This window comes from Phyllobates terribilis, unplaced genomic scaffold (assembly GCF_046119375.1).
Source record: "Phyllobates terribilis strain yellow unplaced genomic scaffold, ASM4611937v1 Scaffold_11__3_contigs__length_659146591, whole genome shotgun sequence".
Taxonomy (NCBI): Eukaryota; Metazoa; Chordata; class Amphibia; order Anura; family Dendrobatidae; genus Phyllobates; species Phyllobates terribilis.
The window spans coordinates 296,565,399-296,626,346 of NW_027362771.1; the positions used below are offsets into that span (position 1 = coordinate 296,565,399).

A 60,948-nucleotide genomic window follows, 5' to 3' on the forward strand; every position below is an offset into this window, starting at 1 on the left:
AGGTTTCGGACCCGAGGATAACTCTTGGGTGAGGTCAGATGATGTTTCCGCGTCCAGACTTATCAGAGCGTTTCACAGGAGATTTCCTGATAAGCCTGGTCCTAGGGGATCCGGAGGATCCTCTTAGAAGGGGGGGTACTGTTAGAACCTTGCTCTTAGGTTTTTTCCTTTGCTGGTCACATGACCTTGTTGGCCTATTTAATCCTGCTCCGCCCTTCTGGCTTTGCTGGACTTCATTGTATAACTACTTTCTAGCTAGCCTGTGCTCTGTATCTAACTCTGTTAGTTTGCTTGGTCTACGGACCTCTATGTTCTATATATTTTGTTTGTTCGTCTGTCTGCTACTATTTCTGTTAGGAGGTGTCCCATTTTCCTCCCAGTCCTTAGTACTTGTAGGGATTCCTTCCCCACATCTATAGGTCTCCGTACAGACTAGCTTAGGACTTTAGCAGGTCTGATCGCAGGATCAGGTTCCCTGTTACATCGTAGGGATTCAGCTGAGTTCTATCGTAGGGACAGATCTCCTCTCTTTCCTTAGCTCTGGTAGCAGAACATAACACTGTTCTTCTGAACAATGTCTCAAACGACCCATATTTCTCATTTCACACCTGTGCTTCTACTCAATACTGAGCAAAGGGTCTGTATACTTATGACCATGTGATATTTCAGTTTTTCTTTTTTAATAAATTTGCAAACATTTCTACATTTCTGTTTTTTCAGTCAAGATGGGGTGCAGAGTGTACTTTAATGAGAAAAAAATTAACTTTTTAGAATTTACCAAATGGCTGCAATGAAACAAAGAGTGAAAATTTTAAAGGTGTCTGAATACTTTCCGTACCTACTGTATTTACTTTATGAGTCCAAAAACCATATTAAGGGCTTGCGTATACATTTTACGAGTGCTATCCGATGTTTTATCGGATATCGCTCAGAATGATGTTATTCTATGTTGCAGTGATGATTAGCTTTTTCTTTCTCATACCGATTTGGCATGAGAAAGAATTGCAGCATGCTGCGATTTGTAGCACAAATCGGAAGGCACACACACTGGGCTCACTAGTCTGGTATGGTTGCTATATCGATGACATACTTCTTGTTTATTCGTCTGGTGTGGCAACAATATCAGACCTTGTGAACTATTTTAATCACAATTCTTATTGTCTAAAATTTACATTTTCCAGTAATTACTCTAATATTTGTTTCCTGGTGTGATATCCACACTGGATTGGGGCAAACAACGTATTTTTGGAAGGGCACTAATTTATATGCTAAATCAGGCCATCCTTTGCATGTTAGTATGGGAATTCCTGTTTGTGAGCTAAAAGAAATTTGTCTGCTGAATTTTAATATTCCAATCAAAATAAAGCTACATATTGCAGACTAATGCAGCCTCAATACTCCTACTGGATATTAAGCATTTCCAAAAATATAGTTGCTGAATGCACACATCCAAATATGTTATATTTCTCACAAACTAATAACATAATCTCCAAAATTCTCTATTCATTTTTTCTACTCAGTATAGGCAACAGTTTGATAATGTTTGTAATACTATCCATAAATGTATGCTTGTCCTATATTCAGATATAGAATTAAAATAGATAGTGTGGTTCTTTTGAAATCATTTTCCCTTTTTGCACAAAAATCTTCAAAATAACGCACACGGTTCATGAATGTGGTGCAAAGTCAAAAATGGTCCTTTTTTTTCTGTATTAAACTGTCTTTGGGGCTTTTTAGTACAAAAAGTTGCATGTTTCGCAGAATGGCACAAAAATTGTGCCCTTAATACTTGTATAATCAAAAGTACACCAGGGCGGACTGTAATTGAGTTGTGCCAAATTTTGCAACGTCTGAAAACATTTGAAATCACTAAACTCCACCCACGAAGTGGACAAAAGAAACAGGCGAACACAAAAATGGTACAAATAGAGTAATGAATTGGGTGCAAACAAAAAAAAAAGTCTGAAAATACACAAAACTACACAAAAAACAGGCATAATGGCATTGATGAATCAGGGCCATTTTGTCCAGGCATCAAATACGTTGCATGAAAAATCCTAAACTTGGCCCTAGTTTTATCACCTAGCCAGTATAAATACACAACGCAACCTGCTGGGACTTGGTTGTGATATAAGGGTTGCTACAAAATGTGGTTCATCTTAATTCAAATGTTGTACAGTGATAGAATATCACAGTTTTTTGAGCTTTGACATTTTAGGTGGTGGGAACATGTGGAGAAAGTGTCCAAACAGAGAAGCTTACTACATATCTATAATAAGTCAGCCCAATGAGTTAAATAATAGACAGGAATTTATTTTACATTATTGATAATAATAAGGCATTGAATATATAAATTAAAACATCTATATATTTATTTATTCAACCTGCTATTGTGCATGTATTCAAATGAGTTTGACTACTACAAGATGTCGTTAATTGTTCTAATGTCTTTATGGAACCATAGTGCTATATATTTATATATATCACGTTTCCACAGCTTATTTTTACTGAAAAATGAATGCTGTAAAAACAAAACCCAAAAACAATGATGGATTTATGCCCCCCGCATTTACCAAACCTGGATTTTTTTTATATAGTGAAATGAATGGTGCCCTTCTAAACCAAAACTCATCCCACGCTAAAAAAGACGAAATGCTCATATGGCTATATTAACAGTAAGGTACATAAGATATGGTTCTTAGAAGAGAGGGTGGAAACAACAAACGCGCAAATATGGGATATCGACAGGTCATGATAAATGACTAATAAAAAGGCCATGCTGGAATATGGGGAAAAAATGCTAGAAACAGTAAGCTTTGGTCATGCCCTCCTCAAAATTGTTCTCTTCCTTGTCCACCCAGTATACTTAGTTATTTTAATAATACCCTGCTCAGTACACCCTTGACCGACCTAAGTCAAGTGGTAAGTTCCCTTCCATATGCAATTTTTTGGATTGTGCAGATGCAGTCAGAAATTCTGGTGCATGTACTGATACATAAACTGCATGAACGTGTCCACATACGTGACCTCTACCATGGCAGCACATACCGTGAGTGAGGCTGCCATTAGGGGAAAAAATATGCTACATGATTTTTCCCTATATAGACAGGAAGAGCTCACTGGTTGCAAAGCCAGAGGAGAAAATACATTAGACTAATGCAGGTTATATTGGAGTGGTTGAGGGACAGAAATAAATAAGTTACAGAAATCCCCTTTAAAGTTTTATAACCTTAGAATTCTTTAAGCTATTTCTTCATATCATCACATCTTTAGCAATGATAATCACAAACTTATTCATAGGAAAGGACCAGATGTACTACTTTATTTGTTTATAGATTTGATTGACTTAAAAGGGTTGTCCACTACTCGGACAGCACCTTCTAAATTGCTACACTGTGCGCCCAATTATTAGGCAATTTGTATTTTTGATGATTATTTTATTATTGAATAACTACAGAGTCGTCGGTCAAACCAAAAGGTTAATAAACCTGTAACCTGAATTTTTAAGAAAGTAAAAGTAAGCTTTTCTTTTTATTAGGAGAATATCCATGCATACATAATTATTGTGAAACTAATTATGTGCAGAACTATTATGCCATAAAACGAAAAACTAAAAATTTCCCATCTCAGTTGTTTATTTTAATCTATTAAAGTGAGAATAATAACTTAACTCAAAATGTACAAAAATACATTTTTGAACTTAAAAAAATATATATCAATGACCAATATAGCCACCCTTCTATTCAATAAAATTTACAAGCCTTCAATCCATGGAGTCTGTCAGTTTCTTAATCTGTAGACAATGAACTATTTGGGCCACACAAGCTGCAGCTTCCCAGACATTGTTCATAGAGGTGTACCGTTTTCCTTCACTGTAAATCTCCCATTTAAAAAAGATCAAACTTTCTCAGGTGTGGAAGGAGACCATGTCATTATTCTTTCAGAATTAAGGCCTGTATATGCTAACCAAGAAGTGGAGTACATCGATGCATGCGATGTAGCATTGTCCTCTATAAAAAATCATGTTTTTTTTGTAAGATTACTTTTTTGTGTACCACTGCTTAAAGAACGTGTCATCTAAAAACTGTCAGTAGGTTTGGGAGTTAATATTGAGTCCATCTCCAACCCGAAAGGGTCCAACTACCTCATCTTTAATAATACCAATCCATAGAAGTAGCTCACCTCAAACTTGCTGCCATCTGAGCCATAGCGGAGGTCTGTGCCCATTACTGATCCAGCCACAGGCTTCATCCATCTGGTCCGTCAAGAGTCACTCTCATATCATCAGTCCATAAAATATGTCTTCTGATATTTCTTGGCCCAGTCTCAGTTTCAACTTATGGGTCTTACTCAGTGGTGGTCGGGCTTCAGCTTGCTGTATCTTGGCCGTGTCTGAGCACTGAATACCTTGTACTTCTGGGCACTCCAGGGAGGTTCCAGTTCTGGAATATGACAGCAATGGAGGATAATGTGTTCCTGGTCGCTTCACGTTTGATTCTTCTCAAATCTTTGGCAGTTAATGTGCGGCTTTTTTCTCAACATGTTTTTTATGATCCTCTTGACTATTTGCAACAAAACTTTTGATGGTTTTGTGATCACGCCCCAATATCTAAGCAATTTAAAGAGTGCTGCATCCTTCTGTAAGGCTTAACAATTTTTGACTTTTCATAGTCAGTTAATGTCATGGGTGTGTCAGATGTGAAAGACAGTTGCCCTGCAGTTTGTTGCAGAAGATCTCTTCATTTGGCATTACAGACACTTTCTTAGCTGCTTCACTCTAGGACCCAGCAGCTACCTCTTTCCTGCTAATTGACACCCTGGCCTGGGTGTTTAAATAGTTTCACTTTGCAGCTGGAAGGTCCCAGTGATACTCACACGTTTCCCTGTGAATGCTTGGAGCTCTCAGACTGCTAGCTTCCTCTGTGGTGCTAGGAGGACGCTTGGGGTTATCTCTCTGAAGTCGGCTAACGCTAAGCTACTTTCCCCCGTGTTTATCTCCCTTGTTGTCTTTAGTCGTTAGTGGGGATCGACTAGTGCACATCCTCCCTTCCCTATACAGGGCCCAAGCGCTAGGTAAATACAGGGTTTAGGTTTGCGTGCAGGGATTGGTGAGGAACCAATATAGGGACGTTAGTGGAGACAGGGTGATATCAGATCAGCCTAGGAGGTCTTCACTCCCCCCTCTCCATAGAGTCTGGACTCCCTTCCCTCCTTCCTTTTGTGTTGCACTTAGTCTTTCACACACCTTGTGTGACAGTTAAATCTCTTTTTTGGCCTATTTCACTTGAGGAAAACAAGCTGCCTAATATTTCTGCAAGAGTGTTGATATCCTTAGGCTGCACACTCCCTCATTACACAAATACACGTCACCTTGTATGCTTCCTCCAATAAGCATTCAAGTTTATACAGCACTAGAGTTGAAAAATCTGCATAAAAATAATAATAATATGGTCAAAATACTCACTTAACTAATAATTGTGCACACAGCATATATTCCCCCATTTAAAATAATGACAGCCTGTACTGACCACCGATACCTGCGCCGTTCCAATGATTTTGGTGCTAATTCTCCTAGGTCTGGTGTAATGTTGTTAAGTCACATGAGCCAATCATTGCAGGGGAATAAAACAATTAAGAAGGGGTTGTCCAAATAGTGGAAAACGTCATTAAGCTTGGTTTTTGCTTCATTTCTGTCACCAGGTAAGCGTAATATGATATTTTTTTCCTCATACTTTCATGTGATTTCTCTTTTACTGAAGATCTATATAAAGCTTGCATATTTCTGTATCTTTATAGGAATTTTTAAATTGCACTGGACATGGGTTCAACTGTAACATTTTTTTTCTTTAATACATTTAAGATATGGCATCTGGACACATGCAAAAGTTTTCAATTACTAAAAAATGTACTGTATTTTTTTTTTTAAAGAATTTTCTTTTTTATATAGATACTATTACTATATATGGATATTCCTACTAATACAGCCTCACATTCTGTTTTTTTTTTTTCCATTTTATATAAACGTTCTTTTCTTTTTATAATTAATTAAAGAAAAAAAACATTTTCAGCAGTTTCAACTGCAGAAAGAAATTCAACCCATGATCTTTTAGGATTTTTGACTGGCTGTACAAAGCAAAATAAAACAATTAAAACAAAAAACCCAACAAGCCATTCATTTGATTGGTCAGCATGTAATAATATATTTCCCCTTAGGAGCCATTGCAAGAAAATGTATAACCAATGACAATAAGAGCTGGTCGCCAGAAAGCCATCAGCCAGAGATCAGAAGTCTTTTCCAAAAGACAATTCACAGAATATGCATTAAAACAGAATTCTGGAGTAAAACACATTAAAAAGTCTCAATTTTTTTTGTGCAATAAAAAGCCAAACAATTACTTGTCGTCATTACTACTCTTTGTAGCCAATAGTCTTTTTGGATCTGGTGCTCTGATGATTTTTTTCCAAGGAAAACTAATTGTAAAAGATATTTGATCCTGATAATGTTCATATTAGCATCACATATTATGGAATAATGTTTTGCTCTTTTCATTGGTTAGTTAACTTCATTTTCTTCTGAATTACTTTTCATCAGTTGTAGCGACAACTACATAAAAGCCATATCCTCTTTCGTAAGTCAGTTTATATAATCTCTTCAGTACTTCTATTCTGAAAATATTTGATCTAGTATTTAGTCCACAAATCTGTATTTTTGTGCGCTAACAATCTCAAGTAGAATATTCATCAACTGTTAATGTCCTGCTAGTCTTAAGACATTTTTCGCTTTTATTTTCCCTCTATAAATTTCATTTTTTCTTTTCCACTTTTTTCTAGCAAACTCCCCAAATTATGCTTCCTTACGCTGTGTTTGTAATCTCATCTTCACTTTTCTATAGTTCACCCCAAAAAAAACAGTTTGTTGGTTGTTAGTGCATAACATATTGCGCTGTACTCGCCTTCCTCGGGTCCACTGGTGAGTCTCTGCTACTGCTCCCATTGTCTGGCAGCATGGCAGCCAATCAGTGAGCTCAGCTGCTCTGAAGGGCAGAGCTGATGAGCTCACTGATTGGCTGCTGCGCTGTTGATTTGACATCAGCACCGCAGCCAATGCCAGACACCCGGAGCAGCGGCAGAGACTAGTCAGTGAACCTGAAGAAGGTGAGTCCCACATGGTTTGTGATATTTTAACAAACTATAGCGGGGGCAGAAAATTGTCTTAAAGGGAGCAATACCTTTAGTGAATGTTAAAATTGCAGTTCATTTTGAATGCTGCATTTTCACATTTTGACAAACTGCTTTTAATTTGATCCAGTAAAATTGTTATATAAGAATATCAGTGAATGATATATGTGTCTGTGATGGAAATAGCTACTAGATGCTGATGTTAAGAGGAGGATTGATAGACTTATATAGACTAATAGCTATGAAATGGTGCATAAAGTAAGCACGGTGGCTCAGTGGTTATCACTGCAGCCTTGCAGCGCTGGGGTCCTGGGTTCAAATCCCACCAAGGACAACATCTGCAAGGAGTTTTTGGGTGGGTTTCCTCCCACATTTCAAAGACATACTGATAGGGAATGTAAATTGTGCCCATAATGTCTGTAAAGTGCTGTGGAATTAATGACGCTATATAAGTGAGTAAAATAAAGAAAGAAAGAAAGAAACAGTCCAAAATCTCAGCCTCTCAATGTGAGCAGAAGGTGTCTCAACAAAGTACTTGGCAGGTGATTACAATGCATTGACCGCTTGTGTTTTATTAAATATTTTCTGTATTTCTAGAGGTGAATCATGCTGTGCTGGAAGAAAGTTAAACCCAGGTTGTACCCCAGCTTACAATCCATTTTCTGTCTGAGGATTTCCTTAGTGGAAATGTATTCATGGACAGCTCCGAAAAGTTTTGTTAGCCTGGAACTTTGTTGTAGCCTCTATGGAATATTTATCCTGCCTCTTGATAAAATTTAGAAGGCAAGGATTGATGTGCTAGGTAAGTGATGGAACATTGATGTGAGATTAATGTAAAATTTAAATAAACTAGTGTTTCATGCAAGTTTACTTGGTAAAGAGGAAAGAAAATATTGTGCAGGGACCCGAGATGAGATGGGAAACCTGTTGGATGTGAAAGACTCTCACCTTGATATCATTTTCCTCTAAAATAGAATTTCATTACACTGAGACCTGTTTCACAGAATTAAATACAAGAGAAACATTCATGTTTGCATCACACATTCCCGGTGTTTTTGATCAAATGCTGTTTTTGGCTGGAAGGAAGTCAGTCACTCCCAAAATAGATTTTATACAAGCTATATCGTTTGTTCTTTTCTGTGGTAACATACTGATGTGAAACCTGGACAATAAAGAAACACGACAGAAGAAGAATCGATGCCTTCGAAATGTGGTGAGGGAGCAGGATGTTATCAATACCATGAATGGCAAGAAAAACAAACAAATCAATTTTGGAACAAATCAACCCAGACATGTCACTTGAATCAAGAATAATCAAGCTATGACTTGCCTAGTTTGGACACATCATACGAAGACATCACTGGAGAAGGATATCATGGTCGGAAGAATAGAAGGAACAAAGAGACAAGGAAGACAAGTAACCCGATGGCTTGATAGTATAAAGATAATGGCAAAGACCCTGGTGGACTTATCTAGGCTCTCATAAGATCGATCTTCCTACAGATCGTTCATCCATCAACTCCTGCTGAAGGTCGTTAAAAAAAAAAATAAATAAATAAATACAGTGATATAGGGGACTTAGCCCCAATAAAAATCATACTAGCACTGTATCTATTACTAGTATAGTGCATGAGAAAATAACTTTTAATTCATATGCAAGTTAGAGGACTATGGTGCACTCTGGGCATGGCCAAGAGCTCAGTGCACTGTTATGTCCCCTCATTTTGCCCCCTTTCACATGTTTCTGATGGACAGCGCTCACTTCCCAGAGCAAGCAATGCCTAAAGTCAGCTGGCATGTGTGCATGAATGCATGTGACCTTCCCTGTGCTCGGCGGAATACACACACAGTGGCTAGGTGCGTTCTACTCCCTGACACCTCTCTGCTGATGCCACTATTTATATGTGTATCAATGTAGCAAGTGGCATCAGGAGAGAGGATCCAGGGAGAAGAATCTAACCCGGTTACAGTGTGCACGCTCACCTGGGCAGAGGCAGTGTCAGTGTGCATGCACACACACCTGCTGACTTTAGTTAATCATAAGTAGGAGAAGCCCCCAACATGCAAAATGAGGGGGTGTAACGATGCACCGAGCTCCTCGCCCCCTCATTTGAATACAAATTAAAAGATATATTCTCACGGACTAAAACAGGAACATTGCTAGTATGATTACTATATGGGCTAAGTCCCCTATATCATGGTGTAGATTATTTAAAATTCATTTTGGGGCTGACAGATTCCCTTTAAAATGAGGATGAAAAATATATATAGTATACTAAGTGGTGCAGTGAGCTGTGACTGTAGCTGCTCTGTGCGCACCCTCATGACTGAAAGTCTTTGCATCCCAGGAGGAAATAATTTAATTTTTTCCCAGTAGCCGTACTTTCAGTTAGTCGGCCAGGCAGCATTGTAATACTATTACCTGCAGGTTAACCTTATAGCTGCAAGTAAATAGCATTTTCTGAGGTGACAGGTTCTCTTTAAAGGGTTTTTTCAGGACTAAATTATTATTTTACCAGGAGCCAAAAAAGTAAAAGGCAGATAGTTGCTAACAAGTTTGCAACTACCTACCTGTTTTATCCGGTGCCAGCTCAGAGTGGTCACTGTCCACTCCTGCTGGCGATTCAGCTGTCCAGGTCAATAGAGCAGCTCTTCTTCTTCCAGGCTGCTCTGGCAACAAGGCATGGCTGCCAACATCATGCTGATTGACAGCTGGCTTCCCGCAGTTATGCCCTGAGAGCATGCTGTCAATCAGCGTGACATCGGCAGTCACGCCCTATCCACAGACCAGAGCGGAAGAGAAGCCATTGCTCTGTCGACATAACGTCAGCAGAAGCCACTGAATCACCGGCAGGAGTGGTCAGTAACTGCTCTGAGCTGGCAGAGATCTGCGCTGGGCAGAACAGGCAGGTAGTTAGCAATATAGTCCTGGATAACCCCTTTAGTGTGTGAATGAGGCGTAAAGGCGTAATATTTAAGACTGGAGATAATTTATTGAAGATAATTAAACCAAAGTTTCAATATTATCACGCCAAAATCCATATTAGTGTGATTTTCATCTCATCCCAACTAAAGTTCTTCTAATGCAAATGATGGGAGGTATTTCATGAAATTAATTTGTTTAAGTACCATTTACATAATGTTCCTACTAAATTATATAAATGAACAGTGTTAAATCTATTCTCAATGGAGACCAATAAGTGAAATGTCATTGACTCCAAGCATCTTTATAAATTTTTATAAACTAGTATTAGCAGTATTCATCGTCATTCTCCAGTATAGCAAATGGGAGATACCGAAAAAGCCAGCTGAGATGTATAACATAGATAAATTGAAATTAGCTGACTACACATTTATATGTAGATGATAAAAGTTATAGAAATGTATAAACTCCATGGAAAATGGCAGTTACTTTTTTTTTATGATTTTTTTTATAGATTTCAAAGAATATGAGCTCACAATGAGTAAGCTCAATAGTCATTTTAAATGAAAGTATGTCTTTGCTGGAATACTCATATACCGATTAACCACTTCCTGCACAATTTCCTGGTTAGAAGGACTTGCTCCGTACCATCATACTGTGACATTCTTATCACAGAGATTGTGGGTTAGAACGACCAAAGCAATTTATAACTTTTTAGTTAATTAGTTTCCCATTATTCTACATCATCTAATGGATTTATATTTAGCCATTCTTGGACTGACACTGCCATCACTAATGGGATTTGCGTCTGGGAAAGGTAAGGACATGAATTCTTTGATAATAGAAAGTTGAGAAGGAGTTAAAACAGTAAGGAATATTAGATTCTTTGTAATAGTAGAACGATGAATGAAAGCATATAGATGTATGAACGTCTTTGTATTTTGCCATTTGAACACAAGGTATATAAAACAAGCCATCTGTAATAGGGATTGTCTCTGATGATAAATATGACCCATCATACATAATTTACAATATTATTGCACATATTTAATGTGGCTTTACAGCTTCCATCTGATGTTATTATGATCTTAGGTTATTAAGTGAGCAGATTTTCATTGATTACAAGCTTCTTATCCAAGACATTTCTGCATTTTCCAGTTACAATGGATATTGCTTATGCAGTTCTTATGACAGATCTCATTAAGAAAGTTATGTGCAGCAGCGTTGTATTAGTATTTTTACTAAGTAGTTATATTTGTAGGATCTATAAGATACTTATGGTGTTGTGCTTCAATCAGTAAATTTGGGGCCCCTTTTAATGGAGCTTTCCCAAAATCGCAACTTGATGATTGCTGAGGGTTTGACTGCTCTCACCCATAGTGATCCTGAGAAGAGGCCTCGGTAACTGGAGAACAAGGCTCTTGTATTGAATGGAGTGGCGGTGAGAATGCTCAATGTCTTCTCCAGTCATTTTCAATAGGACTGTCAGCAATAGCTGAGTGCTTTACTCAATGTTCTTTGGTGCTCCAGTCAAAACAGGGCTCTGCAGAATTAAATTTTGGGGATCGCTAAGAGTCCCAGTGATCAGACTTCCAGTAATAAACAAGTTATCCTCTATCCACAGGACATAACTTACAATTTTGGAAAAATCTATTTAAGTACCCAACCGCGTCTTGATTGGTTAATAGACAACATGCGGTTTGGCACTTGTGGGGACTGGAGTGCATTTGCCACAAATTTTGCAACTTTTCAAATTGTCACATATGATAAATTAGGCGGAAACATCTGGAAAACCTAAACTTCACCAACAATGATGAATGAAAAAAAAAAGAAAAAAGCACATAAAGATGTGACTTTATGGAAAGATGAAAAAGTCGCAAATAAAATAAGACGCAAAACACTAAAAACTCAGCAACAATAGTCAATAGTGAATCATTACTAAAAGGGGTTTTCCCACGAACTAAAGTTGATTTTGATCAATAGATCTTGGAATAATAATAATTTCCACAATTGGATGTGTTTAAATAAAATGTCCCTGTGCTGAGATAATCTTATAAATGTGTCCCTGCTGTGTACTGTGTAATGGCTGTGTCTGACCGTGCAGGAACATGGTCTGATCATACCACATCTCCTGGGCAGGGGAGGAAGGAAAAGAGTATACAGACATTATAGCAGGGGATAACAGTTGATTCATTTTGTGAGGTAAAACAGTTCAATGCCTGTTTTTAAACAATGTTTTACTTCACAGAAAGAATCAGCTGTGATCCCCGGCTGTAATGTCTGTATACTCTTTTGCTTCCCCCCCTGCCCAGGAGATGTGGTATGATCAAACCATGTCTCTGTACGGTAAGACACAGCCATTACACAGTACACAGCAGAGGAACATTTATAAGATTATCTCAGCACAGGAACATTTTATTTAAACACATCCAATTGTGGAACTTATTATCATTCCAAGATCTATTGATTAAAATTAACTTTCGTTCGTGGTAAAACTCCTTTAAGTCTCTATTATTGCAAATTTAAACATTAACCGTTTCTTTTTATTTTAATTTCATAACGCAACAGTACATATGAAAAAAAATGACTTTGTAATATATCATAGATAAATTTGTTTCTTTCATCTACTGGATTGATCTTTCACTCTCAATTCATGGATAAAATCTTTTTTCAGTGAAGACAGATTTTCCCAATACTGAGATAGGAGCTGGCAGTTGCTGCTTTTAAAATTCTATGGAGAGCGGAATAGTGGGGAGGGAGGAGCTAGAGGCAGACACAGACATTTTGCTGCAAGTTCACATGAAACCACAGTTACAGAACTTCATAAGCACCAACTGCCATCTCCTATCTCATTAATGGGAAAATCTACTGTATATTCCTTGAAGAGAGGGATTTAACCCAAACATTGATCATTTTGAGAATGAATCATCAGTCCAGGAGGAGAAATAAGTAGATTATTGTGATAAGATATATTGCAAAGTGTCTTATTTTTACATGTATTATTGATTTATGAAACAAATTAAAACTACAGTTACTCTCTAATTTCTAAGCAGATACTTAAAAAGGCGGTCTGATACATAAAATTTCCTTTCTAAATATGTATTTTTACACCCAAAGAACTTTTGGAATTTGCTTTATTATAAAATATTCTACACTTCTCCCTATCCTGGTAATCCCTAAATTTGTTTTTTAACTTCTCTTCCTGTGATGTTTCATTTGAGAGGAGTCGCAAGCAAAGCGTTACCAGGAGACAGGGGCTTTAGTCACTTCCCTGCAGCATCTATCACCCCTCATTGAACATGACATCATTAGGGGCGGTTTTGCAGTTACTTACTACAGTTTCTTTTATTGCCGCCCTCTGAAAATGTCCTGGATGTATGGCACTCTGCATCTGTCGCCACCGCAGCTTCTAACTGTGAAATAAGACCATATATAGACGCAAATGTGCAGACAGCTGACGCATTTTGGAAATTACATCTCAGTATTCACAGCTGTAATCTCCAAAACGCGTCAGCTGTCTGCACATTTGTGTCTATATGTGGTTTTATATCATTCATTGATCAAATAAACTGGATCATTTATATAAGGAAGACGGAATATCTTTCTCACAAAATAAAACAGCTTGGTTTTAAAAAAGAAAAAAAAATCAAGTATTTTAGTATTCCCTGAATTACGGAAAGCTTTAATTAGTTTATTTTAGAACTTTGTCCAGCAAATGTTTAGACCAGGGGTGGTTTTAGAAAAAGATGTCTGCTTTTTCCAAGAAACAGTTAATTTATTAACTATTTAAAGCGGTATTCCCATCTCCAAATCCTATCCCAGTGTGTAATAGGAGTTACAATAATATTAGCAAATACCTCCAATTAGAAATGTAGTATAGTTCTCCTGATAACCTATGTCACTTACCTCATGTGCAGGGCATTGCAGGACCTCAGGTATCCATGGCCATGACCACTAGCAACTAGCTAACTAACTGTCACTATATGAGTGGTCATAACCATGGATACCTAAACAACTGCAATGGCCTGCACATGGGGTAAGCAACGTAGATGATAAGAAGAACTATACTACATTTCTAATTGGAGGAATTTGCTAATATTATTATTAATATACAGTACAGACCAAAAGTTTGGAGACACCTTCTCATTTAAAGATTTTTCTGTATTTTCATGACTATGAAAATTGTACATTCACACTGAAGGCATCAAAACTATGAATTAACACATGTGGAATTATATACTTAACAAAAAAGTGTGAAACAACTGAAAATATGTCTTATATTCTAGGTTCTTCAAAGTAGCCACCTTTTGCTTTGATGACTGCTTTGCACACTCTCGGAATTCTCTTGATGAGTTTCAAGAGGTAGTCACCGGAAATGGTCTTCCAACAATCTTGAAGGCGTTCCCAGAGATGCTTAGCACTTGTTGGCCCTTTTGCCTTCACTCTGCGGTCCAGCTCACCCCAAACCATCTGGATTGGGTTCAGGTCTGGTGACTGTGGAGGCCAGGTCATCTGGCGTAGCACCCCATCACTCTCCTCCTTGGTCAAATAGCCCTTACACAGCCTGGAGGTGTGTTTGGGGTCATTGTCCTGTTGAAAAATAAATGATGGTCCAACTAAACGCAAACCAGATGGAATAGCATCCCGTTGCAAGATGCTGCGGTAGCCATGCTCGTTCAGTATACCTTCAATTTTGAATAAATCCCCAACAGTGTCACCAGCAAAGCACCCCCACACCATCACACCTCCTCCTCCATGCTTCACGGTGGGAACCAGGCATGTAGAGTCTATCCGTTCACCTATTCTGCGTCGCACAAAGACACGGTGGTTGGAACCAAAGATCTCAAATTTGGACTCATCAGACCAAAGCACAGATTTCCACTGGTCAAATGTCCATTCCTTGTGTTCTTTAGCCCAAACTTGTCTCTTCTGCTTGTTGCCTGTCCTTAGCAGTGGTTTCCTAGCAGCTATTTTACCATGAAGGCCTGCTGTACAAAGTCTCCTCTTAACAGTTGTTGTAGAGATGTGTCTGCTGCTAGAACTCTGTGTGGCATTGACCTGGTCTCTAATCTGAGCTGCTGTTAACCTGCGATTCCTGAGGCTGGTGACTCGGATAAACTTATCTTCAGAAGTAGAGGTGACTCTTGGTCTTCCTTTCCTGGGGCGGTCCTCATGTGAGCCAGTTTCTTTGTAGTGCTTGATGGTTTTTGCAACTGCACTTGGGGACACTTTCAAAGTTTGCCCAATTTTTCGGACTGACTGACCTTCATTTCTTAAAGTAATGATGGCCACTCATTTTTCTTTACTTAGCTGCTTTTTTTCTTGCCATAATACAAATTCTAACAGACTATTCAGTAGGACTATCAGCTGTGTATCCACCTGACTTCTGCACAACACAACTGATGGTCCCAACCCTATTTATAAGGCAAGAAATCCCACTTATTAAACCTGACAGGGCACACCTGTGAAGAGAAAACCATTTCCGGTGACTACCATTTGAAGCTCATCAAGAGAATGCCAAGAGTGTGCAAAGCAGTCATCAAAGCAAAAGGTGGCTACTTTGAAGAACCTAGAATATAAGACATATTTTCAGTTGTTTCACACTTTTTGGTTAAGTATATAATTCCACATGTGTTAATTCATAGTTTTGATGCCTTCAGTGTGAATGCACAATTTTCAAAGTCATGAAAATACAGAAAAATCTTTAAATGAGAAGGTGTGTCCAAACTTTTGGTCTGTACTGTGCCTACTACATATTTGGATAGCATCTTGGAGAATGGAATACTCCTTTAATTTAATGTTGAGTTAGCAGGAATTCTATACCATCGGGTTTTACTATTTTTCACAATTTGTGAATAACACATCTTCTCGCTGACTGTTAGGCTGTGTTCACACGATGTGTATTTCATGCGTTTCCGCGGCGTTTTTGCAGTTGCGTAAACGCCGCGGAAACGCATGAAAAACGCATGGTAGAAGGGCAGCAATGTTCCCCAATGGAAATCCGCATGTGCTGTGCCCATGATGCGGATTTTTCCGCAGCGTTAACGCTGCGGTCAAAAATCCGCAGCATGTCAATTAATTTTGCGGAAACGCGGCGATTTCGCCGCCATTGACTTGCATTAGAACGCGCCAATTCCGCAAGACAGCATTTGTACTTGCGTAATTGGTGCGTTCTAATGTGCGGATGGTACCCGGGTGTGGAGGAGAGGAGAGTCTCATCCACACCCAGGTACCATTAAAAAAGCTGTAAAAAGAAGAATAAAATAAAAAATAAATGTATTCTTACCTTCTGTCGGCCCGCGCAGCGCTCCCGCTTGGTTCCCGGCACTTGCAGTGAGTTGTAGGACCTGCGGTGACGTCAGAGTCATGTGACGGGTCACGTGACGCTGACGTCGGCAGGTCTTTCAATTCAAAGTTGCCGGCAGCCGGGAGAACAGATTGAGCAGGACAGCGCGGGCCATCAGAGGTAAGTATATACACTCTCTCGGTTCACACTGTATAAATCCATGCTGTTTGCATGGATTTATATAGTGTGACCTAGTTATCAAGCACTTTCCAGGTGATGCTAAAATCGCCTGGAAAGCGCTTGTCAATCTGCATGCGGAAACGCATGTGAATCTGCATGTGGATCCGCATGTATTCTGCAGGAAAAACGCATGCACAATCTGCATGCGTTTTTTCTGCCAGGGAGATGCAGAAATGATGCAGAAATTTTCTGCTTCATTTCTGCATCGTGTGCACATACCCTAATTACTAGAACTGTATTGTGCATTGACATCATGATTTTTTTTATTGTTTCATTCTTAGTCTACAGGTTAGTGTCATAGTGGAGCCTTTATGTGCTATTCTAATATTTAGGCAAAGTGAACTAAGATTAGAAAATAAAATGTTACCTATTTCTACAATAGAAATACATTGTCTGGTCTGAGATAATGCTGACATTCTGTTCTGTTTTGTTACTTTTTATTGCCATGGAAAAAATCTGTAGGTGATTTCTGTAAAAGCCGGTAATTTAATTTGGCAAATGAGTGCTAGCAGTTGAGTCTGCTTAATCATCCAGCCGCAAAGGTAAAATATGCAGGAGAAGAAGTGAAGAAGTCTGAGAGTGTCTTACCATTTCCCCAGTTTAGTCATGATATGAGTACATGAAACCACAGGGTTTTTTTGCATTTTTCAATTTCTTTCTTTTATTATTCAAAATATTTGCTTAGAAAATGTAAAGCATTAAAACCAAATTTTATCACATAAAGGGCTCCTATCTTTGTCACACAATTGACTTGGCTGAGGTATGAGATCAAAGATCTATGAAACCTCAGTTCTCTTAGAAATGAAATGTCAACGTGTTTGGTTAAGATGAGCAGTATGATTAATCCTTTACGTGAACAAGGACAGGCGTATGGTCAATTACCACATGGGTTAAGATCTGTTTTAGTTTCAGAATTCATAAGCTATGGAAAGTTCCTATGTTATAGCTGTAAAGATTAACTGAAAATAATATTACACAGGGGAAATTCACCTTAAAGGAGTTGCCCATTTTTTATATATTTAACAAATGTGATGAGGACATAGTTTTATGGCACTAATATAGAAGTAATACAGGTTTGAGCGCAGATCTCCTTCATTGTGAGGCACTGTATGCTTGTTAATGCATTCCTTCTGTTCTTAATACAGCTTTCCCATGAAAAGGGTTTTTCTATTGGTGGAGGCTGATAGGTCTGGTCACATGGTCCTCCATTAATTGTAATACTGAAAAGAGAATTGTGCTTTTTTTCTCTACAGAGGGCTTCATAAGTGGATAAGTTCGGCACTGAACTTGTATTCACTTAGGCTGTGTGCCCACTATGTATTTTATAAGCCTTTCTGCATTGGCAATTCCGCTGCAGAAACACTTAAAAAACGCTTGGTAGAAGGTCTCCCATGGTCCCCAATGATAATCCGCATGTACTGTGCAGATGCTGCGGAAATTTCCGCTGTGGATTATCATTGTCGAAAAATCCGCACCATGTCCATTAATTTAGGGGAAACGCGGCGTAATTGCCGCCATTGACTTGCATTGAATCGCATAATATCCGCATGAGTACATGTACACATGTGGATATTAAGCGATTCAATGCGCGGATGGTACCCGGGACTTGAGAAGAGGAGACTCTCATCCAGACCTGGGTACCATAGAACCTGTAGTTAAAAAAGAATTAAAATAAAAAAAGACATTATACTCACCTTCCGATGGCCCCAGGTTTCCTTCTCCAGTGCGCCCGGTGTCTTGGGCGGCTCGCGGTGGTGTAAAAGGACCTTCCATGACGTCATTTAGTCATGTGACAGGTCACGCGACCGCCAACGTCACCGGTCGCGTGACCTGTCACATGACTAAATGACGTCATGGAAGGTCCTTTTACACCACTGCGAGCCGCCCAAGACACCGGGCGCACTGGAGAAGGAAACCTGGGGCCATCAGAAGGTGAGTATAATGTCTTTTTTTTATTTTTTAACATTTTTATTCTTTTTTTCACTATTAACTTGGTCACACTATATAAATCCATGCCGGTTGGATGGATTTATATAGTGTGACCAAGTTGTCAAGCACTTTTCCAAGTGATGCTAAAATCGCTTGGAAAAGCACTTTACAACCCGCATGCGGAAATGCATGCAAAAACGCTTCACAAACGCTTCTACCTGGCAGGAAAAACGCATGTAAAATCCACATGCGTTTTTCCTGCCAGGGAGATGCAGAAAAAATCCGGAGCATTTCTGCTTCGTGGGCACTTAGCCTTAAAGGGGGTGTTCACTACTCAATCAACCCCTTCTCAATCCTCACGTTTCCCCCTTGTAAAATAGTAATGCTTATCCTCACCTCCAGTGCTGGTGCTGTTCCACCTCGGCACTGGCTCTCCCAGAGATTGCGTAACATTATGTCCCTCCATCCTTGCGACCAATCAGCACTGGCTTCACCCTCCCTGTCTTTGGACACATCACATACGTCCATAGGAAATGAGAGTGCATCAGTTCTCACTTTCTCTGGATGTATGTGATTTGTCCAAAGGTGGGGAGAGTGAAGCCAGTGCTGATTGGTCGCAGGGATCACGTGACATAACAATGTTACATGATCTCCGGAAGAGCGAGTGCTAATACCGATAGGGTGGGAGACATGGGATTGAGAAGGGGTTGCCGAGCAGTGGACAACCCCTTTAAAGTATGCGATCTCACTCATATAGTTGTATTCACATTAGTGTACATTACTGGAAGGAATGATAAATTCAAAGGAAAGGGAATAGATAGTGAATAAAATTATACTTTATTATTCAATATTTAAAACCATAGTGTTTTTGCATACATTTTAAAAAAATGACACCCCAGTTTTTACACAGGGCATAATATTAATGGAACCACAGTCTTGCGATGTAATAATTATATGCGCAGTCCTGACATAATATGGCAGATAGTTTAATTTTGCTGCCACTAGGGATAGTAACCAATGTCGCCTCTTAGATAGAATTATTGGCCACCAAATTATTTAATAAAAGAGGTAGAAACATAGTTTTTTCTTATATAAGTCTTCTGCAGTCAGATAAGTGGAAGTCAATCAGAGCTTCAATGTGAGGCATGCAAATAAGAATTATAACGTGTGCTATAAGCATGCTTTCACACTTTTTTTGTTGGACGCTGCGATATGGTTTCTATATCCAGTTATATGCAGCGTTCCAGGTGGTGGTTATGCCGAAATCTTAATGTGCACTATTCTATTACCAAAACTAAACTGCACATTATTATGAAGAACAAACTTTCATTGTGGGCGCTGAGATACATCCACGTGGTAGCTGTGTAGAAATCACAGTGTTCACATTCGCTCTGATGTCAGTACTGAACGGCACAGTATTAATTGCAGATAGCATGTGACGCTAACATTCAGCCAGTAATCAATTGAGTTGTCCCTTTGTACAGTACAGACCAAAAGTTTGGACACACCTTCTTATTTAAAGATTTTAAAAGGTTCTATCTTCATATGTGAGTCCTTTCATGTAAAGTGGCTACGAGAAGATTGAAAATAGATGTTGCTTTTCAATAACCATGGGGAACCTGTGTGGTCAGGTGATCCTTAAGATCAGGGTCCAATTTTAAATTGCCCAGTGTTTATTGACTATACCTAGCATCTCATTCCAATTTTTATGGTAATCTGTAATAAATATTATCATGAGGATCCTTATTTTTCAGTTTTAGATTCAGAAGATCCTATCGATTTGATCTTAAAGGGGTTGTCCACTACTATTAATAACCGTCCATTCTATTTTTATGTTGAAAATAAGTATCTTTGTAAGTACCTTGCTTTGCAGTTACTGCCTGTAAGCGGCGCTATCCTTGGCCGCTCAAAGGCATCATGTGACCCCTGGCTGCAGCTGGCTCTGACATCCGCTGATATCACTTCAAGTTCCGGCTGCAGCCAGGGGTCTCTCTCTTCTGCGTTCCACGGTGAGTGATGGGCTGTGGGCGGGGTTATCCCCCGCGTGTCACACCCAGCATGCACCGCGCGCTCTCCCTCTCCTCATTCATTGGGAAAGCGTGCAATGGATGCTGGTTGTGACACGCTGGGTGTGACACGCGGGGTAACCCCGACCACAACCCAGCATCCACCGCGGGGATCGCGTCACTGATGTCACGCCTCACTTGACGTGATATCAGCGGCAGGTCACGTGATGCCTGTGAGTGGCCAAAGATAGTGTCACTCACAGGCAGTAACTGCAAAGCAAGGTATTTACAAAGAGACTTTTTTTTCAACATAAAAATAGAATGGCCAAATATTAAAAGTAGTGGACAACCCATTTAAGGCCAGATTATAGGTTTTCTTGATTGTATTGAACTTGTGATACTTATATACAATAAAGGGGTTGTCTGGCACTAGGGTACAAGCCTACAGTCACTCTACGTGACAGCAGATCTATTAATCCTCACAGCACTTGCAGTGCACGCTGTGAAGATTCTCTGGTGCTGGCTCCGGAAGCAGGTTGTCTTGTGACTGCAAGTATGCTATTTGCATAGTTCTGGCCACATTCCAACTAGACTTGCCCTGTTTCGCACTTTACACCTGCGTTGATTGAGGCCGCGCATGTCTAGTCTGCAGGTAATCACATACTTGTGGTCACACGCCTATCCCTCTCTTCACCGGCACTGAAGAATTCTCAAAGCATGCTGTGCGCACTGTGTGAGGATTCACAAGTCTGCAGTCACATAGAGTGATTGAAGACTTGAACCCAAAAACCATAAATCATGTCCCCAACGCATTTATTAAACTAATGCTAAAGGTCCATGATTTTGATAGTTTAGATTATTGTACCCACATTCAGGTCAAAATTTGCAGTCATAGTATGGGTGGAAAAATTTGCTCATATTATGTTTGTCTGAAATTTTGCATTTTATAGCATCTTTCTCTGGTTTCAGTATCTAAAAACTAAAATTCGCCATTAATATCAAACTTACTACTGTCATGACATTCTTTCTATTTGCAATCAAACATTTAGGATCTATTATAAATGTGAAATAAATATGGGAGAGCTGTTGTAATTTATTTTGAACCACAATAAACCTTTTTTTTCTGACTGTATTTGACATTATTACATATTGTAAGGTGGCTGTTAGATATATAGTGGATGGAAGATAAATCTTAGAGTAATGCTTTAGTGCATGTAGGACAAAAAGGACTTAATCGGCCATGGCAGGTTGATTATGAGCAGCTGAATGGCTGCTCACCATATCTCCACCACTGTGTGTGGTTCATTTGGTAAAATGAGACCTGTTTACCTCACACATGTCTGTGTGTATGGAGGTGTGCAGATCTCCTGTATTGAGTGCTTTTACTAAAGAACTAAGAAGCTGGACGCTAAGCCAGACGGGTTAGCCAGCACTATTGTATGGACTTGTTTTATGTTTCATTTTGTGCCAGACAAGGGCTGTATTTGAGTTTCCTGTGATGTGGTTTAAGAGGACTGAAATAAATCAGCCAGACTTTAAACCTTTCTGTATTTAGTCATCCTGGTTGCCACCCACTCAATTTGAATCTTTATTCCACGCTTGCGCACTTTCAATCTGTTCTACAGCGTTTTCAGTCTTTTTTTCCCATTGCGCAAGCGCAGGTAATGTGTAATGCGCTTGCGCATTGTGAATGGGGTTCCCACGCGTGCGCCGTGACATGTGACTCCCCCACGCATGCACACAGTCAGTGAAGCTGAACTCAACACAGCTTCACTGCGCACACACGGGGAGCCGCAAGTTACGGTACACGCGCGGGCGACCCGCACGTCACGGCACAAGCGCGGGGGCAGCCGCACGTCACGGCACATGTGTGGGGACCCCATTCACAATACGCAAGCCCATTACACATTACCTGTGCTTACGCAATGGGAAAAGAAGACAGAACGCTGGAGAACAGATTGAAAGTGCGCAAGCGTGGAATAAAGATTAAAATTGAGTGGGTGGCGACCAGGTTGACTAAATACAGAAAGGAACACCCCTATGACTGAACGAGCAAGTAAGTTATAAGTACAGTTGTGCTCAAAAGTTTACATACCCCGGCAGAATTATTCTTTTCTTGGCCTTGTTTCAGAGAATATGAATGATAACAAAAAATGTTTTTCTCCACTCTTGGTCATTGGTTGGGTGAAGCCATTTATTGTGAAACTACTGTGTTTTCTCTTTTTAAATCTTAATGACAACCAAAAACATCCAAATGACCCTGATCAAAAGTTCACATACCCCAGTTCTTAATACCGTGTAGTGCCCCCTCTAACATCAATGACAGCTTAAAGTCTTTAGTGGTAGTTGTGGATGAGGTTCTTTAATTTCTCAGATGGTAAAGCTGCCCATTCTTTTGGGCAAAAAGCCTCCAGTTCCTGTAAATTCCTGGGCTGTCTAGCATGAACTGCGCGCTTGAGATCTCCCCAGAGTGGTTCAATGATATTGAGTTCAGGAAACTGAGATGGCCACTCCAGAACCTTCACTTTGTTCTGCTGTAGCGAATGACAGGTCGACTTGGCCTTGTGTTTTGGATTGTTGTCATGTTGGAACGTCCAAGTACGTCCCATGCGCAGCTTTCAGGCTGATGAGTGCAAATTTGCTTCCAGTATTTGCTGATAATATGCTGGATTCATCTTTCCGTCAACTTTTACCAAGTTTACTGTGCCTTTGTTGCTCACACATCCCCAAAACATCAGCGATCCACCTCCGTGCTTTACTGTAGAAATGGTGTTCCTTTCATCATAGGCCTTGTTGACCTCTCTCCAAATGTAACATTTATGGTTGTGGCCACAAAGTTCAATTTTGGTCTCATCACTCCAAATTACCTTGTTCCAGAAGTTTTATGGCTAGTCTCTGTGCTGTTTGGCATATTGTAGGCGAGATACTTTGTGGCATTTGCACAGTTATGGTTTTCTTCTGGCGACTCGACCATGCAGCCCATTTTTCTACAAGTGCCTTATTGTGCATCTTGAAACAGCCACAACGCTAGTTTACAGATGTTATTTGTGGGTTTTTCTTTGCATCCCAAACAATTTTCCCGGCAGTTGTGGCTGAAATTTTTGTTGGTCTACCTGACCGTGGTTTGGTTTTACAGAGCGCATGATTTTCCATTTGTTAATCACAGTTTGAACGCTGCTGACTGGCATTATCAATTCCTTGCATATTTTTTTGTATCCCTTTCCTGTGTTATACAGTTCAACTACGTTTTCCCGTAGATCCGTTGACAATTCTTTTGCTTTGCCCATGACTCACAATCCAGCAGCGTAAGTGGATGGATGAAAGATGCAAGAGTCTGTCTGGATCCCAGAAACTCACTCAGCTTTTATGCACACACACTGATTACAAGCAAACAGGTCAGGATGTTACCTTTAGTAGCCATTCAAACCCATTTGTGTCAAATTCTGTGCATGTTATCAGGCCAAAATCACCAGGGTATGTGCACTTTTGAACAGGGTCAGTTGGATGTTTTTAGTTGTCATTAAGATTTACAAAGAGAAAACACAGTAGTTTGACAATAAATGGCTTCACTCAACCAATAACCAAGAGAGGAGAAAAAGATTTGTTGTTATCATTCATATTCTCTGAAACAAGGCCAAGAAAGGAAAAATTCTGCCGAGGTATGTAAAGACATTACATCAAAGTTGGATCAGCCTGTAGTATGTTTTTCTACTTTAATTTTGGGGGTGGCTCCAAATCCAGGCCTCCATTGGTTAATAAATTTGATTTCCATTGATGATTTTTGTGTGATTTTGTTGTCAGCACATTCAACTTTCTACAGAACAAAGTATTCAATGATAATATTTAATATTTAATTCATTCAGATCTAGGATGTGTTATTTGAGTGTTCCCTTTATTTTTTTGAGCAGTGTATATATAAAAAATAAAATCCAAACAGCACCAGCAAACACACTGTAATACTTATAACGGGTGCACGTCCTCCAGGTATAGACCAGCCCAATAGATAGATTCCAAATAATGAAGATTTATTATCACTGGAATTTCCACAGGAGTGCTGTCTTCATTTTTCGGAATATACATATATATATATATATATATATATATATATATATATATATATATATATATATTGCTATCGTTTGTATTTTAAAAATTACTAAAAGGAAAATGGGCTGATGCAAAAGATGCAAAAGTTTGGGCACCCTTAGAGATTTGTGTATTCAGATAACTTTGACCAAGGTTTCAGACCTTAATTAGCCTGTTAGGGTTATGGCTTGTTCACTATCATCGTTAGCAAAGGCCAGGTGATGCAAATTTCCCAGCTTTATAAAAACCCAGCCTCTTCTAACCTTGTGCGAAAACACAGCAGATGTGGGTTCTTCTAAGCAGCTGCCTAGCAATCTGAAAATTAAAATGGTCTTGGTAAGGCTGGTTTCTTTTCTGTGATGTTTTTTGAACTCTTGTCCTTTTCTGAGCCATTTTTGTATACATAGGCTCTCTGACTGAGCACTCCACCCATCAGCCCATGGCAGTTTTAATTACAGCAGGATCCTACCTATCCATATAAATGTAAGTCATCAGCCCAAGAGAGGAATCACATTAGAATAGGTTCCCAGCAAAAGAAGATCACCTTGTCATTGGCTACTGGGCATGCATGAATTGGCCAAATGATGTGCTAAGTATCTTCTTTATTTCCTATTTTCTAGAACAGTAATGCAATTCAAATTTCATATGTTTCATGTTTAAATGCTATAGCATTACAGAGTGCAACTTTATTTGTTAGTTTCTCATGTTTCAGTGACTTGACAATCAGAGATAGGAGGCAGGCAGGGGGCGGGGAATAGAAAGAGAAGCAGGAGAGCTGGGAGTGCACTTTGGCTTTCTTAATTAAAACAATTGTCTCATCTTGCTAAATGGGTTAAATTGCAAAGTGATTCTGAAAATAAGCCACTTTGTATTAAACAAATCTCTTTTTTCAAAAACGGAGGGATTTTTAATTCTATAGTTTACTGCTTGTTGTCTATGTTACCAGCCAACTTAGCAGTTTATCAGAGGTGGATAGTTTCTTAAGCAAGGAGTGTGTGTTTGCAAACTCTTTGCTACCGAGTTTGCAAAAGCAGCTCAGAATCTGGCGGGATCGCTGGATGTGGCCACTTTTAGTCACCCTCTAGTGCTGTAGGGGCAAAAGTTCCTCTGCATGCAGTATGTGAGGGCGCACAGTTTTGGCTAAAGGTGCAACCATGAAGATGGGAAGCAGGGAATGGTGCATTTCTAAACATAGAATGAGACATTTCCTTTAAAATTTCCTAAATGTTTTTCCTATTTTTTATCGAATTTGCTTTCAATTAGACTTTTCTATAATGAAGTTGTGTAAAGGTTAATACATAAAAAAGCTCCAGCCGTCTCCATTTCACTTTACTTCATGCTTCAGTCATTAACATTAGAAATACCTATAACTTGGAACTTTATCTTCGATGCAGAAATAGTCAAAGTTCCTTAAAATACCTCCTGAAATATTGATTGACATATGACTTTATTTCAATTCTGTTCTGCTATGAGTATGAGAGATGTATAAACAGAAAAAAACACATCAGAGTGGCATGGCAAAGCAATTCAGAATAGCTGTCCAAATGTATTATCGAAGTGAAAAAGGCACGACTGTTGTAGAGAAAGTGATGGCGCTCTCTAACACTTGTTTTGTCTCACAAACCATTAATAAATTGTCAGTGTCTTCCAGTGGTTAGATTGTGGTTTTCTGCTTCTGAGCTACTTCTCAAGCCACAAGTTTCTGTTTACTACACAAAAGCTGAAGATGATATTGTCAAGCACTTGAATAATATGTTCTTTATAACCCATTGTGTTATTGGATACATCAATGTGAGCCTTACGTCGCCTTATTGTAATTGCGCTTTCATCTTCATTTCTGAATTTTGAAAACACAATCTTTTTGCCTTCATCTTTGTTTCATGTAACATTTTAGATGCTTTATTATGACATGATGAAAAGGTGCCTGACTTGTATTTCCAGTTCCTTAATGCAGCCCGCAATGTTCACAACTCTCACAGTGTTTAGTCACCGCCAGGTCACAAAACTGCACACTATTGATCACATAATGTGCTAACTGTACATATATTTCACTTCAACCTTGTCATAAGCAATGTTACCTCTAAGCCTTCGTAGTTTGTGTGCAGTGGATTTAGGGACCTGGGAAATGTCAATACAAAACAGAATCAAATACATATTATTGTGCAGATCTGTAACAATTAGCCATACTGCAACCAGAGAAAGTAGACCACATACCATGCAGATAAATATTATGAACACCCCCAGAATAAACAACTGCAAAATTCCGTGGTGGGGTGTGGAGACCTTGGTGATATTGAGTCTCAAGGTGGACTCTCTTGTACTCTTAGTTCTGCATATTTTCGCACATGTTAAGGGTGTGCTTCACTTCTTCAGTAGGCTAGGTCATCAATTTCAGATTGATGGTGGTCCGATACGCAGCAACACCACTGATCAACTTTTCTCAGCATCGGCAGTATCCAGATGTAACCAGTTGCGGAGCTGAATATTTCCACTGTTTCAAATGAATGTGCCGCTGATCTGAGTACCAAGCAGAAGCCACTAAACAGCAGACGGAGCTGTTATGTTTATGTATAAAATATAACACCCGACCAATACTTTCTTCAATCGTAATTGTTATTGATTGTGATTCAAATATACAATCCAATTCAGAAGATATATACAAAAATCATTTCACATATTATAATATTCATAATATTTAGGAAAATTATCAAGAAACACTGGAGTTTCCTGAAAGGTGACAAGATCATCGGTGAAAAACTTCCAGATCACCCCCGCTTTATATATAAGAAAGCCTGTAATTTGGGCAACTTGATTGCTCCAACAGTCCAGACCCTTGCCCCCCAAAAAAGCGACACCCTTTCCTATATGAAATGTATGTAAGAAAACATGTATGAAAAAACAAAAAAACATAAAAAGAGGAGACATCATACATACAATATCGGATTTTATTACATGCACAACTAAGGGGATTATTTATTGTATTACCTGCAACAAGATGTACAGTACATAGGCAGAACAAAACGGCCCATGCACACTCGAATCAACGAACATCTACCTAACATTTCTAATAAATTTGATGAACACCCCTTATCAAAACACTTCGCTGAAAAACATGGGGGTTCTATACTGGACATCCAGATTACAGGTATTCAAAAAGTACCTAAACAATGGCGAAAGGGTGACTATCTGAAGCAAATGTCGAGAGTGGAAAGTAAATGGATTTTTATTTTTGACACCCATAAACCTAAGGGTTTAAACTCCGAAATAGAGCTATATGCCTTTAACGATGACTGATTACCCCTGATTGAACACCTTTCAAGGAAAAAGAGAAAAAAAAAGGCAAAAAAAAAAAAAAAAAGAGGCAAAACCATATAAAAAGGACCATATACAGCCTAGGAACCAACTCTGAGGAAGGAATCCATAGAATTCCGAAACGCGTCAATTCCTGACCCTCCTAGGCTCCCGTACTGGTACCAGACACGTGACATGACGTCATGCAGGTCCTAAACATCCGCCATGTGTACAGCGCAGGTCCTTGCGCACCACAGAACACAGGCGCCTGGAGAAGTGGCACGGAGCAGCGGTTTCCGGCCGGGACCCTGCTCCTCCCCTCTCCCCACCAAGAACGTACCTCTGCCACAGGAGTAATTTCTCCTCTTTCCAGACCACGACGATCTGCAGACCTCGACCGCCAAACAGTGAGTTGCCTGACCACCACATTGGTGAAGTACATATCCTGGACTAAGCACAGCTGTGCTTTTGTATGCACCAATGAGCTTTTCTACTCGGCATACCTTATACCTTGCCCAGAGATAAACGGTTTTTAACCTTGGGCGAACCCCTATACCATTTTTATAGGATTAACCCCGCAGTGCCTTCTAGGCACAGACTAACATTGGTTTTCTCATTATATATATATACATATATATATATATATATATATATATATATATATATATATATACAGTATATAATTATTTTTTTAATTTTTTTGGGGGGGGCGAACTCCTATACTATTATCTGCAGGATTAACCCCTGAATGGCCTTCAGGCACATACTAACATTTACCGTTTATCGTCTGTTCTTTCCAAGGAGCTCTATTTTACAACGGCTGATTACCGCTAACCACAACAAGTACCATCTTTTTAAAAAATAAGAAAGGTACCATCCATACAACAGGTATTACCGATATTCAGCTCACAAAATCCTAGCCTGAAGGGACATCTCCCCAGGTAACTACTTTGGTATACCTCAAGCGTCATATATTTACCAGCTATCACAATACAGGTACCATTACCCCAAAATCTAAACTCCCCAACCCTCATTTTTTATTTTCCTGCAATAATTATGTGGAGCCCCTGAGGGTTTGACCGCCACAGGGATGCTGCACTTCTTTAATGGAGTGTAGTGTTCCTCCTCTGAGGTAAGAACAGCGTGATGGTCAGGACCCAACCTTTTCATCCAACACCACATTTCTCCACCAGAGGGGGCTAGAATGCACCAGGTGCTGCCCTCCTGGTTACAGGGAGACTGGGGAACCAAGAGCTAGGGGAACCAGTTAGTGGGTGAGGGTGGAGGACTCACATTTCAGTGACACTTTAAATTTCATATTTAATACACAGCCATCTTGGTTCATGGTCTTTTTGTTCTTTTGACTGTCTTTTGATTGTGATCTCCCTCCCTGAACGTGGATCCTGTGTGGACCTGCAGTGGATGGAGACACAGCCCTCGTACCCCGGCCTTGGGGCGAGGGGCAGGTTGTAGGCAAGGAATGTCTCAACCTGGTCAAGGACCATGACCAAGAAGGCCTGGAGCTTAAGAGTGTAGCTCCACAGCAAATGGATCCCGGGGAGGATGCAGACGGAGCAGTGTACGCCACCTGTCCTCGCCTACCTGATATATTCTGAGGGAGTCCGGCTGCAAGAGGGGTACCGGCCCCCGACACCCGACCTTGCTACTCCATGTCCTGGTCGGGAAAGCCCGGTAGGCCCTTAGGATCCCACCGGGTAACGGAAAGAGCATAGCTGCCACCCGTGCCCTTTTTCTGAGAGGAGTTCAGAGGGAGACCCGGCCTATCTACACACACAGACAGGAAAGGATACAGTCTGTAGTTCAGGAACACTCTGGTGCGGGGTCCTGATTGAATGCTGGACTTGCTCAGAGATAGTCGGACCCCCGTCCCTGGTGACCGCAGGACTCCGCGGGGAGCAGGGAGTCGCCTTCCTTCTGCCATCTCTAATGTGAGTAAAGCCTTGGAAGTTCACCCCTATGGCCTCCGGACTCTTTATTCTGCGCTACACCGCACGACACAGCACACGGTCTCCTCTACTACTACCCCCTCCATCCTGTCTCTCTGCCCTGAGGCCTTGTTCCGCCTGTGGGGAGTAGTAATAACGACGGCCGCCAGAACACCATGCCTCAGCGGACTGCAGTGGCGCTGGTGACCTTCACCAGGTGCCACAGGTGGCGTAGTCGGAATCAGCCACTCAACCCGGATAAGCCCACACCATCCTTTTAATGTGACGGCCCTGAGCACGGATCGGGTCCGGGCCACGGCTGCATCCCATCTCTCCATCATAGGACCCGACTCAGAGTCCCCCATCTCCCAGGGTAAAGAAAAGGGCTTTCGAGTAGAGGCGTCACAACTACTGTATAAAACTCTCTACAGATTGTCTGCAGTCAATTACCTCTATCCAACTGGTACGTGCCCTTTACCAGGCACGCCCTCCTCTCTGTATCTCCCTGCACCCTGAATAGGACCATAACCACAGAGGTACATCACCTATCCTCCAAGTCTGGTATATTCCTAATTCATCATTTAACCAGAGACCCTAAAAAAGCTAATCCAACTATCCACAGCTCCAGGGGAACTCCAACACTAAAATGGACCAAAAACAATCCTTCTACCACTAATTCAGGTAAATATACTCACCATAAATTCGAGAATTAAGAACCTAAATCCTAAACATCTTTGATTTTTAGAACAGAATCGTCCCTCAAACTGATCCTCTACTGACCTATCATATCCCTCCAACCCCAATTTTTAGGTAAATATCTTCTTATAATTTCACCCCCAATTAGGCCACCCACTAGAATACTTTTATTTATTATCCTTCTTTCCTCCCATAGGATATTATCTCCATGTGGAACCAACCACTACAAAACTAAGAAGCACAACGCACTTTACTTAGGATCATTAGGATTTGCCTATAACTCTATTTATCCTTTGCTCTTATCAAAATATTTTTTATCCGATTATTATTGTTCTAAATAAATTCGTATTTTATACAGCCAACATATCCTCTTTTATTGAATAGAATTAAGCACTTATACGTTACAAACTTTGAGACTACAACTTTGAGACTCACCACAGCATCAACCAACCACCTACCAAGTGACTAACCAGGTAAATATTACCTCCCCCATTGACCATCATCGTAGTCAACGACCCCTCTAAACGTAAGCAATGCAACATCTCTCCCTACAGGTTCTCCACCGGTTGAACCCAACCAACAGTCTCAACCCATACAGTCCCACAGTCCCCAGTGACCACCATTGTGAACAATTCAGCATATGCTCTCTTACGTCGATCTTTTACTCTGTATAAAGACTATTACTTTTAAACAGATCCTTTAGGATAATGCTTATGATAAAGTTTTATCCAACATTTTAGAATTACATTTTAACTTAATAAAAATTGACCCTTTTATCAACTGAATCTGAGTCCGCCTCACTACCTTAGCGCAAATTATATAACCTAAACTTTTGGTTTTTTTTAATACTTTTTATATTTGTAAGATTTTATTTTCTGGCATATCCTATAGAGAAATCTATGGGAAACCACCAAAGAAATAACTCCATACCTAGAGCAAAAGACAGGCTAACAACTGTCTGCACCATTTTTGGACAAAGAAAAAATTATTAGAATTTTGATCGGATGATGTCCCCTACATCAGTCACCTGACGCTACAGACACTCAGTTGCCTCAGTGATTAAGTGACTCATTGGTAAGGACATCATCACTTCTAGGGTGTAGAATGGTCAGTTGGACTCATCTTTTTATTTTCTAATGATCCTTTCTCTTTGGCAAGTTTTAGAAAAACTAGTGGAAAACCCCAAGAAAGCATAACTGTGTTTGTCTATCTCTGGTAGTACCTTTGAGAATGAATGGGTGCACATGTTCAACCTCTGCTTAATTCAGATGAGGCTCTTTAGAGTCCGGTTTTCAGGATTCGTAGGGGTCTCAGTGGTCAGACCCCAAGCAATCATGAATATATCTCCTGATGTATGGATAGGGAATGGCTTCCAATTTTGTCCTTTAATACCTCACTGGAAGATTATTTTACGCAGAGTGGTGCTGTTGAGATGTGTCAGAGGGATAGAGAGCCCGCACACACACATTTCAAGGAGGACATAGTTATTTCAGCATTAAATCTTAATTTAAATGTCATTCGTGCTGCTGCTGTGTTTGGGGGGCAAGGTTTGCAAGGTCTCATTAGTAGCTGATGCATTGATGGACATAGACCGAAGAGGCCTCTGTGCAAGAAAAAATATTTGGGCTCTTTGCACTCCAATAGCTCATCATAATGCACAATTCCACCTGCTTTGGAGGTGACGGTGGCCCCCTTACCTCTTGGGCCCATGTGCGGCTGCACAGGTTGCACCAATGATATATCCTCCCCTGAGCAGATGGTTGGACACAATATTGACATGATGAGACCATGGGCATAATGGAAGGTAAAGAAGGGAGCAAAGCTGAAAAATATATCATGCATGTAAAATATAGAGTAGGCCAGAAATCTTTTTATTAGACATGTACATGCTTATTTGGTAAATGAATCTAGAATATCAGGTTAGCTTTAAGTTATATGATTCACCATATTATGTTAAAAAAAATAATAATATTTGTGTAAATTATTTGCAAAACTAGATCACAAGACTAAATTTCTTTTTTTTTCTTTCCTCCTTTCTTTCTTTCATAGAAATGTGTGACTATCCCTCAGACTTGAGCATCACTAACCTCACTTCTGAAAAGTTCCTGGTTGGTTCACAACTTGCATTCAGCTGTGATCCAGACTACTTTGCTGGCTTTATTGACCATTTTTCCTACATATGTGATAATTCTAATGGCGTTATTAGGTGGATGTCACAGGATTGTCATTGCCACAGTAAGTTATTAATTTAATATGGGCAGTCTGTATATTATAAGATGATCAGAGAATACTAAAAGGGAAACATGATTGTATGAGTATCTACCAACAATAGATAGTGACAAATAGACATTCCTGGATCATCAAGTTTAAACAGAAACTCCCATTCAGGGACTACTTAGGTAAGTATATTCATCTAGGGTTAAATCCTGCCCTATTCAGATTATCAGATATGTTTTTGCCCAGAGAAAACAATATTAGTAAATTCGTGCAAATAACATTTTTGTTGCTACTTATCGTTTTTATGTCTTCAAAATCTCATATAGACCATAATTCACACCCATATTTCCCAACACATTTCCGCCCTCTGTTTTGAAGGGTTCATCAAGGGAGAGGTTTCAAAGAAGTATTCCAAAAGATATTATATTGCCCAGGCCCCACTGGATAGTAGGTACATCTGTATATCTCAGAAGTCCTGTAGGTACGCTCACATTGCGCCTAATGCTGATGCACATGTGAGCGTGCTTACAGGACTTCTGAGATATACAGAACCCCTCAAAACCAAAGGGGGAAAGGCGTTGGGAAATATTGGTCTGTATTATGGTCTATATGAGACTTTGAAAACATAACAACGATAAGTAGCAAAAAATTTTTATTTGCACCAATTTATTAATATTGTTTTCTCTGGGCAAAAACATATCTGATTATCTGAATAGGGCAGGTTTTAACCCTAGATGAATATACATACTTACCTAAGTAGTCCCTGAATGGGAGTTTCTGTTTATATGTGATGATCCAGGAATCTCTATTTGGCACTATCTATATATTGTTGGTTGATTATATAAGAACTCATTTAGTGATTTCATTTTTGGTCTATTGATCAGACACTAGATACCATACCAGATTGAATGGAGTGTTCTAAGATAATTAATTCATAATCCACCAACTAGAGATTGGATATTACACTACACCAATTGAACAGATGTTCTGAATGTGGACCAATCTTTTTTAAGAGTGACTAAACATAAACGGATATTTCTGGCTGATGCTCAAAATCATCCTTTGGGTGGTCTTTATCTTTTTTGCGATGTGATTTTATATTTGTATTGTCTGCATTATTATTGTCCTGTCACTTCATTTCACACACTTTTTGTTTGTTGTATATATTTAGGGCATAATAGGGCCGACGAGGAGTAGGGGCGCCACATCGCAATATTAGGGTGCCAACCTCCGCTGGAAGGTAGGGATAATATAGGAGACCACAGTAGGGCAAGGCCCAGAATTTCCCCTTCTCTGTGGCCCTAATTTTTCTGTGAAGCCCCTCCTTTTTAATAAAGTTTAAATAAAATGCTGCATATAATAGGTGGGTTTTTTTTAGTTTATGATTGATGTCAGTTTTGGGACCCTTATTTATCCAGTTTAGTATATGTTCGTATGAGTATCTACCAGAGATTTTAAGTAAAAATTTTGGCCCGAGTGTTCTATTAAAAAATAAATAGCACATAATCACCCATGAATTCCCACCGCTTCTCCATCCTGCTGGCAGGGCCCCCCACTGCTCTCCTCTCCTTCTCTTCTAGTCTGGTGTGACCGCTACAGTCAATTACTGTTCACAGAAGTGACGCTTTGGTGGGGTGACAGTAAGGTAGGGCTACACAGTATAGCCACTGATCTTGGGGAGCACTGCATCTGTGAGATCAACCCGATCAAAATATATGTAATGATATGGAAATGAGTTACTGACCATGATGTACATTTTCATCATAGGTTGTGAACCTGACAAGTAGTAATAAAGAATTGATAATAATAATAGTAGTAGTAGTAATAAAGAAATCATTGTAAGTATCAATGACATCTTAGATTGAATTATTATCTACAGTATCTATTGTTTGTATCTCAGAGGTTCATGGCAGAACTACAAACATACAGATTGGAAAGGATTCATCTAATTGTGAGGAGCCAACTAATATGAATGAAACGATAACAAAAGGTAATAATAATACTTAATATGATCATTTATTTAAAGTTGTGAAAAGAGGTTTTTCAATCCATCAAAGCAAATTAAAAGCAAAAATACTTTATTATGACTTCATTAAAATAGTAGCATGGGCATAAAAAATATATCTGACTCGTTTCGAGTCTAGCTGACTCTAAATCGTAGATATAGTTCCGTGCAAAGTGGAGTGGATTGCCTAGGATGCCAGGCCGAACAACATATATTGATGGGGGTGAGATGTATCTGAAAACTTTTTTTTAGATTAATGATCATTTATTTACTTACTGTCTAATTCTAGAAACAAGACAGGCTGGGTTCACACTAGTGTTTGTAATTCAGAAACAGAAAAATGGAACTCAAGCAGAAATTGGTTCCATTTCACGACGTGAACCTAACCTTACCTTCATTTTAAGTTTGTCTTTTTATTTTATTTTATGCTATGCAGTCAAAAGAAAAACTAAGTACATTGTTCAATTCTATGGTTTTACATGTCATACAGGACATAATAAAGTGAAGAAGCTGGAAAGATAATGAGCTCAAATAGGACTTTACCTGATTACAAACAGTGCAAAAGTCATTTAAAGTGTTGCACTCACCTTAGCAAGTTGCAACCTGCAACTATATGTAAGCATGTAACAGCCGTGGATCCGACAGATCAAGAGTTGATGCAATATGGAGTAAAAAACGTTTTTTACTGCGCTGCTGGCTGACCACTTAGAAAAGACACATTAAATCCAAAAGACTCCCAATAAAGGATTTTTTACTTTTTATTTCTTGTCTGTTAAAGAATAAAATCAAAGCGTTTCGAAGTTCTATCCAAACTTCTTCATCAGGACAGGATAAGACAATTTTTTGTGATATACTGTAGTTGGTTGACCTTCTATACTTTTACACGTGCAGATAGGATATTGAACACAGATTTCTCCACAAATTACCGCTCTTGCGTGTCACAGGTATCTGTCGCTTGTATCTCCGCCAGCAATTTGTTCTTAATAAGTTGCAACCTGAAACTATATGAAAGCATGTACCAGCTGCTGCACAACCGCGGATCAATAGAGCAAAACTGGATGCAATAAGGAGTTCAAACGTTTTTTCACTGCGCTTCTGTTATATACAAAGGAGACACTGGGACTGGGGCATATACATGTCATACGAGACACTGAGACTCCGCTGTATATATCACATAGGAGACACCGAAACTGCCGTATACATCACATAGGATACATTGAGATTGCTGTACATATACATCACAATTGAGACAGCAAGACTGCTGTATATAAATCACATAGGAGACATGGGGACTGCTGTATATACCGTGACGTGCAAAAGGGTAACAATGTTTTGAGCTTTTGAGTTTCAGGCTCCATATTTCACCATTCACTACTGCTTTTAACGAGAGACTACCATCATTTTGTGGAAATCATCTTGACTATCTCATACATAAATTTGGCTTGCAACTATTTAGCATATGAGTAGTTATGCAGATTTTTGTCATGTCACTGCAATGTTACTGTTTTGCTCCTGGTGGTGGAAAAATCTTGTTCTTCCTGTATACTACAAATTACAACCTGTTCTCATATTCTCTAATAGCTCACTGAAAGAGCAGTGCTGAAGCTGGGGAGTGTAAGTAAAACACAGGTGAAGCCGGGGAGCATGGGTTTTTACTGGAACCGGAAAAACCCTTTAACCCCTTCTCGACATTGGACGTACCAGCACATCCTATTTTGTAGTGCATTCCTGCAAATGGATGCACCGGTACGCATTGGTGACCGGGAGGGCAGGAGCAGTACCTGCAAGATCTTTGCCGGGAGCTCAGCTTAAGCGATAGCCGAGACCCGGCTGTCAGGCTGCTTAACCCCCTAAATGCTGCAATCAATAGTGATCGCAGCATTTAGAAGGCAGGGAGAGGGAGGGGGATCCCTCTCCCGTCCAATCGACACATGTCATCGCTAGGGCCCAATCATTGTCATTGCAACCCAAGGTCAAATGATTACCTCTCGGTCTGCCAGCTACAGTGGCCTGTTTAGTCCATGCCAGCAGTATGATCTAAAAGGCGATCTGTCAGTGCAGCACTGACAGGTAAAATGCATTGCAGTGCTGGTGCATTGCGATGATTAAAATAAAAAAAAGTTAAAGTCCCATAGGGGGAATAAGTAAAAATTTAAAAAAATTCTAAAAATATAAAAAAAAAATCACAAAATAAAAACAAACAAAAAAATATATATACAGTATACTATACCAATAAATACGTATATTTATGTAAAAACAAAAATAAACCAAAAAAGTACACATATTTTGTATCGCCGTGTCCGATTAACACTGTCACACTAAAAAAAGTGGCCAAAAACTATGCTTTTCGTTCATACCGCCAAAAAAAGTGGAATAAAATGCGATCAAAAAGGTGAATGTAAATAAAATTAGAATAGCTAAAAAGCCATATTGTTCCTCAAGAAACAAGCTACCATACAGCTCCATCAGTGTAAAAATAAAAAAGCTGTGTAAAAGCGGCAAAACATTAAAAAAAATTATAGAAATGTGGTATCACTGTAATCGTACTGACCCAAAGAATAAAGCTGCCTACCACACTGTGAACGCCATTAAAAAAAAGCCAAAATACAGTTCCTGAATTGCTGGTTTTTGTTCATTTTGCTTCCCAGAAATCAAAATAGAAAGCGATCAAAAAATGCTATGTGCCCGAAAAGGGTACAAATAAAAAAAAAAGGGTCAACTCGTCCTGCAAACAACAATCCCTCACATGACACTGTCAGCAGAAATATAGAAAAATTATAGCTCTCAAAATATGATGATGCAAAAACATTTTGTAGTGCATGATAATAGTAAAGCATAAAAAAACTATATAAATCTGGTATTACTGTAATCCCACCGACCAAAAGAATAAAGCCGCCTTATCACTTATACCGCATGAGGAACGGCGTAGCAAACAAATAAAATCAATTCTTAACCTTCTATTGATTTGTTAATTCTGCTTAAAAGATCGCAGTTTAGGCTCGGCTCACACTTAACCTGCGCTTTGCGCTGAGCGCTTGCACCGGGCTTTCTCTCCGAAATACGTGACTCTGACGGAACCCCTGGTGGAAGATTTCTTATAATGAGGTAGATGTAGACACTGTGGACGCCATCAAGCCTATCATCCAGCGGTGTCTGTCTTTTTCAGCATGCATAAAATCGCTGTCGGCCCATTATGTGCACCTCTGAAAAGAAGAACAACGCTGATCAGAAGCCAGATGGAGTCGAGAGTAACTCTGCTGCCTCATTATAGTGAATGGATCCCTCAGGGGTTTCGTCTGAATCACGTCTTTCAGAGATTTAGATGGAAACCCCGATGTAAGTGCTCAGCATAGAGCGCCTGATAAATGTGATCCAAAATGTTATGTAATATGTTCCCAATAAAAGCTTCAACTCAATCCACTAAAAAGCAAGTCCTCACTCAGGTCCTTCATCTGTCAATGGAAATATAGGGGGCTTCCACGTTACTGGTAGCACAAAGGCTCTGGAAAAGTGCTAGTCTCCAAAATAGTGTCACTTGTGGTCGTTTCTGCTGTTTTGGCATGTCAGGGGCTCTTCAAACATGACATATGTAGATCTAAATGTGGGGAACAGAGAGCACAATAGGGTGATACCCTATGGAGGGAGATTAAGAGAGTGCTGGTTACACTCACCTGATGGAGTTGTGACAGGCACAACTCCTATGAAGGCATGGAGAAAAACAGCTGCTGCTGCCCCGTGGCTGGAAGATAAGTCCTCCAGGAGATATTGGATCCAGTTGGATAAACACGTAGGTGGGCTGCGCTGCTGAAGTGAATCAATTCTTCAGAGATGATGATGATGAAAAAGGCTTTTTATTAACAACGCGTTTCAACGCCATACCGGCGTCTTTTTCAAGTAAGAAAAACAAATGTCAGACATTTGTTTTTTTTACTTGAAAAAGACGCCGGTACGGCGTTGAAACGCGTTGTTAATAAAAAGCCTTTTTCATCATCATCATCATCATCTCTGAAGAATTGATTCACTTCAGCAGCGCAGCCCCACCTACGTGTTTATCCAACTGGATCAAACATGACATAGCATCCACAACCTATTCATGCCAAAAATGGCACTTCAGAATTAATTTGGCGCTCCTTCCCTTCCAAGCCCGCCGTGTGCCCAAACATTAGTTTTCAACCACATATAAGGTATTAGGGTACTCAGGAGAAATTGCACAACAAATTGTATGGTCCATTTTATCCTGTTATCCTTGTGAAAATGAAAAATTTGAGGCTAAAGTAAAATTTTTTGGGAAAAAATATATTTTTTTTACATTTTCATTGCTCAATGTTATAAAATTCTGTGAGGCACCTGGGGTTCAAGGTGCTCACCACACCTCTAGATAAGTTCATTGAGGGGTGTATTTTCCAAAAGAGGGTCATTTGCAGGAGATTTCTACTATTTAGATACATCAGGGGCTCTACAAACGTGACCTGGCATCCGCTATGTACTCCAGCAAATTTAGCACTACGAAAGTCAAATGATGTTCCATCCCTTCCGAGCTCTGCCGTGCACCCATACAGTAGTTTTTCACCATATACGGAGTATCGACGTACTCAGGAGAAATTGCATAACAAATTGTACAGTTTATTTTTTCCTGTTACCCTTGTGAAAATGAAAGATTTGGTGTTAAAGCAACATTTTGCGGAAAAAAATGTATTTTTGCGGCTCAACGTTATAAAATTCTGCGAAGCACCTGTTGATTCAAGGTGATCACCATACCTCTAGACAAGTTCGTTGAGAGATATAGCTTCCAAAATGGGGTCACTTGTGGAAGATTTCCACTGTTTAGGCACATCATGGGCTCTGCAAAAGCGATATGGCGTCTGCTATCTATTCCAGCAATGTTTGCGCTCCAAAAGATAAATGGTGCTCCTTACCTTCCGAGTCCTGCCATGTACCCAAACAGTAGTTTTCCACCACATATGGGGCATCGGCGTAATCAGAAGAAATTACACAATAAATTCTATGGTCCATTTTCTCCTGTTACCCTTCTGAAAATGAAAAAAAAAAACAACATTTTTGTTTCAAAAAGTAATAATTTTCATGTTTTTCTTCCACATTGTTTTAATTCATGTGAAGCACTTAAATGGGTGCAGTTTTTAAAATTGTGTCACTTTTAGGTATTTTTTGTCATATAGGCCCCTCAAAGTCACTTTAAATGGTATGTGGTCCCTAAAAAAATTGGTTTTGTAAATTTTGTTGGAAAGATGAGAAATTGCTGATGAACTTTTAACCCTTCTAACTTCCTAACAAACAAAAGTTTAAAAAATTATGCTAATGGGTAAATGTCATGTATTAACTATTTTGTGTAGTATAACTATTTGGTTTAAGGGCATAAAAATTCAAAGTTCAAAATTGTGAAATTTTGACTTTTTTGTCATATTTTTCGATATTTTTTTTAATAAACGTAAATCATATCGACCAAAGTTTACCACTAACACGAAGTATAACATGTCACGAAGAAACAGTCTGTGAATCACTGGGATATGTTGAAGCGTTCCAGACTTAATAACAGATAAAGTGACACTGGTCAGAATTGTAAAATTTGGACTGGTCAGGAAGGTGAAAACAGGCTCAGGGTTCAAGGGGTTAAAGATTGTTAGTTGGTATTGTGTTTTCAGCTGATGATCATGATACCATCATATAATGTATTTGTGGAAACACGGGGGGTCAGTGGGTGCTCTCGTCTGTTGGCCTGAGACCAGGGCTCATCCCACTGAACGCCCGCTCTCCTTTCCCGTGGGCATAATACTCAGACAACACAGATTGAGGATAAAAACAGTGTGGCAATACTCTATTGAACCATGAACAGATAAAAACATATAGAACAGCCCCATCAAATATCCAAGATGGTGCAAATTACAGAGTCTCACCCTTCCGCTGACTCACTGGGATTTGAGCCGCTGCAACTTCGGGGCTTCCAGGACTGACTACCCCCACCAGTGGCACCACGCTTTTGGTGGGCACCCATAGAGAGGAGGTAACAACAAGCTTAGGAAGCTGACAGTCCATTGAGGTACGTGACCAGGTGACTGGAGGGTCCCAACTTGGCTTCTCCAAATGTCTCCATGGGGCCAGGTGACCGGAGGGTCCCAACCTGGCATTCCCAAACGTTTCCATCGGTTTAATGATGGTAAATGGAGCAGATCTGTATTCTTCCAGCTAGGTCCTTAAGCTGGCATTCTGTAGAGTGTCAAATCTGTGTCCCTCTTGATGAAGCCATGGTGTCCTGGCTGCTGTTTTGTAGAGTGTTCTCTTATGGAGTCATGGTGCCCTGTCTCTGGTTTTGTAAAGTCCCCTCTCATCTAGCAGAAGGATAGAAAATCCCTTTTTATACTCACATCCGTGGTTCAGGTCATCTTCCACAGGTCAGAGGGAAGGTGGGATGAGATTAACTTGCATTGGTTGAGTATTTAATCAACCGGCTTAGTTTGTCCTCCTCTGTTTTGCAAGACCACAAGCTACATAGACTCATACAATGGATAATCAACACATTAGCAAACAATGATTGTCACATGACCTTGCGTCCCTGTCTCCTAAAGATAGCAGACAATAGGCTGCAACAAACATCAGCTCAAGAGTCAACATTAAAGGCTCATATAACAATGGCCTATGTCTTCTGGCCTACTGAAAATAGACGTCTGGATAATTAAGTTTAAATGATGTGTCGTCACAGCATTGATTATATATAGTCAGAAATATTTGTTTTTATTGTACAGTTTACACCAGCCCTGTGACATTGTAAAAGATATTACATTTATGCTAAGCCAACTAGAATTGGAATGTTTATCTAATGATATTTGTGCAGACTGAAAATTAGATCATACCTTGCCATCTGTATAGCATTAAATTATAAATTACCGTACATTCCAACAAAAGTATAATATTTATCTTTTCTACAGATTACTGTGGTCCTATACCATCTGTAATAAATGCACAACTAGACTTGTCTGAATCAAAGTTTCCGGTAGGACAAGAATTGCATTACAGATTGCAGTGTGATCATCTTGAAGACAACAGAACCCATGGAGTGCTGAGGTGTCAGGATTCCAGTGGTAGCGTTGACTGGATCAAGTTATATGATGAATGTATCGACAGTGAGTATCCAGTAATAAATATGTTAATGAAGGGTTGTTCAATGAATAATTGCTTTACTCTGATTGATCAAATAAAACATAGCAATTATTAAATATGAATAATAACAAATGCTTCTGTGTCTGATGTTACTTGCTTGCTCTGGCACCCTGTAGTATTATTTTGATTAATTTATTCTGAACGTCCATCTGGTATTTTCAGTGCCATTAAGATTGAGCCTTTTCTGGTATGCTGATTCTTATTGACTGACTGGTAAAATTGCAGTAATCAATCTGTGGCTTGTACACAAGAGCATTGAGGGCAAGTGGAAAGAAGTTATATATTTTTTTCCCTTTCACTTTTTTGCACCTTTTAAGAGTAAAATGTTACATGATCTTTTGAAAAAGCTTTAAACTGATGCACATTAGTCTTAGACTATATTCACATCACATTTGACCCTATGTTCAATGGCTTTGTATGAGCTTTCATCTTAACTCCCGCAAACCAGAATTCGGGTGTATGTGCTGATGAGGCCATTGACTATAGTGATGCAGACGGAGTCACAGTTTGCTTTATTGTCCATAATTTTCTAATTTTCATACATATAAGCTTATAGGAGATGAGTAACAAGACATAGCAGACTACATCTTGCTTCCAGCCTCAATTATGCATATACGGACTAAAATGATGTAAGACAGAGTACACTGTGACTCTGTCTGCACATTATAGTAAATGACCCCATCAGCACACACGCCCGAATCCCAGTTTGCAGGGGTTTGGATGTAAGCTCCGACAGACTCACTGAACGTAAGGTCCAATGTGTTTTTGAACCAAGCCTTCCAGAGCACAAAAAAACATTTTGCAAAGTCATTGACGATAAATTAGATGATGAAGGATATGCAAAAAAATGACTAGAATAAAAAAAAATACCGTTAAAAAGCCTTAATTTGGCACAAACATAAACATATCTAAAATCCTAACCAATTTCAAAAGCAATTTGTGCTGCTAAATGGTTTAAATATATCTGTAAATCCTCATGTACTGACCAACTCAACAGTTTTTGTCTTTAGCTATTGATTGCAATGAGCTGTGACTTAAGAAGCAGTCACTGTGTAGAACAGGCTGGTACCATTTGCCAATGCATAAAGAGTGCAGCATGGAACCAGGAGGATCAATAATTACGACTTAAAGTGAAGCATAATGAATTAGCTATCATTTCTTATATCTTGTGTCCTTCTGTAAATATTACCACACATACAGCACTTCCTGCATCAAACATCCATGTTGGAAGAACTATACATATACTGTACTGTGGATATAAAAAGTCTACACATTCATGTTAAAATGCCAGTTTTTTGTCATGAAAAAAATTATACCAGGCAGAATCATTTCAAATCTTTTTCCATCTTTAGTGTCACCCATAATCTGTCAATTGAGTTGAAAAATAAACTGAAATCTTTTCCCTCCACCAACAGCCCTAAAACATAATACTGCCTCTACAATGCTTTATTGTGGGTGCGGTGTTCTTTTTGGTGATGTGCAGTGTTGGCTTTGTCAAATCATACCTTTTGGAATTATAGGTTAAAAGATCAACCTTGGTCTCATGAGATCACAAAATGTTTTCCACATGCTTTTGGCAGACCTGATGTAGCTTTAGGCAAAACGTAGCTGGGCTTGAATGTTTTTCTTTGTAAGAAAAGGCTTTTGTCTTGAAGATTATGGTAAATAGTTGTCACATGCAATACACAACCAGTACATGCCAGAAATTTTTGCAGCTCCTTTAATGTTGCTGTAGACCTCTTCGCAGCCTTGCTGGCCAATGTCCCTCTTATCTTTTTTATCTTTTCATCAATTTTGGCTAAACATCCATTGCTAGGTAATGTCACTATTGTGTCACATTTAAACCATTTCTTAATCTTCACAGTGTTCCAAGGTATATCTAATGCCTTAGAAAAAAATGTGTACCCTTCTCTTAGCAACTTTCAACAGTGAGATCCCTTTGCTGTGTTGTAATCTGTTGATGGACCATTTGCTGTAAAGTGCAACTAAGAAAATGTCAGTAAAATCCTACTAAAACAGCTGAACTTTATATGGAGTTAATCAGAATCGCTTTAAAGAGGTATTCCCATCTCCAAGATCATATCACAATATGTAGTAGGTGTAGTAATAATAATATTAGCAAATACCTCCAATTAGAAATGTAGTATAGTATAGGTATCCAAGGTTACGACTACTTATATAGAGACAGTTAGTTAATTAGTTGTTAGTGTTCGTAACCATGGATATCTAAGCTACTGCAATGCCCTGGTCATGGGGTAAGTGACATAGCTTATCAGAAGAACGATACTACATTTCTAATTGGAGGTATTTGCTAATATTATTATTTTTACACCTACTACATATTGGGATAGGATCTTGCAGCTGGGAATACCCCTTTAAGGTGATTCTGATTAACTCCATATAAAGTTTAGCTGTTCTATCTTTAAATTATGTCAACTGTGTATTTATTACTATTTAACACAAATTTAAATGTAATTGGCTAATTCTGAATACAACTACATACCCAGTAAAGATTTTAAATATAGTTTATTTTCTCTTTCAAAATGATATCTGTTTTGTTTCTCAGTGGATTTGAACAGACTATGTGTGAACATAGAGCAGGGTTGTATACACTTTTTATATAAACTGTACAGTACATCCAAAGTAAGTTTCAGTCTTTCACTCATTATATAATATTTAGATTAACAGCACGAAAGAAGTAACTTAAAACCTATTTAAACTTTTGCTAAACATCTTTCCATATGATATATCCCCTTAAACAATTAAAAATTAGTGAGCGTCAGGTTCCTGTCACGTGCTACAGGGCAAAAATGGTCAGCTCTGTCATTAGCATAGCCCTGCAAACAGCACAGTCCTGCAAACAGCATAATGGTTCCCCACATAACCCTGTGAACAGTATAATAGCCCTCCACATAGCCCAGCAAACAGTATAATAGCCCCACATAGCCCAGCAAACAGTGTAATGGCCCCCACATAGCCCTGCAAACAATATAATTGCCCTGCAAACAGTATAATGGCCCCACATAGCCCAGCAAACAGTGTAATGGCCCCCACATAGCCCTGCAAACAATATAATTGCCCTGCAAACTGTATAATGGCCCCACATAGCGCTCCATAAAGTATAATGGCTCCCACATAGTCCTTCAGATATTATATTGGCCCCATACATAGCACTCCAAATAGTATAGTGGCACCCACATAGCCCTTGACATAGTATAATGACCCCCACATAGCCCTCCATATAGTATAATGGCCTACACATAGCCCTCCATATAGTATAATGGCCCTCACATAGCCTTCCATATAGTATAAGGGGTCCACACATAGCCCTTAAAATATTATAATGCCCCCCCCCACATAGCACTCCATATAGTATAATGGGTTTCACATAGCCTTCTATACAGTATAATGGGTCCCACATTGCCTTCCAGATACTATAATACGACCCACATTGCCTTCCACATATTATAATGCACCCCACATTTAATTTTACATAGTATAATGCACCCCACATTGCCTTCAATGTAGTGTAATGTGCTCCACATTGCCTTTCACGTAGTATAATGCACCCTGAACCCCTCAGGCCTCCCAAACAGTATAATGGCCCCCACAATTAGCAAACGTCAGGTTCCTGTCACCGGATAGACGTGCTCCACCTACTGGGCAGAAATGGTCAGCTCTGTCAGCTCTGTCATTGGCATAGACTGCTCATCTCCGCTGCTGTTGTATTAATTGAGAGCATTTCTGCAGAGTGGTTTGAGAGATTGGGGTGAGTCTGAGAAGCCAGACCCACACAGATCAACAGGGTTTTAGTGGTCTACAATATGCCAAAAAATGTTTATAAGTTAAGATATACTTTCATTGTTCTTTGTGATGAATTTTTTCATAGAAAGCAAGGGGTCACATCCAAATAACATAGGATCACATGGAAAATGCAACGGGTCACATCCAGTAGAAGTAACAGATTGTACAGGTAATGTAAGTAGATGATAAAATATTTTTATTTACTAGTTGCAAAAATAGTTTTTATTTATTATATATAACATATACACCAACACAGAAAATACAAAAAATGCAACATTTGGGGAAGGAGAATAGACAGTTTTTTTTTTCTTTTCCCCTTTTCTTGACATATAGTGCTAAATGAACTATATATAAGGAGCGATGAACACCAACAGGTTGGGACATTGTGTCTCAGGTCAATAATCTACGTTCTCAGAATACCACTATAGCTTGTTATCATAGATGATCGAATCGATCCACTAAAAATCAAATTTAATTCCAATTTACTGAAATTTGCAGGTCCCAGCAAATTTGAACAATTTGCAGTTTGCAAAACTAAAAAAAAAGTAGTGCCATTTCAAATAATGATGAAGAGAACATGCTCACATTAAGTCAGGAGCAGCTGTTGGCTTCACTTTATGCCATACAGCTATCAAAGGCATCATAAAGATGTGGGCAGGGAAAGCAGTGGCCATTTTAGGGTTTTACAGACTAGGTATGGGAGGTCAGGGCATACAGCTCATCATTTCAGATAGCAATATAAAGGCTGAAATCACATTATGTCGTATTTCTACAGCTCTGAAGAACTTTGAAAATAGAAGTTGTATACCTAGTCTGTGAATAGTAATACACAGATTCAAGTGATAGGGAAGTGCTGGACCTGCAGAGTCTATATGATTGTGGGTTGATTTATGATATACTGAATAATAGCATCCTAAAATAACAATTGTTTTTCATTCCACATGCACTACAGAAAAAAAGAGGGCAGCTGAAGACCCCTTAGTGCTAATTTTCATTAAATAAATAAAATCAAATGCTCAAACCAAGGCTCATCTGTTATAGAAACTGTGTTTCTTGGCTTGTGAGAACCATAAGTGATATATTTTTTTAAATTTTTTCACATTTTTGGTTGTAAAAACAGGGTATTTTTTGATAAAGGCACACTTGTAATGGTGTAATGGTTCAATATTACACCCATACATACCACCCAAACACTGTGGCCTGTTGCAGGTCCTTGCTTTTGGGATGTGAACTTACCAAGGTGTCTGCTCACAGGCTGGTGTTGCATTAGTCCTTTTGACCAATATGGATAGCCTACCCAGCTTTTCTGGTTGATTCCCTATTTTTCCAGGCTTGAAAGACAAATTGCATTGTGAATTAAAGATAATCTATCGATATAGAATGTATAACTAGTGGAGAAAGGTTGAACTTGATGGACTTGTGCCTTTTTTCAGCCTATATAGCTAAACTATGGAACTACGATTCTTGGTATTCCATTTTTTAATGCAATTTAATTTACAAAATTCTCAATTTTTTTAATAAATATTTAATTATTTTTTGAGTCAAATAAAGTTGCCCGGTAGAAACCTGCACAGGATTGGGCACAAAGAAAAAAAAATTGTAAAAAAATGGCTTTGATAATTCCCAATTTTTTTATTGTCTTAGCATCTATCTAATTTTTAGTGAAATTAATATTTTTGGGGGGAACTAGCTGTGGTTAATTGACCCATGCTGGATTGGCAGGGAAAAACTGTTGTCACTTAGCAAACAAAAATTCTTCTTAATCCATCAACACAATTACCTTACACAAAAATTCTCAATTTTTATATATATAAATATTTTCTGGGTCAGGTGAAGTTAGCCAACAGAAACCTGTCTAGGATTGGGCCCCTTCCCAGGACTTAGAATGTAAAAGGCACTGGTTGTGTTTTTTTTATACTTATTCTCCCTGTATTCACTATGAAACAAAATCAAATATAATCCAACACACTGATGAAGAATAGTCGGGCGTGGGGGTATGTTTGTTTTTTTGCACTCGAGAAATAAAAACTGCCTTCTGAATTTGCTCTCTGAGATCAGGTACTATTTAAAATGCAAAATAACTATGATTTTGGAAGTCCGGTGTTAGAATGTCTTACTTCTGCTTCTTACCTACAGGAGGCGGATTTGCTCGTTGCGTCAGTTTTGCTGTTGGTGTGATTTCAGTTATCTTGGTGATATGGGCAATATTCAAAATAACACATTGGTCAGTATTATAGTGAGAGAAGTTCAATATTATAGCAAATAACAAGTTTATATTATTTTATTTATATGGATTGTATTACTTATTCTATTTACTATAGCGCCAGTACAGGCAATGATTGGACAGACAATGTTGTTTCTCCTTATAACTGCAAAGCTTAAAGTCAACTTGTTAGATAAATATGCTATGAAAATATATATTTGTGTGGCTGATATGAGTGATCAAAGTATACAGCAAATTCTGCTTTACTCATCGGGGGAAGCATACAGTGAGTAATAACTATGAGTCTGATGTATTGTCAATCACTCAGATCAAATGGCACGCAAGTCTTATTTTTCCCTTTAGTAGCATACTAAACTGACAGATCTCTTTAAAGGGAATCTAGGCAGACCCTTTAACCTGGGGCACCTGTTATATTGCAGATGTCTTGAATCAAGTTTCCTTTATTTTTCAGTTTCCTTAAAGCAAGAAAAATCTTGTAATTAATAGATAGAAATTACAACCTATTGTTACCAAGCTGGGTTACCAATAGTGTTGGACTGTAGTACCTAGGGCCCACAGATAGAATTGACTCTAGGTGCCCACACTACAGCTACATGCAACTAACTGTTACACATTAACCCTGTTAGAGTCAAGTATCGAATGTAAACCACAGATGCCATAAGCACAGGGGTGTACATTGAAATCATGGGGCCCCATAGCAGAAGGTCTAATTGCCCTCCCCACCCAAAAAAAAAAAAAATACTTGACTGGTCACAGAAGAGCATATCTCAGAACGATGCCCCAACTGTGACCACCACATAGCCCTCCATACAGTATCATGGCCCCCCACATAACCCTGCAAACTGTAAAATGGCCCCCCACATAGCCCTACAAACCATATTATAGCCCCTCACATAGCCCTGCAAACCATATAATGGCCCCCCACATAGCCCTGCAAACCGTATAATGGGTCCCCATAAAGTAGCCCTGTAAACTGTATAATGCCCCCCCACACAGCCCTGCAAACAGCATAATGGCTCCCCACATTACCCTGTAAACAGTATAATAGCCCTCCACATAGCCCTGCAAACAGTATAATGGCCCCACATAGCCCAGCAAACAGTATAATGGCCCCCACATAGCCCTGCAAACAATATAATTGCCCTGCAAACTGTATAATGGCTCCACATAGCGCTCCATAAAGTATAATGGCTCCCACATAGTCCTTCAGATATTATATTGGCCTCATACATAGCACTCCAAATAGTATAGTGGCCCCCTTATAGCCCTTGAAATAGTATAATGACCCCCACATAGCCCTCCATATAGTATAATGGCCTATACATAGCCCTCCATATAGTATAATGGCCCTCACATAGCCTTCCATATAGTATAAGGTGTCCCCACATAGCCCTTCAAATATTATAATGCCCCCCGACATAGCACTCCATATAGTATAATGGGTTTCACATAGCCTTCTATACTGCATAATGGGTCCCACATTGCCTTCCAGATACTATAATATGACCCATATTGCCTTCCACATATTATAATTTTCCCCACATTTAATTTTACATAGTATAATGCACACCACATTGCCTTCAAAGTAGTGTAATGTGCCCCACATTGCCTTTCATGTAGTATAATGCACCTTGAACCCCTCAGGCCCCCCAAACAGTATAATGGCCCCCACAATGTACTGTACTCTATGATTAAAAAAAATAAATAAATACTCACCTCTCCTCGTTTCACAGTCCCCCGCTGCTCTGGTCTCTGCTGCATGTAGTCTGAAGCGCCACACATCTTGGCGCTGTGGGCGCGATACAGTGATATCATTATGCCCACTGCGCTGAGACGTCAGCGCTCAGATGCAGAGGGAGAATAATGGAGGAAGGGAGCCGGATGCAGATACAGTAGAAAGTGTGATGCCGAGTGGGAGGGCCAGAGATGGCGCTGGCACCGGGTCTTCTCAGCTCATGGACCCCATAGCGGCCATGTGGTCTCCCGCCATTGGCTGTACCCCACTGCATAAGCATATATACTGTGCCCACACCCTAACGGGAATCTGTCAGTAGAATCAACCCCCCTAAGCCGTCTATATGAGCATGCTGGTCATATGAAGTTCAATAAAATTATACTTTGAAATCTGTAATCCAATGTCTTATTCCAGAGAAATCCACATTGTTCTCAATATGTTAATGAGCTGTTAAGATCTATGGGCTGAACATAGATCTCTCTGATAATCTGCCTCCCGAGCTTATTATAAATGAAAGGAGGCTTTACCAGTGTGAGGTATGTAATGACTGACAGTCTGCTCTCCTGATCTACATGTTTCACACTGTGCCGCCTTTCATTTAAAATAATCTCAGGAGGCAGATGCTCAGGGAAATTAGTGTCCGGCCCTAGATCTTAACTGCTTATTTACATATTAAGAAAAATGTGGATTTTTCTGGAATAAGACATTGGATTGCAGATATCAAGGTATTTTTATGTTCAATTTTCTATGACCTGCATGCCCATGTAGACGGCTTAGGAGGGTTGATTCTACTAACAGTAACTGTCATGTATATTTAAGGTGGTTTGCATTAAAGGAATTCTTCAGTAAAATCAAGTTATCTCCTCTCTACAGGATTGGTGATAAAACATATTAATTGGTAGGGTTCTGACTGCGACCCATACTGATCAGAAGAATTTGGGAAAGTTTATCCCGGACCGGACACTTTTATCCCCATTTCAAAATGGCATGGCAGGTCAGATGTCTGACAGCCACTCTGTTCGTTCTCTATGGGATGGGCAGAAATAGCTGGGCATAGCGCTCGGCAGCCCCAAAGTGAATGATGGAGCAATGGTCGAGCATTCTAACGGGGATAAAAGTTCCCTATTCTGCTGATCAGTGCGGGTTCCAGCAGTCGAACCCCCACCAATCAATAAGTTAGCACCTATTCTGTGGATAGGTGATAACTTTTTTTTTCTCTAGAGAATACCTTTAAGTGCATCTCTGCCACTGTATATTAGTATGTCACAGGACAGGAAGGAGTTAAACTTTCAATTATTTAACCTCCAATGGAAATAAAGAATCCTCTCCTTATTTATAATGGATAGAAAAACTGACCCCATACACAACATAATCCTCTATACCAAAAACAATATACTAATAATAACAAAGCCAAAGGAGAAATACTGCCACACCATCACCAAACAACATAATGCCACACTGATCATTAACAAAGAAAGATTGTCTAAAACTAATATTATCATTGGGGACATTGAACACAGGAACTCTGTTTAAAGTGCATAGCACTAATCTAATGATTACCAGTGATTTATACATGCGCTCTCTAAATAGTATATAGTGCATAGTGTAAAAGTGCAGGTAGTACAGTGATCATCAGTGACATTATACACAGGAGCTCTGTAGATAGTGTACAGTCATATGAAAAAGTTTGGGCACCCCTATTAATCTTAAGCTTAATGTTTTATAAAAATTGGTGTTTTTGCAACAGCTATTTCAGTTTGATATATGTAATAACTGTTGGACACAGTAATGTTTCTGCCTTGAAATGAGGTATATTGTGCTAACAGAAAATGTGCAATCTGCATTCAAACTAAATTTGACCGGTGCATAAGTATGGGCACCCTTATCATTTTCTTGTTTTAAATACTCCTGCCTACTTTTTACTGACTTACTAAAGCACTTTTTTTGGTTTTGTAACCTCATTGAGCTTTGAACTTTATAGCTAGGTGTATGCAATCATGAGAAAAGCCACTTAAAGTGGCCACTTGCAAGTTGTTCTCCTGTTTGAATCTCCTCTGAAGAGTGGCATCATGGGCTCCTCAAAACAACTGTCAAATGATCTGAAAACAAAGATTATTCAACATAGTTGTTCAGGGGAAGGATACAAAAAGCTGTCTCAGAGATTTAACCTGTCAGTTTCCACTGTGAGGAACATAGTAAGGAAATGGAAGAACATAGGGACAGTTCTTGTTAAGGCCAGAAGTGTCAGGACAAGAAAAACATCAGAAAGGCAGAGAAGAAGAATGGTGAGATCAGTCAAGGACAATCCTCAGACCACCTCCAGAGAGCTGCAGCATCAACTTGCTGCAGATGGTGTCACTGTGCATCGGTCAACTATACAACGCACTTTGCACAAGGAGAAGCTGTATGGGAGAGTGATGCGAAAGAAGCCGTTTCTGCAAGTACGCACAAACAGAGTCGGCTGAGGTATGCAAAAGCACATTGGAAGAAGCCTATTTCTTTTTGGAAGCAGGTCCTGTGGACTGATGAAACCAAGATTGAGTTGTTTGGTCATACAAAAAGGCGTTATGCATGGTGGCAAAAAAACACAGCATTCCAAGAAAAACACTTGCTACCCACAGTAAAATTTGGTGGAGGTTCCATCATGCTTTGGGGCTGTGTGGTCAATGCCGGCACTGGGAATCTTGTTAAAGTTGAGGGACGCATGGATTCCACTCAGTATCAGCAGATTCTTGGCAATAGTGTTCAAGAATCAGTGATAAAGTTGAAGTTACGCAGTGGATGGATCTTTCAGCAAGACAATGATCCAAAACACCGCTCCAAATCTACTCAGGCATTCATGCAGAGGAACAATTACAATGTTCTGGAATGGCCATCCCAGTCCCCAGACCTGAATATCATTGAACATCTGTGGGATCATTTGAAGAGGCTGTCCATGCTCGGCGACCATCAAACTTAACTGAACTGGAATTGTTTTGTAAAGAGGAATGGTCAAAAATACCTTCATCCAGGATCCAGGAACTCAATAAAAGCTACAGGAAGCGACTAGAGGCTGTTATTTTTGCAAAAGGAGGATCTACTAAATATTAATGTCACTTTTCTGGTGAGGTGCCCATACTTATGCACCTGTCAAATTTTGTTTGAATGCAGATTGCACATTTTCTGTTAGTACAATAAACCTCATTTCAAGGCAGAAACATTACTGTATCCAACAGTTATTACATATATCAAACTGAAATAGCTGTTGCAAAAACACCAATTTTTATAAAACATTAAGCTTAAGATTAATAGGGGTGCCCAAACTTTTTCATATGACTGTATATAGTCTATAGTGTAAGTGTACAAGTAATACAATGATCACTAGTGACAGTTAAGCAGGAGCTCTTTAGATAGTATTAATTATATATTATAAGTATATAGTGATCACCAGTGACAGTTATACACAGGAGATCTGCATAGCGTAAGTGTACAGGAGATTCAGTGATCAGCGGTCAAATTATACACAGGAGCTTTGTAGATACTATATAGTGTATAGTGTTAGTGTACAGGTAGTTCCACTGGCTCACTGGTGATGTCTCCAATTAAAGTAATTCATCTTCGCTTTTCTTCTTCATCCTTCACTATGGCTTCCTCCAATGTGTCCTGCTCTGCTTGCTTGTAATCCAGGGTACCCCATTGTCCTAGTCCTTATTGTGACACTGTCCTCCGTCCATGTGTTCACTTTGACCTGTAGCTTAACGGACCCATCTAACCAGGTGAGCCTAACAATTTGTATGTTGTTTTTTGACATTTTAGGAAGCTAAAATCTACTGGGAAAGCCAAACTTTCACAGAGAAACACAGCGTTAGCTCAAAAAGAAGGAGAGATGAATGCAGCCCATGTTCCTCTAAACAAAAATCAATAGAGACAATGAACTTACTGATTTCAGAAGACGCTAAAAACTATGCTTTCATCTCGTCATATTTTCTTTTACCCATCAACTCTTTTTAATGGAATGGAAAATTAAATATTTGTGTTTTCTTTTGAAGTATTAAAATAAATGCAATTCACAAAGCTATTCCTGAAATAGTATTAGAGTTGATCAATTGATTCATTGGGTTACCGATGTAGTATCAAAAATATCAATATTATCTAAACCCTTTTTTATTACAGAACAAGCTTAAAGAGTAACTGTTATTTTGAATGTTATTTGCTTTCATCAATAGTAAACATGAAAATAAGAAAATGTTGTAAGGGCTTAGTCACAAGTCTGTATTTGGTCCGTATTTTTCATCAGTGTTTGTATGCTAAAACCAAGAGTGGAATTTACAGAGAAAAACTATAATTGAAAGATTGACACCTGTTCTATATTTTAGAGACACTCTTGGTTTTGGCATACAAATACTAATGAAATACTGGTCAAAAATACTGATGTGTGAATAAAGCCTAATACATTTTATAAAAGAAAACTGCTTCTTTCTCCTCCTGTACTGATCTTTCATTCTAAATATTCTCAATTCATTGGTAAAATCTGTCTTCAGTGGATTCAAACTTTCCCATTCCAAAAATAGGATATAACAGTTGGTGCTCCTAAAGTTCTATGGAGAGGGGAGGGGAGGGAGGATCTAGAGCAGACAGACATTCTGCTGCTAGTTCACCGGAAACAACAGTTACACCTTTAGCACATGGCCATAATACAGCACCCATAGAAATGTACTGTTTCTCTGTTTTTAATAATACTGGTGACAAATTTATTGCCCAGTCGAATGTTGGTACAACCTTGTCATGTAACAGTGTTATAACTTAATAAAAATATTTAATAAGAAAGCTTTATTGTGTTGTGTGCTCTTTGTATATAGGCCTCAAAATGTATTCTGAGATTTTTTACTCAAAGTTAGTAATGATCGAGCACTAAAATGCTCGAGTGCTCGGTACTCGAATCTAGCAGGTCGGTCGCTCGGACGAGCTCGACTCGAGTACCGAGTATAATGGAAGTCAATGGGAAACTCCAGAATTTCTTCGGAAGACCCTAACAGGAGGGCTGCGGGGGCAGGAAAATCACTGAAATGGATGGAAACAGCGCTCAAGTGGAATGGGAACAGCATGAGGAAGGCCACTGGATGCATTGCTGACTTCCAAAGTCACTTCTGGGAACAATGTTGTCAGAGTACTACTTCACTTTTACAGACTGACAATAAAACATACAAAATCGAAGATAAAATGGATGTTACAGGAAAAAATGTTAGAGAAAAAAAAAACGCCTACTCCACCCCTTAGGCTGCATGCCCACGATCAGTAATAGTAATGTTCTGGACGCAACAAATTTTCAATGCATCCAAAACGCTGCATTGTGCAGTACAAGCACAGTGGATGAGGTTAATAGAAATCTCATGCCCACTGTGCTTCTTTTTAACGCTGCATGAACTCACCTGCGGTGCGGGTTTCCATGCTACAGCATGTCAATTTTTCTTTTGGGAACGCTCAGTCTTCTGTGCGGAATTTCTCCATAGACTTACATTAGATGTGGTAAATCCGCAGTTAAAAAACAAGAGCACATGCATTTTAAGTGCGTTTACACAGGCGTTTTTAGCCTGGTTTTAATAAACAAATAATTTTTAAAAATGAAGTGGGGTTCCCCCTAGTTTTGATAACCAGCCAAGGTAAAGCAGACAGCTGTGGGCTAATGTTATCAGGCTGGGAAAGTCCATGGTTATTTGGTCTTTCTCAGCCTAAAAATACAAACCCGCAGCTGCCTCAGAATTGGCACCTCACAGTTCTGGTGCTTTGCCCGGGTCTTCCTGATTGACCTGGTGTGGTGGCAATCGGGGTAAAGGTAGTTGGGGTTGATGACAGCTGTGATTTGTCAAAAATCAAAGGTGCCATCAACCTCTGGGGTTAGTAATGGAGAGGTGACACTGTCTGTATGTATGTGCTCTGTGTATACATGTGTCTATGTTCTCTGTGTATACGGTACATATGTCTGTGCATGTGCTATGTATACATGTATATGTATGTGCTGTGTATACATGTGTGTATGTGCTGTGAATACATGTGTGTATGTGTATGTGCTCGGTGTATACATGTGTGTTCTATGTGTGTGTATACATATATGTGTGTGACATGCAGTGTTTGTGTCACATACTGTGTGTATGTAGCATCCATTTATATATCCCAGCTGCACAATAGCTATACGCAGCACATCAAATTCATTCATAATTTCAGGATATTCAACATTTTTCAAATTGAAATATGGTAATCAGTGCATAATTTTTTATATACGTATATATTTTGGTCTTTAAAAAAAATTTGTAGAATTTTTACATGCCAATTTTTTTAAGCTGATAATATTTACAAACCAATTTGCTGGACTTCAAATGTGAGAATTTTCTTTCAGTATCAAACATTGCCTGTCAGTAGCCAAACAGATGGCTTGTTCTAATCTCATTTTGTTAAAAAAAAAATTTTTTTCCACATTTTGTCTATTTTTAGACCATTTCATTTGGTGATGGTAGTAGCTTACAGGTGCAATAAATTGAATGTTGCCCACAAGAAAAGAATTCATTGACTTTTACATATAGTACCAGTCAAAAGTTTGGATAAACCTGCTCATTGTAAGATTTTCCTTGTTCTTTTTGAAGGAGTTCCCAGTGGTGCTGAGCACTTGTTGGCTGCTTTGCCTTCACTCTGCGTTCCAACTCATCCCAAACCATCTCAATTGGGTTGAGGTTGGGTAATTGTGGAAAATATGTCTTCTGGCACTGCACTTCCTCCCTCTTCTTCTTGGTCACATAGTCCTAACATAGCCTGCCCCACCCCAACATTCATGCCTCTTCTTTTCCCCTTTGTTCATTGCACACATCCTTTTCAGCTCTTCACTCCAGGGCAGGACACCCAGCATCACAAAGCCTACTCCATCGCGGAGTATGTTGTGATCTCACGATGTTACAATGCATGTCATCCGAGACACAGCACTGTGTGTGGTGACTTTTAAGGCCTAATGGTGCTGGAAGCCCTGGCCTGGAGTGAAGATCATTCGATCAAAGGGGAAAGCGGAAAAGAAAAGATGCTGAGCACCAAACTGTGGGCTGAGGTGATAGTGGGACAGGAGAGCATGCATACCAGGATGGGGGCTCAAGGGGTGCCATGCATACCAGGATGGGGTATCAAGGGGTGCCATACATACCAGGATGGGGACTCAAGGGGTGCCATGCATACCAGGATGGGGGCTCAAGGGGTGCCATGCATACCAGGATGGGGGCTCAAGGGGTGCCATGCATACCAGGATGGGGGCTCAAGGGGTGCCATACATACCAGGATGGGGTATCAAGGGGTGCCATGCATACCAGGATGGGGGCTCAAGGGGTGCCATGCATACCAGGATGGGGGATAAAGGGGTGCCATGCATACCAGGATAGGGAATCAAGGGGTGTCATGAATACCAAGATGGGATATAAAGGAGTGACATGCATACCAGGATGGGGGATAAAGGGGTGCCATGCATACCAGGATGGGGGATAAAGGGGTGCCATGCATACCACGATGGGGGATCAAGGGGTGCCATGCATACCAGGATGGAGATGAGGCCCAGTTATACCAGGATGGGATGGGGGCCACTTATACAAGGAAGGAGGGTCCATACATACCAGGATGGAGGATATTAACAGAATTGGGGGACATTACCCCAATACCAGTGTCAGCAGCAGACCCCCTCCCCCATAACAGGACATCATGACCACATTTTTTGCTTAAATTTGTTTTTTTTATTTTCCTCCTTTAAAGCCTAGGTGCGTCTTATGGTCCAGTGCGTCCTATAGGATTTTCTTAGCTGAAAAATACGGTAATTGAGATCTATCAGTCTGGAAAATGTTATAAAGCCATTTCTAAAGCTTTCAGATTTATGGATGAAGAGTGGTGCTGATAGATCTGAGCTCCACCGGTGAAAATGAACACAGGTACAGCAGTATGGATAACTGTACTTTATAACTGACCTCTTTCTAGATTTACAGGCTTTTGTTAGAAAACTTACGCTAAAAAGACACTTCACTATGACACCTGACATAGATTCTCATGGAAATAATGCCAGTAATTTGAACATCTCTCATTCAGAGCCATCATTACACATTGACCTGCGGAATAAATCCAATTTTTACCCTGTGGAAAGCAAGAGTCATCAGATTGACACCTTCTGTGACCTTACACTTCAAGATTTCAAGAAAATGGCAAGCATGTCCATACCACTTCGATATGGAAACCAAAGAGGATTCCATTAACTTTTTTGGATTTAGTTTTATACGTGAAGGAAGATTTTTACTAAAACATATTTTAAACCGGTAGACACCAATAACTACATTCATTATTCTAGTGGACACTATAAAAAATGGTTAACAAATATACCTCATAACCAGTTCCAAAGGATTCGGAGAAATTGTGCTACCATAATGGATTATGAGGAACAATCAGAAATCCTAAAACATAGTTTTTTTCAACAAAAATACCCTAAAGAATTGGCTATAAAATCCTATGAACGTGTTAAAAGTGAACATTGCTCTAATCTATCTGAGAGGAAGTAAAAAAATGAAAATAACAATGAAAACAAAAATAAAGAGAATGATACTTTTGAACATAATCCAAAATTCATTACTACTTTCAATCAACAACATAGAATAATTAGGGACATTATACAAAAAAAATTGGCATATTCTTCAAAATGATCAAATATTAAATCAGGTACTCCCCAAAATTCCTTCATTAATATTCCGGAGGGCCCCCACCCTCAGAAATATTCCAGCTCCCAGTAAGTTACGCAGACAGTATGCATCTAAAAATATATATCAGGATACACCAATGACCAAAAGAAATATGGTCATCAAATGCCGAAAGAGGGGATATTGTTGTTGCCATTCCATCACCCATTCTTATGATCATTTTACGTCTGCAGTCACCAAAGAAAAATTCGCAATAAAGCATTCCATGTCCTGTGACACGGATCATCTATAATATAACCGGGGATGCGTGTCTCTGTCTGAAGCCTCGATAGACTGCGCATGCGCGACGCGCAGTCTGGCTCCAGACAGAATCACGTATCCAGCCGTTACAGGTAAGAGGAGTGTATGGCGTCGGAGATCGTGGTATGTGTAGGCACTGAATACATACCGCGATCTCCGGCACCATACTTACCTGACCGGGAGGAGCGTTGCGGCGGCACCTCTCTTCGCCGGAGACCGGGGCAGGAGTGAGGCGTCGGATCGGCGCCGGACACATTTGCAGTGTGTCTTCAGCAAAATGGCGCCAGACAGCGTGGTGCTCCAGCGCCGCACACCTCCCCTGGCCTCCGGCAGAACAGGACGCAGCAGCGCTGGAGCACAGAGAAGAAAGGTGAGTATAACTGTTTATTTTTTTGTATGTGTGTACAGTGTGAAAGGGATGAGGGGGCCACACTTACCAAGATTGGGGGGTGAGGGGGCCACACATACCAGGATTAGAGGGTGAGGGGGCCACACATACCAGGATTGTGGGGTGAGGGGACCATGCATACCAGGATTGTGGGGTGAGGGGACCATGCATACCAGGATTGGGGGGTGAGGAGTACAACACATACCAGGATTGGGGGGTGAGGGGACCATGCATACCAGGATTGGGGGGTGAGGCCACCATGCATACCAGGATTGGGGGGTGAGGGGTACCACACATACCAGGATTGTGGGGTGAGGGGACCATGCATACCAGAATTGGGGGGTGAGGGGTACCACACATACCAGGATTGGGGGATGAGGGGACCATGCATACCAGGATTGGGGGTGAGGGGACCATGCATACCAGGATTGGGGATGAGGGGTGCCATGCATACCAGGATTGGGGATGAGGGGTGTCATGCATACCGGGATTGGGGATGAGGGGTGCCATACACACCTGGATTGGGGATGAGGGGAGCCATACATAGCGGTATTGGGGATGAGGGGTGCCATGCATACCAGGATAGGGATGAGGAGTGCCATGTATACCAGGATGAGGGGCCATGCATACCAGGATGGAGATGAGGGGTGCCATGCATACCAGGATGTGGGTGAGGGGCCCATGCATACCAGGATGAGGGATACCATACATACCAGGATAGGGATGAGGGATGGGGTACCACACATACCAGGATTGGGGGTGAGGGGTGCCACGCATACCAGGATTGGGGATGAGTGGTGCCATGCATACCAGGATTGGGGGTGAGGGGTGCCATGCATACCAGGATTGGGGGTGAGAGGTGCCATGCATACCAGGATTGGGGGTGAGGGGTGCCATGCATACCTGGATAGGATGGTGGGGACAGGATGGGGGCAGCACAAATACCAGGAGGGGGCAGCACATACCAGCATGAGAGACCATATACCAGTAAAAATGCTCGCCACCCGGGCGTAGAACAGGTTCAATAGCTAGTGTCATATATATTATCGAATGCAGTTGCCCAAAACAATATGTAGGCAGAACTACTCAGGCACTATACAATAGAATCAACTCACATAGACACAATATAACTACAGGTTTTCTAAAACATGGGCTTTCTCGGCACATGAATAATTACCATAAACGTAATTTTAAAGAATTAAAAATTCTTCCTATCGAACATGTCACTAATGATACCCCTAATAGGATACAGCGCCTTAACCGAAAGGAAATATACTGGATGTATAAGCTTAACACCTTAAAATCCCAAAGGCTTAATGAAATCTCAGAAGTTTTCCTCTGAGAACCATGGAAACCAATATGTCATTTAGCTCAGTGGAGTAGGCTCCTGCATTTCAAGCAGCTTACCTAACATAGACCTGGTTCTTATCTGGGGTATATTTCCCCTCCAGTTTTAGCATGCCTGCACTCCGCAGTGTCTCTGAAGGATGACAAGCTGGATGGCAGCGTTCTGCTACCATCCAGCCTGTCATCTCAATGCCGTCCCAGCGTGGGAGAATTCTCCTGCTCAAGCGGTGACATCATTTGCCAGCACCGCATGTGCAGGAGAATTCTCCCACGCTGTCAGTGACGTGCATGAGGTGAGCTGAGTTCATTGGACATGAACTCAGCTCATCTGGATGCCGTCACAGCGAGACACTGAGGAGGTTCACTGAGGAGCTTCTCAGTGTCTGCAGCATGGCAAGCTGGATGGCAGCGTTCTGCTGAGATCCAGCCTGTCATGTCAATGTAGCAGAGCTGAAGCCATCCTGGGAACCATGGAAAGGTAAGGATGAG

General features: G+C 39.9%; 1 protein-coding gene across 3 annotated transcripts; it reads left to right on the forward strand.

Annotated features, from left to right (window-relative positions):
• Positions 1 to 10,699: 10,699 nt before the first annotated feature.
• Positions 10,700 to 54,498, forward strand: LOC141165100 (uncharacterized). Of its 3 annotated transcripts, none has more exons than XM_073650738.1 (7): positions 10,700 to 10,919; positions 32,632 to 32,817; positions 34,679 to 34,789; positions 41,746 to 41,940; positions 45,867 to 45,955; positions 47,918 to 48,005; positions 53,536 to 54,498. In XM_073650738.1, the coding sequence occupies exons 1-6, from the start codon at positions 10,853 to 10,855 to the stop codon at positions 47,957 to 47,959; spliced, it is 690 nt and encodes a 229-aa protein (XP_073506839.1). In that variant the 5' UTR covers positions 10,700 to 10,852; the 3' UTR covers positions 47,960 to 48,005; positions 53,536 to 54,498. The 3 variants fall into 3 exon arrangements, with proteins under 3 accessions (XP_073506839.1, XP_073506837.1, XP_073506838.1); XM_073650736.1 differs by having other exon boundaries at positions 45,867 to 45,950; XM_073650737.1 differs by having other exon boundaries at positions 34,700 to 34,789; positions 45,867 to 45,950.
• Positions 54,499 to 60,948: the final 6,450 nt, after the last annotated feature.

Excerpts from the sequence above, each read along its gene's own strand:
- LOC141165100 (XM_073650736.1), top strand. The coding sequence starts at position 10,853 with ATGGATTTATATTTAGCCATTCTTGGACTGACACTGCCATCACTAATG. Across the intron at positions 45,951-47,917 it reads AGAAGTAACAGATTGTACAG|GAGGCGGATTTGCTCGTTGC; the intron begins GTAATGTAAGTA and ends TCTTACCTACAG. Across the intron at positions 48,006-53,535 it reads ATATTCAAAATAACACATTG|GAAGCTAAAATCTACTGGGA; the intron begins GTCAGTATTATA and ends TTGACATTTTAG.